Source organism: Tachyglossus aculeatus, chromosome 1 (genome assembly GCF_015852505.1).
Source record: "Tachyglossus aculeatus isolate mTacAcu1 chromosome 1, mTacAcu1.pri, whole genome shotgun sequence".
In the NCBI taxonomy this organism is placed as follows: domain Eukaryota; kingdom Metazoa; phylum Chordata; class Mammalia; order Monotremata; family Tachyglossidae; genus Tachyglossus; species Tachyglossus aculeatus.
In genome coordinates, this window is record NC_052066.1 from 147,672,026 (window position 1) to 147,743,539 (window position 71,514).

The 71,514-nt window shown below is 47.7% G+C and overlaps 2 protein-coding genes and 1 long non-coding RNA gene across 3 annotated transcripts; all 3 read right to left on the minus strand.

Annotated features, from left to right (window-relative positions):
• Nucleotides 1-945: 945 nt before the first annotated feature.
• On the minus strand, nucleotides 946-1,578 carry LOC119941100. Its single transcript, XR_005455206.1, has 2 exons — nucleotides 1,431-1,578; nucleotides 946-1,059 (listed from the first exon to the last, which is right to left on the minus strand). It is a non-coding gene; the product is annotated as an uncharacterized LOC119941100 (long non-coding RNA).
• A 42,166-nt stretch (nucleotides 1,579-43,744) lies between these two features.
• On the minus strand, nucleotides 43,745-44,766 carry DIO3 (iodothyronine deiodinase 3). The gene has a single exon (XM_038746887.1). It carries the CDS (start codon nucleotides 44,702-44,704, stop codon nucleotides 43,826-43,828), a length of 879 nt encoding a protein of 292 aa, XP_038602815.1. The 5' UTR covers nucleotides 44,705-44,766; the 3' UTR covers nucleotides 43,745-43,825.
• Nucleotides 44,767-46,227: 1,461 nt separating this feature from the next.
• Nucleotides 46,228-52,922, minus strand: LOC119927381 (proline-rich protein HaeIII subfamily 1-like). The gene is made up of 5 exons (XM_038746018.1): nucleotides 52,821-52,922; nucleotides 52,214-52,275; nucleotides 49,564-49,684; nucleotides 48,183-48,674; nucleotides 46,228-46,263 (listed from the first exon to the last, which is right to left on the minus strand). The coding sequence occupies exons 1-5, from the start codon at nucleotides 52,920-52,922 to the stop codon at nucleotides 46,228-46,230; spliced, it is 813 nt and encodes a 270-aa protein (XP_038601946.1).
• Nucleotides 52,923-71,514: the final 18,592 nt, after the last annotated feature.

Sequence of the window (71,514 nt, forward strand, 5' to 3'; positions counted from 1 at the left end):
GACTTTGTTCATGGGTCCATTAATGGAGCTTTGCAAAGAAGAAATATTAATAAATTGTGGGTTTTCTGGCCAATGAATGAATTTTGCTAATGAAAGAGATTTGGGTAATTTTCAGACACTCAATGAAAGTAAATGGTAGAGGGGGCGGTGGATGGGTGGGTAGTCTTCATTTCTGTGCTCCATAAATGGTATTTGTAAATGGATATTTTGGATTGGGCTACTTTGTGTCAGTTCTGAAAAGAAAAGAAAAAATACTGACCAAAAGTATGTAAAGTGCCCGATAATTTTAACCACAGAAATACACAGGGTCTGAAGTGATGCATGGGACTGAGACTGTTGGATTCTTTAAATTCCAAAAATTGGGTGGGTGATTATCTCATCACACTTTTCATAGATTGTGAAAAAGGAAAGTCTTTTCGTCTCCCACCCAAATCCTGACCAGATCTCACCAAGCAAAATGGAGATATCAGAATTCCTCCTTACCTCTTTTTCCAGTGACACCCTGGGCAAGGGGTGAATAATCAAGAAAACAGCCCAAAGGATGGCAACAGGGAAGATAAGATGGAGGGATATAGGGTACATTCTGCCTGCTGATAGAGGGGAGAAGGAGAGTGGGTAATGCAAAATGGCAGTTAATACAAATCAGGAAGAAACGGGCAGGGAGCACTTGTATGGGACAGCAGGGAAATGGGAATAATGGTGACCCTGAAGCAATGGAACTTGGAGAAAGCCACTGAGGTAGACTGAGGGTGTCAGCATTTGGGAAAAATTCAGAGGGAAGGCAACCAGCTGGTGAGGACTAGAATGCTGAAGAACAATCTTTCTGCTGGGGAGTGGATAGATAATCTATTTTGGGGTCTTTTGGGCTGAACCATAGATTTTAATTGTCCAGCTTTCCTTTTCTGTAGGGGTCTTCCTCTGGAAAAGGGCCAGGAAGGTAGCCAGTAACAATTAACATCCCAGTTTATTTGACATCAAACACAAAGCATGGATGACGTGGGTCTCTTGAATATAAATGTGGACCAAGAGTGTTGATTCTGAGCTGGGTCTCACCCAGACCTGTTGACACCCCAGGGAGAAAAAAGAAAGATAAACATTTTATTTTATACTATGCTTTTGGTTAGGGAGATACCTTATTTCTTCCCATCACCTCTTTGCTCCTTCCTCCTGATGGGGGCTTCCCCTGGAAAACTCAACATCTACCTCGAAAAGTTCTGCCAGTTCACCTAAGACCAGAGCCCAAGGGACTCTAACTTCCAGCCAGCCCTAGAGTCTTCCAGGATTCAGTATCTCCAGCTACAAAATCAGGATTCCTCCCTGCATTATTAACACACAATTTTCTGTTGCTTTGAAAATCATAAAACTAATCTGGATTCAGTCTAGCTTCTTCCCACTTAGGAGAAGGAAGTGCTTCAGAAAATGTCTCTTACTTATTTGCTCATCTGAGGTCATAATTCTTGGAAACCCCACAGTTGATACTTGGAGAATATGATGACATAGGTAGAATGTCCTGATTTCTGGAAGGGATGAAGCGAAGAACAGCCAACTTTGGAATGATCAAGGCATCCTCATGATTCTGTCACCATGGTTTAAGGTTCTGTGAAAGACAATTTGTTATTTAAAATTCTAGAACTAAAAAGACCATGGAATTTTCTTCTCTGGAGCTGATCAGAATATCCCAAAAGGAGTTGTCCTCTCTGGTGATTTTTAAGGGGAAAGGATGACAGCTATTGATCAGTTATGGTTTGAGGGAGGTTCTGGTCTGAGGATAGCAGTTAATATCATCAATAACTATATTGGCTGAGCACATTTTTATGGTATTGTTAAGCACTTAGGCACAAATTAATTAGGTCAGACACAGTCCCTGCCCACATGGGGCTCACAACCTAAGTAGGCGGGAGAACAGGTATTTAATCCTCATTTCACAGTTGAGGAAACTGAGGCACAGAGAGGTGAAGTAACTTGCCCAAGGTCAGACAGCAGGCAATTGGCGGAGCTGGGATTAGAACCCAGGTCCTCTGACTCGCAGCCTGTGCCCTTTCCACTAGGTCACTGCTACTTCTCCATACTTATTGTATGCAGAACTCTGTATTCGTGTGTGCAGAATGCTGTACCAAGAGCCTATCACGTGCAGAGCAATGTATTGCCCACCAACTGTGTACAGGATTCTGTGCTGGAGCCTTTAGTATGATTGGGCACCTGCTGTTTACAGAGCACTGTTGGTGTGCTGGACCCTTTAGTATGATTGGGCACCTGCTGTTTACAGAGCACTGTTGGATACCAACTGTGTTCAGATCACAATAATGGGAGTCTTCAGTGCATCAAGCATTCACTGTAATGGACAACAATTATGGACAGAACACTGTACTGGGCACAGGCACTTATTGTGTTCAGAGAACTGAACTGGGTTCCCACTGTGTGCTGATCACTGCCTTGTCTTGTTGTCTCCGACCCATAGCGACACATCTCTCCTGGAACGCCCCACCTCCATCTGCCATCGTTCTGGTAGTGGATCCATAGAGTTTACTTGGTAAAAATACAGAAGTGGTTTACCAAAGCCTCCTTCCACAAAGTCAGCTTGAATCTCTGCCCTCAACTCTCTCCCATGCCGCTGCTGCTCAGCACAGGGGAGTTTTGACTTGTAGCAGATTGCCTGCCACTCGCTAGCCACTGCCCAAGCTAGAAATGGAATGAGTATGCCTCTGCTTGACTGTCTCTCCCATAGTTGAGATTGGTAGAGTACTGGAAACCCTCCAGGTGTGACCCTGAGAGGGGTGCTGATCACTGTACTGGACATTTATTGTGTACAGAGCACTACACTGGGGGCCTCTTGTAGGCAGGGCACAGTACAAGCTGACTACTGTGTGCAAAGTCACTATGCTGGGCAACTACAGGGGTGGAAGGAGGGAGAAGAGGGGTGGAGAGGCCATTCAGCAAATACGCTGCTGAGCAGTTGCCAGGAAACTTGGCTCTGTCTCAAGCTTCTCCTCTCCATTCCTGGGATCTTGCCGAAATCAATTTGATTTAAATTTTTTTCTGTCAATTAATCACTGATTGCTTACCGAGTGTACAGCACTGTACTAAGCGCTTGGGAAAGTACAGTACAATTGAGTTGGCATGATCCCTGTTTATAGTTTGCAAACAACTGAGCTCTTCTGAGTGGAATACTAGCCCTTGCGGCAAACTGAATCAAAGTGTTAGCTGGCAGGGAAGCAGGAAAAAGGGAAATTCTGGAAAGGTTGAGCAGGGAGAGGGAGGCAGGGGACCCTGGTCACTGGAATATTTAGGAGTCGCTGCCACAATTACTGGGAGAGCCCAGTTTCGTGGGGATGCTTCAGGAGCCGTGAGTGAGGCGGGCCGGACATCTCCGCCCTCAGCACCCGGGGCCAGGGCTGCCCGCTCCACTAAATCATTCACTCAATTGTATCTATCCCAAGCGCTTCATACAGTGCTCTGCACACAGTAAGCGCTCCATGGTTCAGTGGAAAGAGCCCGGGCTTTGGAGTCAGAGGTCATGGGTTCAAATTCCGGCTCTGCCACTTGTCAGCTGTGGGACTTTGGGCAAGTCACTTCACTTCTTTGTACATATTTATTGTTTGTACATATTTATTACTCTATTTATTTATTTATTTTACCTGTACCTACCCTATTTATTTTATTTTGTTAGTATGTTTGGTTTTGTTCTCTGTCTCCCCCTTCTAGACTGTGAGCCCACTGTTGGGTAGGGACTGTCTTTATATGTTGCCAGCTTGTACTTCCCAAGTGCTTAGTACAGTGCTCTGCACACAGTAAGCGCTCAATAAATACGATTGATTGATTGATTGATTGAGTTCAATCTGTCCCAAAGAATGAGACTGAATCCTGAGTGCCAGAGGAGATCTCTGCAGAGGGGCCAACCATTCAGGAGCCACTGAGGGCAAGGCATTATCACCCTCTCCACTGGTTCCCAGCAGTTGGGAGAAAAGCCTTTCTCACCCCTACAACTGTCTGGGCCAGACCCCTAGTCTTGCTTACCCTTGTGGTCTAGTGGATAGAGCGTGGATCTGGACGTGGTCTCTAAACCCGGCTCTGCCACTTGTCTGGGTTGGGCAAGTCACTTCACTTCTCTGGGCCTCAGTTACCTCTTCTGCAAAGTGGGGATTAAGATTGTGAGCCTCATGTGGGACAGGGACTGTGTCCAACTCAATTTGCTTATGTACACCCCAGTGCTTAGTACTGTGCTCAGCACATAGTAAGCACTTAACAAATACCACAGTTATTATTATCCTGGGTCTCTGACAAGAACGAGAACTGGGAAGTCCCCAGATCAGATCTTTCTGGCTGTCAGTTCATAGTGGCCTGTCTGCCTCCCTGAAAACCCTGGCCCCCAGCTTTGCATTTACAGGAAAGACACTTGTTTCCATCCTCAAAGTCGCCCCTTAATAATTTATCAATCATTCAGTGGTATTTATTGAACACTTACTATATGCAAGCACTGTACTAAGTGCTTGGAAGAGTACACTACAACAGAATCAGCAGATGTGTTCCCTACCTATTCTCATTCAATCGTGTTTATTGAGCACTTACTGTGTGCAGAGCTCTGGCTTACAGTCTAAAGCGGGAGACATTGCTCATCCTCTAGACTGACAGATCATTATGGGCAGGGAATATGTTAATTGTTATACTATACTCTCCCAAGTATTTAGTACAGTGCTCTGCACACAGTAAGTGCTCAATAAATATGACTGAATGAATAAATTACTTCTTTATTCATATTAATGTTTGTCTTCCCCTCTAGACTGTAAGCTCGTTATGGGCAGGGAACGTATCTGCTAATTCTGTTGTACTTTCCCAAGTGCTTAGTACAGTTCCCTGCACATAGAAAGTGCTGAATAAATATAAGTTAAATATGGTTAATTGAATTACTTGCTAAGTACTTACTTAGTGCTAAGCACTGAATTAAGTGCCGAGGATAGATATATGATAATCAGGTTGGACACAGTCCCTATTCCACATGAAGCTCATAGAATAGGAGAGAAAGAGAACAGGCATTTAATCTCCATTTTACAGTTGAGGAAACTGAGGCACAGGCAAGTTAAGTGACTATCCCAAGGTCCCAGAGCAGGCAAGTTGGGAAACAGGGATTAGAGGCCCAGGTCCTCTGACTCCCAGGTTTGAACTTTTTCTGCTAGGCAAGTTTGCTTCTCTGCTTCCTTTTGCCACCCACCTGTGCCCAGTAGACTCTTGGGAAGCATTGCCTGGAGCTGAGCTAGTGTATCACCATGTCACTGTCGTCCATATCATGATGCATGTTGGGCTGGGCCTTGAGCCAAGTCAGCTTTACCAGCCCTCCACTCTTTGGGAATCAGAAATCTCAAAATCTCCCAGAGAAGGTCTTTCAGAGCCCTGTGTGGGCCGATAGGGCACCGCAGGTTCGGTGCCTGAGGGTTCAGGATGAGCCGGCCTCAGACTGAATCCAGATTGGGCTCACCCCATTTCTCCATCGCCACCCCTCACCTCCTTCCCCATGGTGTGGTTGTCCATGGCTACTGACTGGGACTACAAGTTCCAGTAGTCTCTGAGCTAAGTACACAAACAAAGCATAATCCTCTCCATTCCCCTGGAGGTGGAGGTGAATGTACTTCCAATGGGTACTGGGCTGGGCTGGGCACAAGCTGAAATTGGGGCAGGGCAGTGGATAACCTGGGCCTTAGATATCTATCCACATCTGGCTTAAATATGGGGCTCCCTGTGCCAGCTCTAACTGACTTAGCTCCCGAAACTGGGCGCTGCCCAGAAATTCCCTGTTCTCTGGCCTCACTGGTGACCAGAAGGAAGAGAGTGAGAATCTGGCAGACCTTCATCCCACTGGAGAAAGGCCTGGTGCTCCCTTTGTCCCCATCCTAGACTGGAAACAGCCTTCCTGGAGTAGACAGGAGCCATTTATCCAAACCACTCAGGAACCGGGACAATTTGGATAAGTGGAAATTTGGATAACTGAACATACTCAGACCTTATCTCAGGCCAGCACAGCACCTGGTTTTAATCTCTTTACTTCCTTTCTCCCCTTAACTATTGGATAGTAATCCATTTGTCCATAAGTTCTCTGAAGGCAGGGATGGGGCTGTTTATGCCTTCTGGCTTTCACCAAAACACCTCATTCAGTGTTTTTCACCCAGTAAGTACTCAGCCAATCTTGTTGGATTCTAATTCAGAGAGCCATGGTTCAAGTAATAATAATAATAATAATAATAATAATAATAATAACGATAATATTATTATTTCTTAAGTGCTTACTATGGGCCAAGCACTGTACTAAGTGCTGGGGTAGATATAATCTAATCAGATCCTACATGGGGCTCACAGTCTAAGTAGGAGGGAGAGCAGGTATTGAATCCCCATTTTGCAGATGAGGGAACTGAGGAACAGAGAAGTTCATTAATTAATTCAATTGTATTTATTGAGTACTTACTGTGTGCAGAGCACTGTACTATGTGCTTGGAAAGTATAATTTGGCAACAAATAGAGACAATCTGTACCCAACAACAGGCTCACAGTCTAGAAGTGGGGAGACAGACAACAAAACAAAACAAGTAGACAGGCATCAATAATATCAAGTCAAATGACTTGCCCAAGTAGCACACAGGTAAGTGGAGAGCCAGAATTAGAACCGGTCCTCTGACTCCAAGGCCCCTGGTGTTTTCACTAGGCCACATTGCTTCTCAATTGATCTTTTAGTGTTTATCCATCTTAACGTCTTGGTAAATGGAGAGGGGAAGTGGATTTTTTTGAGGTGGGTAGGAAGGGATAGGGCAGACTGAGACCAGTGGAGAAGAGCTCCTGATGGGGCTGTCCCTGGGAGACTTGTGCCAATGTCAGTGGACCAGCCAGCTGCCCACCCTGCCTTCTGGTTTGCAGGGCCCCTGCAGCCTTGCCCTGTTGGGTAGATGGTTATGCCCACTTGCCCCCACACCAACACCCGTAGCTCTGAAGGTAGCGAGTGAAGAGATCCTTTGCCCAATCAGAACCAAAATGGAAATTAAAGCAAAAAAAAACTCCGCCCAAAATCCCATAATAATAACAACAAGAAACATAGCCAGCATCATGCAGCAGTAATAAAAATATTAATGCAAACCATATGCAAACAAACAAACAAATAAAAGAGAAATCCCTGTGGCCCCATTACACCACTGAGGGGGAAGGGAACACATGGGAAGAGTTTGCCCATACAGCAGGGCTTGGGCCACTGGTCTAATTATAGCTGCTGGTGGGAGGAGGTCGGGGCTGGCACAATGGGCTGGAAGCACTGTGGGAGAAATGTTGTCAGTGGTTGTGCATGGGCCCAGGGATCAGCAGGGAATGGAAAGCCCAGGGGGTTCTGGGACCCAAACCTGAGGCGTGCTGTGTGGCCGTCAGCATCGCCTGTCCCGCTGTCGACCCCTGGCCCATGGCCTTCCCCTGGCCTGGAATGCCCTCCCTCCACACATCCGCCAAGCTGGCTCTCTTCCTCCCTTCAAAGCCCTATTGAGAGCTCACCTTCTCCAGGAGGCCTTCCCAGACTGGGCCCCCTCTTTCCTCTCCTTCTCCCCATCCACCCCCCAGCTCTATCTCCTTCCCTTCCCCACAGCACTTGTATATCAATCAATCGTATTTACTGAGCGCTTACTGTGTGCAGAGCACTGTACTGAGTGCTTGTATATATTTGTAAAGATTTATTACTCTATTTTACTTGTACATATTTACCATTCTATTTATTTTGTTAATGAGGTGCTTATAGCTATAATTCTATTTGTTCTGACGATTTTGACACCTGTCTACATGTTTTGTTTCGTTGTCCGTCTCCCCCTTCTAGACCGTGAGCCCGTTGTTGGGTAGGGACCGTCTCTATATGTTGCCGACTTGTACTTCCCAAGCGCTTAGTACAGGGATCTGCACACAGTAAGTGCTCAATACATACAAATGAATGAATGAATGAATGAATGAATCTGTGTGCTGTGGCCCCGGGAACAAGGAGAATGACTTCTGGTGGCATAGAGATGGGAGGGAGAATCACATCCTTTGAATCTCCCTGGGTCTTCGAATGTGGGTTCATCCAAATGTGGGTCTCCAAAATGGCCAGGAATAGATTACAGACATTGCTACCTGCCCAAACATGGGAGTCTGGCGGTGAGGCAGGGGGGCTCCCCAAAGACTTTGAGCTAACCCTCTAAAAACCCCCTCGTGCTGCCGACACCTTTAATTGACATCTTCCATAGTTGAGACTGTGGGGGCAACGGGAGCCAATCGCCCCCATGGGCTCACCACTTCGGGGGTGACACCATCAATCAACGAATGGATGGTATTTCGGAGTGCTTCCTTTGTGCAGAGCACTGTACTAAGTGGTCAGTCGAGTACCATACAGTTGGTAGAGACGATCCCTGCTTTCGGTAAGCTTATAGCCTGAAGGATAACACCTGTAGGTTCATGCCCACAGCTTTTTGGGCAGGGTGGTTAGCTTGCTGCAGCTAAGGATCAGAAGAGGAGCTATCGTGGTAACGCCACCTTTCGCCCCCTGCTGGTAAGAGGGGGAAAATGACGGGAATGTCTCAACCTCGTTCCTGGTCCTACACCGACTGGGTGTCGCTGGACGAGTAGGGAATGGGCCCGGGTCCATTCGGGTTGGGAGAAGGGTGGGAACTCCAGAACCTCGTTCCTGGTCCTACACCGACTGGGTGTCGCTGGACGAGTAGGGAATGGGCCCGGGGCCATTCGGGTTGGGAGAAGGTTGGGAACTCCAGAGCCACAGAGGCAGTGTGGGGGCCGGGAGATCACACTAAAACTGGCTAGTTTCTAGCGCTTAATACACTGCCTGGCACACAGTAAATTTTTAACAAATACCATTATTATTATTATTATTATTATTATTATTATTATTATTATTATTATTATTATTACAGAGGATGCTCGTGTGGTCTCAGAGGTGTACACTGCTGCAGTGGGTCAGACACACAGGTGAATGGCTCTCGGATCGGGGCGAAGGGAGCCATTGGCCCCAGCCCTATTACCTTGGGAGGACCAGAAGGGTGGCCTTAGAATAGCACCTTTGTACCTTTGTACCTTTTGCTTCTTATTCCTTTCCCACTTTCCCTCTCCTTCCCTTCCACATCCCTCTGCTGCTAGCAGATCCACTTCCCTTTATACCTTTTGCTTCTTACTCCTTTCTCACTTTCCCTCTCCTTCCCTTCCTCCTTCATCTGCCACTTCCTCCTTCCCCTCTCTATTCCTTCTCTTCTCCCTCACTTATTCCCTCAAAACCCCACTCCTTCAAAATTCTCTCTCTTCCCTCCTCATTGACGTGCAGCTCTGGCCCTGTAAACCAACTGTGAATTTTCAATCTACTAATGGTATTTATTGAGCACTTTCTCTGTGTACAGCACTTTACTCAGTGCTTGGAAGCCTACAACAGAGTTTGTAGATGCGTACAGTTTTGTGAGGGAGATAGTAAAAGAAATTACGGTAGGGGAAGCAATCAAGTTAAAAATATGAATAAAAATCCATGGGAGGGAGTAGGAAGAGGGTAGGATGAGTACCTAGGTGCTTAAGGGATGAGGACTTGAGTGATTAGGTGATGCAGTAGTAGAGGAAATTGGGCAGGGAGAGGAGAGATTTATCGTGGAAAGCCTCCCGAGGAGATGTGATTTCAGAAGGGATTTGAAGATGGGGAGAGCACTGGTCTGCCAGAAGTAGAGGATCAGAGGTGGAGTTCCAGGTTGAAAGGAGGACATGAACAAGAGTTCAGTGATGAGTAGATCAGAATGAGACACAGTGTTGCCTTGGGAGGAGTGAAAAGTGGAAGCTGGGTTGTAATGGGAGAAAAGAGTCATTAGGTAGGAGGGGAAGAACTGACTCATTTTCTTTAAGCCAGTGGTCAAGAGTTTCTGCTTTGATGCAGAGAGGAAGGGACAACTTTAGGAGGATTTTTGAGGAGGGGGGAGATCTGTGCAAAATGATTTCTGTAAAAATGATCCAGGCAGCAGAGTGAAATATGGATTGGAGGAGGAAAGACTGGAATCAGGGAGTACTGCAAGGAGGCTGATGCAGTAATTGAGATGGTATATGACAAGTGCTTGGAACAGGGTCTTGGAGTTTGGATGGAGGGGAAGTGGCAGATTCTGGAAATGCTGTGAAGAAGGAACCAATAGAATTTTGTGACTGATTGAATAAAGTTGAAAGAGAGAGACGAATCAAGGATAACCTATGTCCTCTGCCCCCACCAACTACTTCAGATCTTTAACTACCTGTTAAAATGCCCAACACTTCTTCCTACCCCCTCTTTAGACCCAGATGATTATGTCATCGACTTCATTGATGAAAAGAAAACCATAATCTCCCTCTCATCCCCTCATCCACTCTCATATTTCTCAGATATCTCTCAAAAGTAGATCAGCTACCTGCTTTCAAAATCTACTCTCTCTGACTGCGCCTCCAACCCCATCCTATAGAGAGAAGCAGCGTGACTCAGGGGAAAGAGCACGGGCTTGGGAGTCAGAGGTTGTGGGTTCTAATTCCGGCTCCCCCACATGTCTGCTGTGTGACCTTGGGCAAGTCACTTAACTTCTCTGAGCCTCAGTTACCTCATCTGTAAAATGGGGATTAAGACTGTGAGCCCCACGTGGGACAATATGACCACCTCGTACCCTCCCCAGCACTTAGAACAGTGCTTCACACATAGTAAGCGCTTAACAAATGCCATTATTATTATTATTATTATCCCTTCTCACTTTTTAAAGACACTAGCATCCATTCTTTTTCCCTCCATGACCTTCACCTTGCCTCCATCATCCAGCTATTGCCCCATCTCCCTCTTATTCCTGTCCAACCTCCTCAAATGGGTTGTTTATATCCACTGCTTGCCCCCATTTCCTCTGTTCCAACCCAGCTCTCTCCCACTTCACTCTACTAACACTGTGCTCTCCAAAGTCACCAATGACACTCTTCTCACCAAATTTAATGAACACTACTCTATCTACACCTTCTTTGACACTGTGGACCATTCCCTTAGCCATTCCCTTACAATAATAATAATAATAACTGTAGTATTTGTTAAGCCCTTACTATATGCCAAGTACTATGCTAAGTTCTGGGGTGGATAAAAGAGATTCAGGTAGGTCACGGTCCCTGTCCCACATGGTGTTCACAGTCTCAGTAGGAGGGAGAACAGGCAATAAACCCCCATTTTACAGATGAGGAAACTGAGGCAAAGAGACTTGCTCAAGATCACACAGCAGGCAAGTGTGAGATGCTGGATTAGAACCCAGGTCCTGTAACTCCCAGGCTTGTGTTTTTTCCACTAGAAAGCACTACCCTTAAAGCACTACCCTCTCTGACCGATCCTTCTCAGTCTCTTTCTCCAATTCCATATCTCCCACCCAATAACTTCACGTGTCTCTTGAAGCTCTACTCTACTCTGGGTCCTCTTATCTTTTCAATTTACTCTCACTACCTTGGGGAGCTCATCCGGTTCCACAACTTCAGCTATCACTTCTTTGCGGATGATTCCTTGTTAGCCCTGACTTTTGTCCTTCTCTGCTCACTTGCATTTCCTCCTGCTTCCAGGACATCTCTACATAGATATTTCACTAACCTCCCAAACTCAATATGAACTTCTCATCTTCCCTATGAATCCTCTGCTCCATATAATTTTGCCACTGACAACACCACCACCCTCCCTATGTCTCAAGCCTGTAAGCTTAGCATCTTCGACTCCTCCGTCACTTTGATTCTTCATATTTTTAATGGTATTTGCTAAGCACTAACACTGTTCTAAGCTCAGGGGTAGATATGAGTTAATCAGGTCAGACACAGACCTGGTCCCATGGGGCTCATTGTCTTTAGTAAGATGGAGAAAAGGTCTTGAATCCCCATTTTGCTGTAGAGGAAAATGAGTCACAGAGAAGTTAACTGACTTGCCCAAGGTCACCAAGCAGGCTAGTCATAGACACGGGGTTAGAACTCAGGTCCTCTGGCTCCCATGTCCATGCTTTATCCACTAAGCTACACTGCTTCCATATTCAGTCAGTCTCTAAATTCTGATGGTATATCATCCACTACATATTTCAGAATCCATCCTTTTCTCCTCTCCCAATGGCCACCATGCTGTCCAAACGTTTGTTATACCCAATTGGACAACTGCATCAGCCTTGTTGCTGATCTCCCTCCCGTCTCTTCCTTCTTTGGGCAGTACTGAGAAGCAGCCTGGCTCATTGGAAAGAGCCCGGGCTTGGGAGTCAGAGGTCATGGGTTCTAATTCCGGCTCCACCACTTGTCAGCTGTGTGACTTTGGGCAAGTCACTTAACTTCTCTGTGCTTCAGTTACCTCATCTGTAAAATGGGGATTAAGACTGTGAGCCCCATGTGGGACAACCTAATTACCTTGTATCCCCCTCAGCGCTTAGAACAGTGCTTGGCACATATTAAGCACTTAACAAATGCCATTATTGTTATTATTATTATAATTACTGCACTCTGTTGCCCAGGTCACCTCTTCAAAAGGTGCACATATCTCCCCATTCCTCAAAAAACTTCAACGGTTGCCCATTCCTCTCCACATTAAGCAGAAACTATTGACCATTCCACTAGAATGTAAGATCCTTGTGGGCTGGGATCATAACCACTAACTCTAATTTTAATTAATTTAGGGTTAAATTAAATAAAATTTTAATTAAATTAAGTTTTATTTAATCCACTAATTTTATTCTTCCATGTGCTTAGTATAGTACTCTGCTCAGAGTACGCACCAAATAAATACTTTTTATGGATGGATTGGTTTTACTGAATGGGTTATCTCCCTTCTATATATCCACTCTTTTATTCCACTACACCCAAGCTCGCACTCTGTGGCATCCTGAAGGAGGTTGCCATCTTGTTCCCAGAGCTTTCTGCTGGGAGTTAAATAATGATCATCATGATGATGGTATTTGCTAAGCACTTACTATGTGCCAAGCACTGATCTAAGCGCTGGGGTAGATACAAGGCAATCAGGTTGGACACAGTCCCTGTCCCACATGGGGCTCACAGTCTTAATCCCCATTTTACAGATGAAGGAACTGAGGTACAGAGAAGTTAAATGACTTGCCCAAGGTCACACAGCAGACAAGTGGCAGAGCCAAGATTAGAACGCATTTCCTCTAACTCCCAAGCCCATGTTCTTGCCACTTGGCCAAAAAGGATTCAGTAATGGTTCCATGTTATTTCCCACTACGATGCCAGACACTTTACGAGGAAGAGCTGGCAAACTAAAGCAGCTGAGCTGGAAAAAAATTGTGTGTGTGTGTGCGTGCGTGCGTGTGTGTGTGTGTGTGTGTGTGTGTGTGTGTGTGTGTTTGCCTTTATTGCCCTTGGTTCATTTTATTTAATCCTGTCTTCCTGGTGCACCTTTCTTCCCACCAGAGTAGTCCTAGCTGGGTGGCCCAAGGACTTTGAGCTTTTCCTTTATTTGTTAAGTGAGGCTCCTGTTTGCCTTCCTGATCTCCTTAGGTAAAGTCTGCAGATAAATCCATTTTGTCTGGCAGCAGTGCTGCTAAATCCTTAGAGGGTTGTCTAAGTTATACAGGGGGTCTGGGAAAGAGCTGGAATTTGCGAGCAACTTTTGTAGCCCCTTTCTGAAACCCACAGCTCAGTGTAGCTGTTGATTCAGATGTATGTGAAACACATATGCATTGTGTATCCCTCGCCTGGAATGCCCTCCCTCCACACATCCACCAAGCTAGCTCTCTTCCTCCCTTCAAAGCCCTACTGAGAGCTCACCTCCCCCAGGAGGCCTTCCCAGACTAAGCCCCCTCCTTCCTCTCCCCCTCCTCCCCCTCCCCATCTCCCCCGCTCCACCTCCTTCCCCTCCCCACAGCACCTGTATATGTGTTTATACATAATTATTACTCTATTTATTTTACTTGTACATATTTACTATTCTATTGATTTTATTTTGTTAATATGTTTTGTTTTTTTGTCTGTCTCCCCCTTCTAGACTGTGAGCCCGCTGTCGGGTAGGGACCGTCTCTATATGTTGCCAACTTGTACTTCCCAAGTGCTCTGCACACAGTAAGCACTCAGTAAATACGATTGATTGAATGAATGAATGAAAGTGTATCTCCCTTCCCGCCACAAGCCAGAGGAAACCCTCAGGGTTCCTCACTGAATAAACACCTTGTGCCTGTGATCTAGCCACTTCCAACTGGAACTGCCTGGAGAGAACCAAGATGCAGGAATCCACATGTATCTTCTGATGTGGCCCTCAGGAGCCAGCTGAGGGATAAAGGATTAGCACCCTTGACATTAGAGTGGGGCTATGTTGTGAAGCACTAGGTGATGTTGAGCGGAGAGAGAGGTTGGGATGAGGGGTTGACTACCTAAATGTGGCTCCTCATGGGCTCAGGGACTCTCCCTGATAGTGGATGTTCTGGGCCCTGGCTTATTCCTCTCACCCCACTGTCAGACTTGGCTGGTCGGTAGCCCTTGTAAGACCGCTCAAGGCCACGGCAGAGTGAAGGGCAAGGCTGGGACGGCAAGGGTGAAGATTATCAGTCAGGAGGATAGGAGGACCACGAAGTGGGACAAATGATCGTGTGGATCCACAAAGGTCCTTCTTGTCTTTCAGAGTGGTATGCACAATTTTTTTTCATGGCATTTAGCCCACTGTTGGGTAGGGACTGTCTCTATATGTTGCCAATTTGTACTTCCCAAGCGCTTAGTACAGTGCTCTGCACAAAGTAAGCGCTCAATAAATACGATTGATGATGATGATGATGTGCCAGGCACTGAACTAGGAAGACAGCGTTAAACATACGATGTACAGATTCAGACAAAGACGTGGATTTATCTGGGAAATAATGTGGCCTAGTAGAAAGTGTCTGGAGCAGGAGACTTGCCTGCAATGAGGCCTTGGGCAAGTCACTTAACTTCTCTGTGCCTCAGTCTATTCATCTATAAAATGGGGATAAAATACCAGTTTTTCCTCCCTCTTATACTGTGAACCACAATAAGGCCCAAGTCTGTTCAATCTGATTATCTTGTATCCACTCCAGCGCTTAGCCCAGAGCTTGGAACATAGTAAGTACTTAGTAAACACCATCACCAGCTATTTTTTATTATTCTGATGATGATGTTGATAATGATTATTTCACTTGGCTCTTGCAAAAGCTGAGTACACCTACACACATACCCACACACACGCACCAATGTGGGCATAATGGCATTATCGTATTTGAAATCTAACCTATAATTTTTCATGATGTTGTCTTCCATTTACAAAAATTAACTCCTGAGCATATGCAAACAAACAATTGAAAGTTCTGGCATTGATTAAATCTAACCAGGGTAAAGAGTTGGAGAAACCACATTTTTTAACGACTAATGAACGTTGTCTTATTAGTCAGCTAGTTTTGGTGAGAGTATTTTTTGCTGCAATTCAGCAAAAAAAGTCAGAGATGTACTAGACTGAGACCTGGTCAAAATTTATCTTATGACATTAGACATCCTCCATTGTATCTCCTATTTCATGGTCCTATATAATTGAAAACTGCTGCCTGAGGTTCTGGACCAGCCAATCAATAGTATTTATTGAGTGCTTATTCTGTGCAGAGTACTAAGGGCTTGGGATGTTACGACAGACTTAGTAGACACTATTGTGGCCCTCAAAGAATTTAGGAGAGACCTGCACTAAAATAAAGTACTGGTAGGGGTAGTCATCAACAGAGTTTAGAAATATGTAAGTAAGTGCTATGGAGGGGAGAGGAGATGAGTATCCAGTAATAATAATAATGATAATAATAATTATTATAATTATGGTATTTGTTATGTGTTTACTATGTGTCAAGCACTGCTCTAAGCACTGGGATAGTTACAAGGTAATCAAGTTGGACACAGTCCCTGTCCCACATGGGGGCTCACTGTCTCGATCCCCCTTTTACAGATGAGGAAACTGAGGCACAGAGCAGTTATGTAACTTGCCCAAGGTCACACAGTAGACAAGTGGCTGAGCCGGGTTTAGAACTCAAAACCTCTGACTCCAAAGCCCATGCTAAATGCTTAGGTGATGTGGAAGTGCTGAAGAACAGCATGGCCTCTGAGAAGCAGTGGCCTAGGGGGAAAGAGTGTGGGTTTGGGAGTCAGAAGATCTGAGTTCTAATCCTGTGGGTTTGGGAGTCAGAGGGTCTGGACTCAAATCCTGTGGGCTTGAGAGTCAGAGGATCTGGGTTCTAATCCTAGCCCTATAAGTGTCTGCTGTGTGACCTTGGACAAGTCATTTATCTTCTCTCTATCACAGTTACCTCATTTGTAAAATGGAGATTAAGACCGTGAGTCTTATGTGGGACTGTGTCCAACCTGATTAGCTTGGATCTACCCCAGTGCTTAGTACCATGGCAGGCCCATAGTAAACTCTTAACGAATGCCGTAAAAGGAAAAAAAAAAGAGTCAGTAGAGGAGGAAATAGGGTAAGGAATGAGGACGGTCTCCTGGAGGAGATGTGGTTTCAGAAGGGCTTTGAAACTGGGGAGAGCTGTCATAGAAGGCACCTCACCATCTCTGTGCTCCAACATCAACCCCACCCCAGACTCTAGGAAATATCCTGTCTGTTAGTCAGGAGGATAGGCTCTCAAACTCCTAAGAAGACAGCATAACCTGGTAGAAAGGACATGGCATAGGAAGTCATGAGACCCTAGTTCTAGGCTGAGCTCTGCTATTGGCTTGCTTGTGGGACCTTGGACAGGCTACCTAATGTCCCCAGGCTTGAATTTCTTCCTCTTTAAAATAGGGATGTGATACCTGCTCTACCTATTTCTTAAAGATGAGCCCCATTTAGGGCAGGAACTGTGTCTGATCTTAATATCTTGTATCTATCCCAGTGCTTAAAAAGTGCTTAACACATAGTAAGCCGAGCCATTATTACAAACCATAACTAATGTCACAGTTCTGAGATGGGCTCTGAGTGAGCAACCTGGATTCCATAAACTTTTCCCTGCCTGTGCAGGGCAACCCCTGGATACTTGATGCTGAAGGTCACACGTGCCCTCTACGGATCAGATTAGGTCACAAAAAGAGTTTGCAAAAAATGTCGTTCTGCGCTGAGTGTAAAGCACTCCCTGGCGTGCCCTGGCCATGTGTAAAGCAAAGCTTCCCTGATCAAAGGATTAGGGCAACATTCACAATTCCAGAATAGGAGCTGAACACTGGGATGAGTAAATCCATGTACTTTGCACAGTGCTTGGAACATAGTAAAAGCTTAAATACCACAATCATTATTTTCTTACGATGCTTGGGGGAGTTAAAGGACTGAAATCCCAAATAGCTTTTTTTGAAAGGGTGTTTTTGGAAGTTACCTTTGAACTCAAAAACTCCCAAGAGAAAATTCCAATAAGAGTATTTTCCAGAATCCCAGGAAATTGATTTTTGGGCAGTTAGTGAACTCATGATCCTTTCCCTCCTGCTGGTCCATGATCACCGCACCCTATTGGGATTTTCTTTCCTGGTTGTGCAGCCTCAACCACACAGTTCAGTCCCTCACTAGTTAGTTGGTAGTGTAGTCCAATCCAGATCCCGAGAGGTGGACCAGCTCCAACGGGAAGTGAGCAGGGCTCCATTTCAGCTGTCCTTTTGTTTGTACCCCATCCAATTTCTATCTTCCTTTCTCCTCTTCTAAAGGGGCTTTTTTTACTTCAGGGAAGTAATGAAAATTTAGTGTTTAATTGGTGAAGGGAGAAGCCTCATAACTAATCTCCTGTCCTAGGGGGAAATAAACCTTGAGACCACAGGTTGAGCACACGAGATGTGAGGGTTGGGTTTTACTGGAATTTGGCACCTGTTTCTGAGGAAACCAAGTTTGTGTGACCAATGAAGCCCCTCATAGCACGGTTTTGGTGTGTGTGTGTTTATTTATGGTATTTGTTATGCACTTACTATGTGCCAAGCACTGTTGTTAGCACTGAAGTAAATACAAGCTAATCAGGTTGGACACGGTCCATGTTGCACTGAGTTCATCATCTTAGTCCCCATTTTAAAGATGAGGTAACTGAGGCACAGAGAAGTGAAGTTACTTACCCAAGGTCACACATAGCAGACAAGTGGTGGAGCTGGGATAAGAACCCAGGTCTTTCTGACTACCAGGCTTGTGCTCTATCCACTAGGCCACACTGCTTCGCACTGTTCTGGATGCCTCAAAATTTCCCCAGAAGAATGTAACCCTTGACAAACCAGGGTGCTCCACCCGCATAAGGGTGCTTTTTAGTTTCTCAGTAGGCAGTCACAATCAAAATCACCTCACTGTCTGGATGTCCCAAGTTCCTCTAACCACACTAAGTCCCCTTCTAGCCTAAAGATGATTTACTGTGGTCTAGCCACATTGCCTCAGTTTATACTCTGCAGTCACACTGGAGTATGCCAGAAAGGACCCAGACTCCAATGTTAGAATTCAACTCTCTCCACCTTCAAAGTCTTATTGAAGGCACATCTCCTCCAAGAGGCCTTCCCTGACACTTTCCTCTTCTCCCACTTCTTTCTGCATTGCCCTGACTTGCTCCATTTATTCATCCCTCGTCCCAGCCCTATAGCACTAATGTACATATCTGTAATGTATTTATTTATATTAATGTCCGTCTCCCCCTCTAGACTGAAAGCTCGTTGTGGGCAGGGAATGTGTCTGTTTGTTGTTATATTGTACTCTCCCAAGCACTTAGTACAGTGCTCTGCCCACAGTAAGTGCTCAGTAAATACAACTGAATGAATGAACTTCCATTCTCCAGTGGTAGCTGTAGTAGCAAGAGTGGTGGAAGCAACAATGGTATTTACTGAGCATCCAGTAAGGGTGGTACACTGCAGTTGGTGCTTAGTAGATACAACAGAAGCATAAGATTCATTCATTCATTCATTCAATTGTATTTATTGAGTGCTTACTATGTGCAGAGCACTGTACTAAGCACTTGGGAAATACAAATTGGCAAGATCCATTCCCTGCCCTCAAGGAGCTTACACTCTAACTTGGGAGACAGATACAGAGACCCCAAATATGAAGATGAATATGAATATATGCACAAGTGCTGAGGATGGACATAAATACATGAATAATGCCTAACTGCAAGAAGCATCTGAAGTTTTGATAAGAGCCAAGGTACCGATAATTAATTAATAATAATAATAATAATAGTAATGATATTTGTTAAGCACTTACTATGTGCCGGGCACTGTACTAAGAGCTTGGGTGGATACAAGCAAATAGAGTTGGACACAGTCCCTGTCCCATGCAGGGTTCACATTCTCAACCCCCATTTTACAGATGAGATAACTGAGGCACAGAGAAATGAAATGATTTGCCCAAGGTCTCACAGCAGGCAAGTGGCGGAGTCGGGATTAGAACCGTGACTTTCCCATGCTCCCATGCTCTATCCCCTACACCATGCTGCTTCTCTGCCATGCTCTGCACACAGTAAAAGGATGAAGGAGAGAAGATAAACTCTTTCATCTCAACAGGCTATAAGCTTGGTCAAAAATCTTAGAAACTGTCATTCTGGACTTGCTCTATGTGGCTGACTCCTCCCTAGAGACGCACCTCACAAGAGACTAGCCCGGCACTACAGACTGATGGGGAGTCTGATGAAAACTGAGCTGAAGCTGGGGGAAGACTTTGAGGAGAGAGGTAAATCAATCAATCAATCAATCAATCGTATTTATTGAGTGCTTACTGTGAGCAGAGCACTGTACTAAGCGCTTGGGAAGTACAAGTTGGCAACATATAGAGACAGTCCCTACCCAACAGTGGGCTCACAGTCTAAAAGGGGGAGAATGCGAGAACAGGGCCCAGCACTGTAAGCTCATCGTGGGCAGGGATTGTCACCGTTTATTGTTGCACTGTACTTTCCCAAGCGCTTAGTATAGTGCTCTGCACACAGTAAGCACTCAATAAATATGATGGAATGAATCAATGAACACAGCTGCACAGTGGGAGAGAGTCAGTGTTGGGGCAGGGTGGATCAGCTCTGTGGGTCATGTTTAGCCGCACGCGTATCCATAGAGGACCTCCCCATCAGGACGCCATCTCTGCTAATGGAAGATGCTCTATGTAACACTGAAATATGTTCAGAGCTACCATATACCCAGATGGAAGTGTTTACCATGGGCTGGGCACTGAACTGAGCGCTGGGGTAGATATAAGGTTGGACACAGTCACAGTCTTAATCCCCATTTTCAGATGAGGTCACTGTGGCATAGAGAAGTTAAGTGACTTCCCCAGGGTCACATAGCAGACAAGTAGTGGTCCCAGGATCAGAACCCAGGTCCCTTGACTCCCAGGCCTGTGCTCTATCCACTAGGCCATGCCACTTCTTGTGTCCAAAACCCCAGACTGGGCTTGTAAGACAGAGAAGGGCAGATCTTACCATTTCCATTTTGTAGCTGAGGAAACTGAGGTCCAGAGAGGTTATGTATCTTGCTCACCAGATCGGGGATTGTGCCATGACTAAATCCAGATCTGCCCTACCCACTCATTTTCCTCGAGGAAGTAAGCTCAAGTGGAAGACAATGGAGAGAAAAGGATGAAGCTTCCCCCTCGTGTATGATTAAATCCCAAATTCAGGCCTCTGGCCAAGAGCGTGAAGTTAAGGGGTAGGACTGCAAGGGGTTTGGGGGCGGATTTCCTCCAGGGACAGTGGGGAGGGAGGCCGTTTGAAGGAAAGATGATGTGGGAGTGAAGTTGGTTATTTAGGTTAATTTCATACATTGACCCTGCTGACATCCCTGCGGATGTTGACATGTTATCTGATAGTCTGGAGTTCCCAGTGGTTTCCTTTGTAAAGCCCTTAAAGAGAACATGCTGTTGGTTTGAATTCCTTTTGTTTTGTCATCTCTCTTGCCATCTTGGTGTAAGAAATAATTAGTGATAATTCTGCCAAGGGCGCCAGTTTTCAATTTGGGCCACGGGGCCAAGAGGCCACACTTACATGGGGATGGGAAGGATCTGGAGTGTGGGTGAAGGTCACTGTTCATTCATTCATCCATCCATCCATCCATTCTTTTATTTATTATTATTATTATTATTATTAATTATTCTTTCATTCATTCATTCATTTATTGAAGGCTTACCGTGTGCAGAACACTGTACTAAATGCTTGGGAGAAGACAATATAACAATAAATGGAAACATTCCCTGCCCACAGTGAGCTTACCGTCTAGAAGGGGAGACAGACATTAATATAAATAAATGTGTGTGTGTTGACAAAGTATTTTCTGTTAATAATAATAATTACAATAGTGGTCTTTGTTAAGCACTTACTATATGTCAAACACTTCTAGTAATGGTGTTTGCACCTACTATATGAGAAGCAGTGTTGCCTAGTGGATAGGGCAAGGGGCTGGGAGTCAGAAAATCATGGATTCTAATCCTGGCTCCACCACTTGTCTGTTGTGTGGCCTTGAGCAAGTCACTTTACTTCACTTTTCTGGGCCTCAGTTCTCTCATCTGTAAAATGAGGATTGAGACTATGAGCCCCACACGGGACAGGGACTGTGTCCAACCCAATTTGCTTGTATCCATCCCAGAGCTTAGTATAGTGCCTGGCACATAGTAAGTGCTTAACAAATACCATAATTATTATTATTATTTTGTGCCAAGCACTGTTCTGAGCACCAGGGCAGATACAAGAAGATCAGATCAGACACAATCCTTGTTCCCCACATCGCTGCCCAGCTTTTGGGGGAGGCAGCCCCTGACAAGCCTGGGGAAGGGAGATGCTGTTTTACAGCTCTCTCCATCCCATCGGTCAGACACCAGGTCTCCAGATGTGCCCTCTCTTGCCCAGCCTTACAATGAGTATTCTCTCCCTCTAGACTGTAGGCTCATTGTGGGCGCGGAACGTGTCTGTTTATTGTTATATTATACTCTTCCAAGCATTTAGTACACAATAAGTGCTCAGTAAATATGACTGACTGAATGAATAAATGAATAGTGCCATTCCAGTAGCAGCCCTGGGCTGTTGGGTGGGGGATATCAGTGCCTAGTCCTCGGGGGAACTGGGTCCCTAGATTGTACATGCTCCTAAATTGTGCTGCCTATCATATTGTACTTGCTCAAGGACTTAGTACAGTGCTCTGCACACAGTAAATATTCAATAAATACCATTGGTTGATTAAATTGGGAGTGTTGGGGGTGAAGGCTCCCACAGCTCTAAGACCAGGGTTCCCATGTTTGCCCAGCCCAGATCTCTGTCAAGACCCCAGAGTTTCCAATCATGGTTAAAAAGACCCAGAATGGTAGCTTTCTGGTCTGTTAACTCTCTGAAGCCCAGCCCCTCGCACTCCTCATCCCCTTGTAAAATCTCTGCCAATTTTTCACCTCCTATGATCAAAATGAAAAGTTGGTGGGTCTGGGTTGGACGGGCAAGTTGTGTGGGACTGGAATGGGTGGGGTTGCACGAAGGAGGAGGGGACATCTTTGACCCCAGAGAACAGCTCTGATCATGCCCCTCTCCCCAAGTTGGGCAGAGCTGGCTGGGACCAGACCAAGAGATAACAAAGGGGTAGTGGTGTTCAGGGCCCCTCATGCCATGTAAACCCATTTCTCAGCATGTATGGATGCTCAATTATTTGTTCTGATATTTCCTCCTGGCATGTTCACTCTATCACCTAGCTGGTCCTTGTCCCTCCTACTGCCCCACCTATTTTGCAAGTCTGTCTCCCCCATTAGATTGCAAGCTCTCTTAAGGCAGGAAATTTATCTTTTGCTTCTCTTACACGTTCCCACATGCTTAATATAAGGTGCTGCACTCAATAAGAATCCAATAAAAGCCATTCCTCTTTTTCCTCTTCCTCCTTCTCCTCCTCTTCTACCTCCTAGAAATGGTACTGTCCTTGCTTTAACTGCTGCTTAGATTGGGCAGTACTCTTGGGGCAATGTTGCTATGGGTGTGTGTGTGTGTGTGTGTGTGTGTGTGTGTGTGTGTGTGTGTGTGTGTGTGTGTGTGTGTGTGTGTGTGGTTGGGGGTGGAGAAGACCTTACCCCATCATGGAGGCCATTACTTCCACAGAGTTAGCACTGGTGGATTTGCCTGTCTCACTGTTAAATCGGGTGGGGAGCTGTCAGCACTTCTTTTTCAACCTCAGTCTTGAGGGCTCCTTTATAAAAAAAAATCAGAAGGTATTTAGAGTCAGCAGTACTGATTTTTGCAGTCTCCCTATGCATTTTCATCATCATCATCATCATCACCATCATCATCATCGTCACATTCTATGTGCAGAATATTATGCTTAGTTCCCCTAGGAACGACCCACTGTGCCTAAAGCACTGAACAGAGTACATTTTATACTGACCACATAAAGGCTTCAGTGCTGTTCTGGCACCTATTGTGTTCAGAGCACTGTACTGAATGGCTTCCAGATGACAAACACTTTACCAAGCTTATACAGGATGCAGAATGTTGTACTGGACACCTGTTTTTAGTGAAGCACCGAACTCCTATTGTACATAGAGGATTGGCCAGGGCCTCTGTCTGGAAAGGGGAGAGAGAGAGAGAGAGAGAGAGAGAGAGAGAGAGACAGAGACAGAGACAGAGACAGAGACAGAGAGACAGAGACAGAGAGAGAGAGAGAGAGAGAGAGAGAGAGAGTGTGCGTGCTGTGAAAAGCACTCAGAAGGGACACAGCTTGGGACTTTTGTCCCTGGGTGTAAGAATATCCCTTGCCTCCTCTAGCCATGTCCACCACTGACTATGCTCCTGTTTAAAAAAAAAAAAAAATTTTGATTTCTCTCAGGGCAGCAGCAATTGAAATGTGCATTTCCTAACACTTCCAGGACCAGGGTGGGGATGTGAATGGGGGCTGCTCATGCATGGGAACCCCACCTTAGTAGAGTCCAGTTGGTCCTCCAGCATGTCCTCGACAGCTGGACCTTATTCTCCCAAGTGCTAAATTAAGTGCTCTGCACACCATAAGAGTTCAATAAGTACCATTGGTTGATTGATCCAGTTCTCTGCTCAAGAAGTGACTCCTCCCATCCTTCCCAGATCACATTCGCGCTCTCCTTGAACTTTTCTCTTCTACCACTTGGGTAGCATTCCCTATCAATGGTCCTCCAACAGTAAGTCAATCATTCATTTGTATTTACTGAGCATTTACTATGTGCAGAGCAATGTATTAATCAATCTGTCGCTCAATCAATGGTATTTATTGAAAGCTTACTGTGCACACAGCACTGTACTATGCACTTGGGAAAGTACAATAGAACAGAGTTGGTAGGTGAGATCTCTGCCCACATTGAGCTTACAGTCTACCAGGAAAGAAAGACTTTAAAGTAGATTAGGGACAGGGGAAATAGGAGAGTGTAGGCATATTTACATAAGTATTATGGACTGTGTGAGTATCAAAGAGCTTAAGTGGTACACAGCCTAATTCGTAGTTGACACAGACAGAAAGGCAGATAGGGGAAATAAAGGGTTTAATCTGGGAAGACCTCTTGGAGGAGAGGTAATTTTAAGAAGGTTTTGAAGGAGGGGAGAGTGATGAACAGTCAGATGTGACATAGGAAGAAGTTCCAGGCTAAAGGGGGGTTGGTGGCAAAATTGTTGAGATGGAGGGACTGACAGTGAATAGATTGATGTTAGAAGAGCAGAATGTGTGGGTTGGGTGGTAGTAGGAGATCAGCAAGATTGGGTAGAAGGGGAGAGCTGATTGTGTGCCTTAAAATCAATGGTAAGGGTTTTACCATTTACCTTTGATGCAGAGGTGGATGGGTGACCATTGGAGATTTTTGATTGATTGATTCATTCATTCAATCGTATTTATTGAGTGCTTACTGTGTGCAGAGCACTGTACTAAGCTCTTGGGAGGTACAAGTTGGCAACATATAGAGACGGTCTCTACCCAACAATGGGCTCACAGTCTAGAATTGGGAGGCAGACAACAAAACAAAACATATTAACAAAATAAAATAAATAGAATAGCAAATATGTACAGGTAAAATAAATGGAGTAATAAATCTGCACAAACATATACACAGGTGCTGTGGGGAGGGGAAGGAGGTAGGGCGGGGGGATGGGGAGGGGGAGAGGAAGGAGGGGACTCAGTCTGGGAAGACCTCCTGGAGGAGGTGAGCTCTCAGTAGGGCTTTGAAGGGAGGAAGAGAGCTAGCTTGGTGGATGTGGGGACGGAGGGCATTCCAGGCCAGAGGGAGGATGTGGGCTGTGGGTCGATGGCAGGACAGGTGAGAACGAGGCACAGTGAGGAGATTAGCGGCAGAGGATTGGAGGGTGCAGGCTGGGCTGTAGAAGGAAAGAAGGGAGGTGAGGTAGGAGGGGGCAAGGTGATGGAGAGGGAGAGCCTTGAAGCTGAGAGTGAGGAGTTTTTGCCTGATGCGTAGGATGACTGGTAGCCACTGGAGATTTTTGAGGAGGGGAGTAACATGCCCAGAGTGTTTCTGCACAAAGATGATCCAGGCAGCAGTGTGAAGTATAGACTGAAGTGGGAAGAGACAGGAGGATGGGAGATAAGAGAGGAGGCTGATGCAGTGATCCAGTCAGGATAGGATGAGAGATTGAACCAGTAGGGTAGCGGTTTGAATGGAGAGGAAAGGGCAGATCTTGGCAATGTTGCGGAGGTGAGACCGGCAGGTTTTGGTGATGGATTGGATGTGAGGGGTGAATGAGAAAGCAGAGTCAAGGATGACACCGAGGTTGTGGGCTTGTGAGATGGGAAGGATGGTAGTGCTGTCTACAGTGATGGGAAAGTCAGGGAGAGGGCAGGGTTTGGGAGGGAAGATAAGGAGTTCAGTCTTGGACATATTGAGTTTTAGATGGTGGGCAGACATCCAGATGGAGATGTCTTGAAGGCAGGAGGAGACACGAGCCTGAAGGGAGGGAGAGAGAGCAGGGGTGGAGATGTAGATTTGGGTGTCATCAGAGTAGAGATGATAGTTGAAGCCATGGGAGCGAATGAGTTCGCCAAGGGAGTGAGTGTAGATAGAGAACAGAAGGGGACCAAGAACTGACCCTTGAGGAACCCCTACCGTAAGGGGATGGGAGGGGGAGGAGGAGCCCGCAAAGGAGACTGAGAATGAATGGCCAGAGAGATAAGAGGAGAACCAGGAGAGGACAGAGTCTGTGAAGCCAAGGTTGGATAGTGTGTTGAGGAGAAGGGGGTGGTCCACAGTGTCGAAGGCAGCTGAGAGGGCAAGGAGGATTAGGATATCAATCAATCAATCATATTTATTGAGCGCTTACTGTGTGCAGAGCACTGTACTAAGCACTTGGGAAGTACAAGTTGGCAACATATAGAGACAGTCCCTGCCCAACAGTGGGCTCACAGTCTAGAAGGGGGAGACAGAGAACAAAACCAAACAAATTAACAAAATAAATAGAATAGATATGTATAAGTAAAATAAACAAATAAATAAATAGAGAAATAAATATATACAAACGTATATACATATATACAGGTGCTGTGGGGAAGAGAAGGAGGTAAGATGGGGGTTGGAGAGGAGGAGTGAGGGGGAGAGGAAGGAGGGGGCTCAGTCTGGGAAGGCTAGAGTAGGATAGAATAGAAGCCGTTGGATTTGGCAAGCAGGAGGTCATTGATGACCTTTGAGAGGGCAGTTTGGTGGCATTAGAACTCAAGTGTCATGGCCCTCAGTGGCATGATCAATCCCCTCTAGACTGTAAGCTCCTTGTGGGCAGGAAACATGCCTACCAAATCTTTTCTTTATCTTCCCCTCCAAACCCTGTCCTCCCCTTGATTTTCCCATCACCATAGATGACCCATCAGCCTTCCTGTCTCACAAGCCCATAACATTTTCTTCGACTCCTCTCTCTCATTCAACCCACAAATTCAATCCATCACTAAATCCTGTCAGTTTCACCTTCACAACATCGCTAAAATCTGCCCTTTCCTCTCCATCTGAACTGCTACCATGTTAATCCAATCCCTTATTCTATTCCACCTTGATTACCTTATCAGACTCTTTGCCGGCCTCCCATGCCTCCTGTCTCTCCCCACTCCAGCCCATACTTCACTCTGCGGCCCGGATCATTTTTCTATAAAAAATTTCAGTCCATGTTTCCCCACTACTTGAGAACCTCCAGCAGTTACCCATGCGCCTCCACATCAGATGAAAACTCCTCACCACTGGCTTTAAAGCACTCAATAACTTGACTCCTCTTACCTCACCTCACTACTCTCCTACTACAACACAGACAGCATGCTTCGATCCTGTAGTAAATATGATTAATTGACTGATGGATTGAATATCAGCACAAGAAAATGGACATTTTGACCTATAGAGGAGTCTGGGGGAATCTCCTTTTTAAGACTGTCCACAGAGCAGCTTTCAAGTCTCAGTTCCTCAGGCTGTAGATGAGGGGGTTCAGGGCTGGGGGCATGACAGCGTAGAACACGGATATCAGCAGGTCGAACACCGAGGAAGAGTATGAGGGCAGCTTGAGCCCTCTGTTGGGTAGGGACCGTCTCTATATGTTGCCAACTTGTACTTCCCAAGCGCTTAGTACAGTGCTCTGCACACAGTAAGCGCTCAATAAATATGATTGATTGATTGAAATAGCCATACACACCTGTGGAGAGGAACACGATGACGACGACAAGATGGGGCAGGCAGGTGGAGAAGGTTTTGTCCCGGCCCTCGGCCGCCGGCATCATCAGAGTGGCCCAGAAGATGTGGATGTATGAGGCGATGATGGAAATGGAGCCTATGACACCTATGGTTAGCTCAAAGGTCATGCTCATGTCGATGGCGGATGGTCTTCAGAGCAGGTGATCTTCAGCAGGGAGGGGACGTCACAGAAGAACTGCTGGACAACGTTGGACCCACAGAAGGACAAGGAGAAGATCGAAGCCAAAAGCAAGATCCCGAACAGCCTTCCACTGAGCCAGGAGGCAGCCGTACCTTCTCACTGGCCCCTGGTTTCATGATGACCTCCTAGAACAGGGGCAGGTAGATGGTGGCGTAACAGTCATATGACATCACCAGGAGGATGAAAAACTCCGAGGCAGCAAACAGGACCACAAGCAAGAGCTGAGTGGCACAGCTCAAGAAAGAGATGGATCGGCAGTTAGGGAGATGGTGATGGATTTGGGGATGGTGACGAAGATGTAGCAGAGGTCGAGGATGGACAGATTCCTGAGATAGAAGTACGTGGGGGTGTGGAGGTGCCTGTCGAGGATGGTGATGGCAACAATGAGGAGATTCCCCATCGGGGTCGCCAGGTAGACCAGAAGGAACAGTGTGGCATGGACCAGCTGCAGCTCCCAGACCTCCGAGAATCCCAGCAGGAGGTATTCCTTCACCATGGAGATGTTGGCCATTTATGGGGTATGATGTCAACTCCCTGTTCCCCGAGTGTGATAGAATGAAATGTTTTTCAGAAAAATGATCTGGGAAGTAGAATGGAGAATGGACTGGAAAGGGAAGAGACAGGACGCAGGGAGTTTGGTGAGGAGACTGATGCAGTAGTCAAGGTGGCAAATGATGAGTGCTTACAAAATATTAAGCACTTGGAAGAGTACAATAGAGTGGCCTGCCTTGCACTGGGCATTCTGAATCCCTTTCGTGTCCCAGTTTTAAAAAACATAGCTTAAAAGGATGTGCAGAGACTGTGACAAAGATTGATGTGAGCAGGGCTGGGGTTGGAAGAAAGATGAGGAAGAGGAGGTTTGGCTGGGGGATGGCGGAGGGGGAAGAAGCCCAGTGGCCTTTGAGGTTCTCTGATAATGGCACCTCATGTGTGCTGCAGGATAGGATTCACTCTTTGTTTATTTTCTTTCAACAAGATTCTGGAGAGTTCTAATTGTACCTTGTGTGATTGCGGAAGGCTGTTTCGAAAAGCCAGACTGCTCTACGATCCCACAGCTCACAGGCATAAAAGGTTAGGTTTGCTAGCTGGGAGGGCTCTAAGGGTCTGCCTCTGGTCCTTTTCCACGAAGAGCAGATGAACAGTTATCGAAAAGAAAGGCCCAGGTTGATTCAGCCATGAAGAAGACCCGATCCAAATTTCCAGTCCCCATTTCCTAGAGAAATTAAGGGAAGCCCCTAGGAACAGCCCACATTACCATAAGCCAAAGATCACAGAGCAGCATGGACTAGCAAAGAACAGTGCTTTGCACATAGTAAGCGCTTAATAAATGCTATTATTATTATTATTATTATTAGTGGAAAAAACATAGGCCTGGGAGTCAGGGGACCTGGGTTCTTATCCTGGCTCTGTCACTTGCCTACTGTGTGACCTTTGGCAAGTCACGTCTCTGTGCCTTGGTTATTGCACCTGTTCTCCTCATGTGGGACCTGGTTATCTTACACCTACCCCAGTGCTTAGTACAGAACTTGACAAATAGTAAGGCCTTAAAGAGGAACAGCATGGCCTAGTGGATAGAGCACAGGCCTGGGAGTCAGAAGGATCTGGGTTCTAATCCTCCCTCCGTCACTTGTCTTCCGTGTGACCTTAGACAAATCACTTCACTTCTCCATGCCTCAGTTGACTCATCCGTAAAGTGGGGATTAAAATTGTGAAGTCCATGTGGGACAAAGACTAGGTCCAATCTGATTATCTTGTATCTACCCCAGCATTTAGAACAGTGCCTGGCACATGGTAAGAATTTAACAAATATCCTAAAAAACCCAAACAAATACCACAATCATCATCGAGCAGGAGAGTCCTTCTGGGGCCTGCCACTAGGGGTCCGTTATGTTTTCAAAGATTTCAAGGATGGCAGAGATTTAAGTGACAAATACTACTCATCCCAAAGTCACCATCTGTGCGTCTGGAGCCACCATGCGCTTCCTCTTCCATCCAGCCCCGTCCCTTATCCAAACTCTCCTCTTCCAAGAAGGCTTCCTAAACCAAGGGCCTCGCCAACTAAGGGTGTCTTCCCAGAGGGTTCCCAGGAGGGGAAAGTCAAGGTGAGATGGAGAGAAACCTGAATAATAATACTAATTGTGGTATTTGTTAAGCGCTTACTATGAGCCAAACACTGTACTAAGCCCTGGGATGGATACAAGCAAATCGGGGTGGACACAGTCCCTGCCCCACGTGGGGCTCACGGTTTCCATCCCCATTTTACAGATTAGTTAACTGAGGCCTAGAGAAGTGAAATGACTTGCCCAAGGTCACACAGCAGATATGTGGCAGGGCTGGTATTAGAGCCCATGTCCTTCAGATGCCCAGGCCCGTGCTCCATCCACTACAACATGCTGCTTCCTCAAAGAGAGAACAGTGCCAACTCCATGATGGTGCTGCCAGAGCCGGTACTGGTTCCAGTTTTTCAGCCACATGGACGTGGGGGAAGCTCCACCGCAGTCCCCACATCCCATTGCATATGACATCACGGAGGATTCCATTCAAGCCCCCAAACTCGGCAATCTCCTCACTCAACTTTCATTTAATTGTATTTATTGAGTGCTTAGTGTGTGCAGAGCACTGTAGTAAGCGCTTGGGAGAGTACAATATAAGTACAATATAATATAATACAATAAGCTGATCAGGTCAGACATGATCCCTGTCCCACATGGGGCTCACAGTCTAGCTAGGAGAGAGAACAGGCATTGAATCCCCATTTTACAGAAAAAAAAACTAAAGCACAGAGAAGTTAAGTGACTTTCCCAAAGTCACACCGCAGGCAACTGGTAGAGTCAGGATTAGAACCCAGGTCCTCTGACTCCCAGAACTATATTCTTTCCGCGAGGCCACACAGTTTCTCTTGCCTGAGGCTTTGTTTTACGACATTCTTAAAACTATCCATTTGTTAGGTGTTTATGTATCCTGCCGTTGCTCCTTCTCCTCCTTTGTCCCAGCCTTCCTAGCTGGGTTAAAATGAGCATAGCTCCAATGCTCGGAAACTGACTGATGTGATAGGTCTAGAGCTAAAGAATGGATCGCATTAGATGTTCTGAAATTTCAGATGTGCATCTGGCTGTTCCTGCTTTAATGTCAGTTTCTTTTTTATTGGGCAGCAGTGGCACAGGAGAGAGTTGAGGGTGGAGATTCGAGTTTACTGCGCAGAAGGAGGCCATGGTAAACCACTCCCGGATTTTTACCAAGAGAACTCTATGGATACACTACCAGAGCGATTGCAGTTGGAGGTAGGATGTTCTGGGAGAGATGTGTCCATGGTGTTGCTATGGGTTGGAGACGACTCGATGGCATAATATAACTGGAATAATACAATATTACCTCACTTCATCTTAACCTCTGTGGGCCTCAGTTCCCTCCACCGCTGACGTGCCTGGAATTCTGAAAGAACAGGAACTGCATAAAGAGTATTGGGAAAGCGGCAGCCTAGCCCAACTCAATCAGACATCCTTCTGGCCTTACTGTGACAATCCCAGGAAATGTGTCTACCAACTGTTATACCGTTATATTGCACTCTCCCAATTGCTTAGTATAGTGCTCTGCCTACAGTAAGTGCTCAATAAATACTACTGATTGATTGATCCTTCGACCACCCTGATAGCTTTACCTTGATCTTTAGAATAAGTAGCCAGCGATATTTGGACATCAAATATCTTCATCCACAGATTTGGAAAGTTTTCTGAAAGCTTTTGGGAAAACATGGCAAGTAGAAATCTGTCCCAGGTGTAATCACTGGTGGATCATTTGAGGTCTTCTAGCCCAACTCAGTGTTTGCATTTGGTGAGGTACAAGCTTCACATGCTCAATAAATGCTGGCTGATGATTTCCTAGGTTCCAATCCCTTTTGCTCATTCATGACAATGCTCTGGTCCTGAATCTCTGCAGCCACTCTTTTAGTGTTGCTACTAAGGGGGTCAAAGCAGCAGGGCTTAGTGGGAAGAGCACAGGCTTGGGAGTCAGAAGGACTGGATTCTAATTCCATCTCTACCACTTGTCTGCTGTGTGACCTTGGGCAAGTCACTTAACTTCTATGTGTCTCAGTTGCCTCATCTGTCAAAATGGGATTAAAGCCCTCTCTCTCTGACTTAAACTGTGAGCTCCATGTGGGATAGGGAGTGTGTCCAACCTAATTACCTTGTAGCTAACCTAGTGCTTACAGAAGTGTTTGACATATAGTAAGAGCTTTACCAATTATGGCACGCCCCACCTCCATCTGCAATTGTTCTGGTAGTGTATACATAGAGTTCTCTTGGTAAAAATCTGGGAGTGGTTTACCATTGCTCCTTCCGTGCAGTAATTATGGCATTATTAATTACTATTGAACCCCTTTTCAGAGAGATGGATAGCTATATCTCATAAAGGGGTTTGTGTGCGTATGTGCTTGTGTGCGTGTGTGTGTATGTTTTGTTTCCTTTGTATTTGAAGAAAGCACGACTAATGGTGAGGTACTTTTATGAGTACATTATGTGGCTAAAAATGCCAATATAGGATTACAGTCCTAGCTACATGAGCATACATTGTGCACATAAAAATCTGTCTTTTTGTGTAACTGTGTTTAATGTTTGCAGTTTCTGGAGCTGTTTTCTTTTTTGCCTTATTATCTCTCATTCTTTATGAAGCTTTTGCTCAAAAAGAGCCACTCCTTTCTCGATAGGAGTATACCATGTTGGCCCATTTTCAGTTACTGACTCCTAGTTTTCAGTTAACAATAATAATGATTGTGGTATTTGTTAAGCACTTACTGTGTGTCAAGCACTGTTCTAAGCACTGGGATATATACAAGCTGATCAGGTCAGACATGATCCCTGTCCCACATGGGGCTCACAGTCTAGCTAGGAGAGAGAACAAACAGGCATTGAATCCCCATTTTACAGAGAAGGAAACTAAAGCACAGAGAAGTTAAGTGACTTTCCCAAAGTCACACAGCAGGCAACTGGTAGAGTCAGGATTAGAACCCAGGTCCTCTGACTCCCAGGACTATATTCTTTCCGCTAGGCCACACTGTTTCTCTTGCCTGAGGCTTTGTTTTACAGCATCCTTAAAACTGTCCATTTGTTAGGTGTTTAGGTATCCTACTGTTGCTCCTTCGCCTCCTATGTCCCAACCTACATAGCTGGGTTAAAATGAGCATAGCTCCAGTGCTAGGAAACTGATTGATGTGATAGGTCTAGAGCTAAAGAATGGATCGTGTCAGGTGTTCTGAAATTTCAGATGTGCATCTGGCTGTTCCTGCTTTAATATTGGTTTCTTTTTTATTGAATTCCTTATTTCTTCATGTTGTCTCACCTCATCAATATCTGGTGACCCGGGGAGAAAAACGTTGATCTTTCTAGATGTCATGAAACAGGAGCGAGGGATGTTGGTGCTTCCCCAATGTTCTCTGTCCCAAGCAAAGGTCAGTTTTACAAAAGAGTATTCCAGGCTGGCTTAAGGGAGGGCAGACCAAGCTAGTTGACTCCTCAGTTTTCCTCTCAGAATAACAGAAATGGGATTTTTTTTTGAAATGGGCCGAAGGCCCCAAATGGCACTTGCATGTGACTCCCTGCCCAGACCACCAAAAGATCACCCCTTGTGTCCCATCAGTCTGGGGGCTTGAGAGGAGGCTTTTTATTTCAGGGTGTCTGGATTGGCAGCAGGTCCAAAGTTCCACGTCTGCAGATTCTCCCCACTGCCTGTGGCAAGTGTTCTCTGGGACGGCTCTTCACTTCAAGGGTAGTCTGATCCTCAATGTAAATTTCCTCGTCTTTAATGTCAGGCCTTGTTTTGTATACTTCCTGGCATCCCACTGAGAAATGTATTATTTTTCTCTCCTTGGGGTTTATTCCTTTGAAACCCTATAGCAGGAGGTCTCACTCACGTTACCCTCCTTGGTAACCACGGCCAAGTTGTGCAAGTTGTGGCCAACTCTTGCTTAGTTAAGGGGCCAGTTAACCAGTCTGGCAGCCATCCAGCCCCCTTTCCTCTCCTCCTGCCTGGGGTTCACTACGCCCTGGGCATTTTAGAGCACACTAATGGACAGTCACCTCCAGTGGGCAAGAAGGGACTAGGAGGGGAAGGGGAAACCCGGATCAGGACATTCAAAGATTTCTGAACCAAGTGGGGAAAATGTTTGGAGTGGTGGGAGTTTGGGGCTGCAGACCGTTTATTCATTCATTCATTCATTCAATTAATCATATTACTGAGCAATTACTGTGTGGAGAACACCGTACTAAACACTTGAGAGAGTACAATGCAACAATGAACAGACACATTCACATTCTCTGTCCACCATGGGGTTACATACCAAGGCTGGAAGAAAACTGGAACTGGCCAGAACTAGGCTCTGGTTTAAGAAAAAGTCTCAGAACAGCTGTTCTGGGGCAGGAGGTAGCTGGGGAAGCTCACCACTTCCACCCCAAAAACCCTCCCCATCATAGCTATCACCATCGCTGCCATCCTCCACCCACAGAACTGTCAGAGTTCCAGTTAGGTTTGTTTTGAACTTTCAACATTGCTGTAGAAACATCAAAAATGAGTGCCAGCTCCCGTGTTGCTTATTAGCATAGGCCATTGGCCAGAATTTATTTCTTCAGCCCATTCCCATAAAACAGATTTTGCCCCCTTCTCCCCAACTCCCTTCTCAAGTTCACTCCCCATTTCCTCCAGGTTATGGTATTTATTAACCACTTACTTTGAAACAAGCACTGAACTAAGAGGTAGAGAAGATACCAGATAATCAGATCATATATAGTCTCTATTCCCCAGAGGGCCCGCAGTCTAAGAGGTAGGAGAGCAGATAGCCCATCCCCATTTTATAGAGGTGGATACTGAGACCCAGAGAAGTTAAGTGACTTTCCTAAGGTCACCTAGCCAGCCAGTGACAGGGTTGGGTCTAGAACCCAGGTCTCCTGACTCCCAGTCCCATGCAGATGCATGGTTGTCAACTGGTGGATGGGTTTACAGTGGTCCAAGTTGAGTCCCTCTCTTGGCTTTTGTTCTTAGAGTCATTTTGGGGGAGAAGCCCAGAGGGAAGTCTTAGCCCAGAATGAAACCCAAAGACTTCCTGGGAGCCGGGGAGTTGGTTTCAAGGCTCGAGAGACATGAGCATGACTAGAGGCTAAACGTGGCTGATCCGTGTGCACTCTGGGCTGCGTTTTGGGGCAAACACTCATCTGCCTCTACGTTTCTGCCACGACTTCTTTCTGAAGTTTCCGCAGAGAAAAATTCAGGAGGCTTTGGCTGAAGGGGACGGGGCAGAAAAAAACCAGCAGCCATCATTCTGAGTTGGAAGATTTGGACTCAAGGGGTATAAAATGAGGAAAAGTCACTGGTAGGAGCCTCAGCCTACCCTAGTCTTTCTGATGCTGCTCGTGGGAAAGAAAAGATAAATGGACACAGGAAGCCCCCACCCTGAGCTGAAGAAATGGGGACACCTGAACAAATAGAGGGGTTCGTGCTTCTAAACCATTTGGGAGGCATCTTTGTGGCTCTTTAAGGATATGCATTCCATACATTCTGAGTTCATTTGCACTTAAATAATCAAGATCAAGTGGCGAACTCTGATGTCAAGGAAACGTTGTTTTTCCCCCTAGCCAACAGAAAGCCACACTTGGAGCTGAGTCAATGAACTTCAGAAGTTGAGTGTTAGGCTTTGGGGTTGAGAAGAGACCCCTAGTCAATAAGGTAGCGGCAGGGGCAGGGAAACTCAACCCTGGTTTTCTTCTGCCTTCAGCCAGAGGATCAAATTATGGCTCTAATGTGAAATCACCCATTGAGGAGGATCTCGATGAATGACAAATTGTCTCCTCTCTCAGCCTCCTTGATGATAAACCCTTGCCAAATTAATGAACGCGGGAAAAAAAAAACAGTAAAATATGCCCGCTTCCTCAATTTTCCTGTAAAATGCCTTGTGGACCTCGAGAAAACAGTGCCTAATAAAATAATACCGGCCACAGAGATATTCTTCTGTGCCCGAAACTGCAATACACTGCAGTTCAGCCTTATTAGCTCTCTGAGCGCAGAAAGCCCTCCGGGTGAACCATACCCTGGCATTCCCCCCCCTCCCCCCCTCCCCCCCAACACCCTCCTCATCTGTAATTATCTTAACAAGATAACCCCATGATTGAATTCTTTGCCTGAGCTTGGGGTATGAATCTGTAATTATCATAAATCTTCTATTTGACATCTGTTGGCTGTCTTTTGACTTCTGTATGGCATGTACTGTACTTGGGAAAAAAGAGAAAAGGCAGTGAAAAGATTATTTTTTTTTAAACTGGTTTGTTTTCAATATAGTGTGTCCATTGGAAACACTTCTGACACATCTGAGTGTTTCAGAACTGGGCCATATTGTTCTAATTTGATCTAAACAAGCCACGGCGAGAAAGCTCAGTGGGATGTTTGTCTCTGATTCGTTTTGAGTGGAGGATGCAATGGGACCGGATCACTTTGATTTGATCGTGGCGGGGTAGAGAGGCCCGGGGTTGGGGGTGGGGGGAAGGAGGGCATGAGCCACAGGAACTGCCCGAGGTAGGGGGATGGCGGGGCCGGGGGTTGGGGGAGGTGTTTGGATTAAGTTACTCCGTGGCTGCTGGGCCAAGCGTGCTTCAGGCGGGTGCCTGGAGCGAACTGACAGGTTTTGAAACAGAGGCACCAGCCGAACCTAAGATCATGCCAAAGGCCTCTCCCGGGTCAGACTGAGGCTCCATCCAGGTTCTGTCTCTGACAGATGATCAGCCTGTTGGTTAGCACTCAAGCCCCTTCAGCTTCTCCTGAAGTGGCTTCTTTGCTGGAGAGCTTTGAGCCACGTAGCCACCTTCAGATGCTGTCCCGGGGGTCTCAGCCAGTCCCCGGTGCCATGGCTGCCTCATCGCTAGAACCTGCCATGGGGAGGGCCAATAATGCTCCAGTGCCAGTGTAGTCCCCCGGACTCTCTGGTTTAGTAGGTCGGTCAATCATATTTATTGAGGGCTTAATGTGAGCAGAACATTGTACTAAGCACTTGGGAGAATACAATATAACAGACACACTCCCTACCCTCAACGAGCTTACTACGGTCTACAGGGGGAGAAATATATTAATATAAATAAATAAATTACAGCTATGCACATAAGTGTTGTGGGTCTGGGAGTGGGGTATGAATAAAGGGAGCTAGTCAGGTCATTGAAGAAGGGAGCCAGAGAAGAGGAAAGGAGGGCTTAGTCAGGGAAAGCCTCTTGGAGGAGATGTGCCTTCAATAAGGCTTCGAAGGCGGGGAGAGTTATTTTCTGTTGCATATGAGGTGGGAGGACGTTCCAGGCCAGAGATAGGACGTGAGTGAAAGGTTGTCAGTAAGATAGAGAAGGTTTAGACAAGGATGATGGTTTGAGGAAAAGGCAGGAAAATGGGGAACAATTCCCACCAGCGTATTCTTTTCCCAGTGGTTAGTTCAGTGCTCTGCACACAGTAAGTACTTAAATACTATTATTACTACAACCGGAATTACGTCAGGTCAAGCAGCCAAGGAAAGGATGACCGCAGAGAGAGCCGGGCTGTGGGGAAGCAGTCTGCAGAGTTAACTAAGTCACAGCAAGATCCTCTTGCTGTTTATGGGAGCCCAAAAAGCTGAGCATTGAACAGCAAGGGAAACCATCCGGTATTAGCTAGGTTGATTACTAGAAGGGCATGCGTACCACATAACCAGTGCAGGAATGTGGTAGGAACACCTTATGGATAATGCTGTCCTCAGCCTCATAGCACTTTTAACCCAGCTCTCTGTCTCCAACAGGGGCACCGGGATGTTTGAAGGACCCTTGAACTACAACAAAACATAAGCAAGGCCCCCTGGGCCAGCCCCATGCTCTGTCCAGCCCAGGACTCATTATAGGGCAGGGAACATGTCTTCCAACTCTGTTATATTCCATTTTATATAACTACTCTCCCAAATACTTAGTAGAGTGCTCTGCGCACAGTAAGCGCTCAATAAATATGATTGATTGACTGAGTGACTCTGACCAACGGGGACACCAGGAAGCTAGGAGAAACCGTGTGCTGTTTGTGCTACTGGACATCCGTACTCGTCATTAGGGGTGGACCATCCAACACCCCTAACTCTGCCCTCTTCATCCCTAACTCTCCTCCAGTGACCTCGCATGAAGCCTTCTACCATGGAGCTATTAAACCCCGCTCTGGAGCCTATTGGTGTTTGTGTCTGCTCAGCTTCTTTTAGGAATGAATTCCATGTGAGCACTCCCACCTCCCCCAAGTGGAGAAATGTTTTCTTTTGTTTGCTTTGAACCCACCATCCTCAATCGTGGTCCTAGCAGTGCTGTTTTGTAACTGGAGGACTTTACCCATCCCCCTTAAGCCATAGTTGAGCCTATCCTGGTGCTGTGGGATTTAGAGAAGCGTTCATTCATTCAATCGCATTTATTTAGTGCTCACTTTGTGTACAGCGCTGTACTAAGCGCTTGGAAAGTACAATTCAGGAACATAGAGAGACAATCCCTGCCCACAACGGGCTTACAGTCTAGTGGTTGGCCTAGTGGATAGACCATGGGCCCGGGAGTCAGAAGGACCTGAGAAACAGTGTGGCTGAATGGAAAGAACCTGGGCTTGGGAGTCAGAGGTCATGGGTTCAAATCCCGGCTCTGCCAATTCTCTGCTGTGTGTCTTTGGGCAAGTCACTTAACTTCTCTGGGCCTCAGTTACCTCATCTGTAAAATGGGGATTCAGACTGTAAGCCCCATGTGAGACAACCTGATCACCTTGTATCCTCCCCAGCACTTAGAACAGTGCTTTGCACTTGGTAAGCACTTAACAAATGTCATTATTATTATTATTATTATTATTATTATTATTATTATTCTGCATGGATTCTAATTCCTGTCCAGCCACTTTTCAGCTGTGTGACCTTGGGCAAGTCACTTAACTTTTCTATGCCTCAGTGACCTCATCTTTCCAATGGGGATTAAACTGTGAGCCCAACGTTGAACAGGGACTGTGTCCAACCTGAGAGCCTTGACTTCACCCCAGTGTTTAGTACAATAACTGGCACATAGTAAGTGCTTAACAAATGCCAACCCCGTCACCGCCCCCAGCCCCGAGCAAAAAAAAAACCCCAAAACAATTCCGAGTTCACCCTTCTCATACTCTTCAAGCGTTTGTAGACTCCAACCCAGTTTCTGCTTGATCTGTGACTGTTTAGACTGGAACCCGGGTCCTTTTATCCTTTTTCCAGATGTTCACCACCTCAGCCCCTTGGTCCTTCTTTTATCAATTAATTTAGTCACTTAGATCTATCAAGAGAAGAGAACAGCAAGTGTCAGTGCGTGACTGCTTCATGGCCATTCAGGTTGTTACAAGCATGAACTGCTCCTTTCACCATTTACTCTTCAATATTTATCGAAGTGCTTACTGTGATCCAAGAGAGTGAGGATCCTGATAATAATAATAATAACGGCATTTGTTAAGCATTTGTTACTATGTGCCAGGCACCGTACTAAGCTCTGGGGTCGATACAAGGAAATCGGGTTGGACATAGTTCCCGTCTTGCACAGGGCTCACAGTCTTCATCCCCATTTTACAGATGAGATAACTGAGGCCCAGAGAAGTGAAGTGGTTGGCCTAAGGCCACACAGCAGATGAGTAGCAGAACCAGGATTAGAACCTATGACCTGCACACTCCCAGTCCCGTGCTCTGTGCACTACACCATGGCAGCCAGGAGAGGAAAGCACATGGCCTAGTGGATAGTGCCCTGGCCTGGGAATCAGAAGGACCTGGGTTCTAATCCTGGCTGTGCCACGTGCCTGCTGTGTGACCTTGGGCAGGTCGCTTCACTTCTCTGTGCCCCAGTTACCTCATCTGCAAAATGGAGATAAATACTGTGAGCCTCATGGGGGACAGGGACTGTGTCCAACTCGATTTGCTTGTATCACCACAGCTCTTAGTACAGTGTCTGGAACATAACAAGTGCTTAGCAAATACCTCGATTATTATTAATTATTAGGAAACTCAGCTGGAAGTGACCCACAGTATCCCAGGAAAAATCGTGAGTGACCTGAGTTAAGGTCAAGGGGGAATGGCAGGGTGCATCCTTACAGCTCTAGATCGGTGCATCGATGGATCTCGGCAAGCCCACTGTGTTCTCAAATCCTGCCTCAGCTTGGGCAGTGGTACGTCATGGCATGGCAGGGAGAAGGCAGACAGACAAACGGACTCTGTATAGGAAGCATCCTCACTTCCTGGAGAGGGTAAAGCACAGGGTTCTAGGCCTGGTTGGGTAGAAGGGGAAATCAAGTTCTAATAATAATAATAATGATGATGGCATTTGTTAAGTGCTTACTATGTGCCAAGCACTGTTCTAAGTGGTGAGGCGGGGGGATATAAGGTAATCAGGTTATCCCACGTGGGGCTCACAGTCCAAATCCCCATTTTACAGATGAGGTAACTGAGGCACAGAGAAATAAAGCGACTTGCCCAAAGTCACACAGCTGACAAGGGGTGGAGCCGGAATTAGAACCCATGACCTCTGATTCCCAAGCCCGTGCTCTTTCCACAGAGCCACATTGCTTCTCTAGCCACGGTGCTTCTCTTCTAGAGAGTGATGTGGGACAATGACCCTTCACAGTGCACTCTTGGGTGACATGTCCGCATTCAATCAATCAATCATATTTGTTGAGCACTTACTGTGTGCAAAGCACTGTACTAAGCACTTGAGAAAATACAATTTAATGGAGTTGGTAGGCACGTTCCCTGTCCAAAAACAACTGTCTGTCTCTCCCTTTCTGTCACCTGATGCAAGGCGGCAGAGGCAGTGACCAGCCCTCCTCCTGCTCCTCCTCCTCTTCCTCCTCTTTTTCTTCCTCCTCTCCCTCCTCCTCTCCTTCTTTCCCTCCCTTTTTCTCCTCTACAGCCCCCGTAACCAGCTGCACGTCCACCTCCAGTTCTAGCCAGGGTCCAGGGCTACCCCTTTCCATCTCACCCATCGTTTCCCATGTTCATTAAGCCCCACCCACTATTTGGCTTGCAATTTTGGAAACATTTTGCCATTCACGTTCATCTCTGTCAGTGGCTGGAGAAAAATTGCCCCCCGACAGCCTGGGCACCAGGAAGTTTCGAGCCGGCCGGCCGGCCCTGCCCTGGGAAGAAGTCTCCCCTGTAATCAGGACTGCACCTGGCTGGGAATGGCTCTGGACTTTGATTTGCTTTTTTCCACCCGTGATAAATGGCCAGTATTGACTTGCCAGCAGGCTGAATATTTACAGACCGGAGGGTTTATTTTTGAGGCAGTATCTCTGCCTTTATAGATTTATGAAGCGAATTGCGAAAACAGATCCTTGTAACCCTCCTTCCCCTTTTCCAAGTAAAGGGGATAAGTAAAGCAGGTCAAAACTGTCCAAAGGCTCAGCTGGAACCCTGGACTGCTGTCTTTCAACCCCCCCGCCCCACTTCCCCCAACACACTCCGCCCTGCCAGCCCCCCAGTGGCTCAGTTCCAGGATGGGGGGTGCTGGTAAGGCCCTCTGATGCCTTTTTAAAACATAAACTGCAGGGATGCATGTCACAGTGCCTGGGCTTGCTTAAAGAGTGAATTGAATACCAGGGAGAAGGATCCCGGGCATTTATGCCATGGAGAGGGTCTCCCGCCTCCCCCCGCAGTAACTCAGGGACCACAGTACCTCAGGACTTGATTTGTGCTAGGGTTCAGTTCTGCCCTCTCTGGGCTGGGCAGTTCATAAGTGCTCCCATTACCCATCTAGCCAACCAGTTAATCCACTGACGGTATTTATTGTGTGCTTACTGTCTGCACCGTAAGCACTTGGGAGATTGCCATGTCAATGAGCTGGTAGGCATGGATCCCTGCTTTAACTCTTGGCACCGGCCTGAGCCCTACCGCCTCTTCCTCCGTAGCTCAGTGTCACGGGTCGAGGGTCTCCCCTGACAAGGCCCAGATGGAGGAGTCCACCAGGAGACTGATAACCTCTGCCCCAGTCCCCCTGGACAGTTGTTTATCCTCATTTGTGGCCTCCACGTCAGAGGGCTCCCCGCCCTCACAGCCCACAGGGACCCCAGCGGTCCATCGGTGTGAACGGCAGTTGGTGGGGACGGGACCGGGAGGAAGGGAGGTGGGTTTTTCGGTCCGGGGACCACAGGGCTCCCCTGCCCATTGAGGTTGGGCTAGGACTGGCCAAGGGTGAGGCCAGCATGAGACTAGCCTCTTGCAGCCCTTCTGACCAGAGCTGGGTGGGGGCTAGCAGGCATTCTGAGATGTAGTCAGGCATGTGTGGAGGGAGAAGGTCCCTAGGCTGCCCACCCGCCCCAGTCCTAGGTTTCCAACAACCTCTGGGAAGGGAGAAGAGGGGAAGGAGTTTAAGGGAGGCTCCGTTGTCCCCGGGGGCACGGAGCAAGTGTCTTTAGCCTAGGGAGGAGATGGAAGAGCATGGAGAAGAAGAAGGAGGAGAAGGGGGGGGAGCCTGAGAAGGGGAGGATGTAGAGGAGAGAAGGAGAGAGAAGGAGAGAGGAGAGAAGGAGGAAAGAAGGAGGAGGAGGTGGAAGGAGAAGGAGGAGGAGGAGGAGGGGGAGGCAGAAGGATGAGGAGGAGGAAGAGATGGAGGAGAAGGAGGAGAAGACAGGTTTGGAGATGGAGCTGGGCCCTCTCTGTCCCGGGATCGCCGCCCCCCCCCCCCCCACCTTTTTCCCTCTCCTGTCCTCGGGAGTCCCCCCCCCTCCTCCATGCCCAAGTCTCTATGGGGACCGAGAACAAAGAGGCGTGGGTGGGTGCGAGTGTGTAGCGTGTGTGCGAGTGTGATTCTTTTTCGACATCACTCGGGCGTTTCTCAGCACAGGGAGTCGGAAGGAAGTCGTTCACTCCATTTCTTTATTATAAAAAAGTTCATAGAAAAATTAGTGAACATCTTACAAAAACCAACAAAAAACGAAAACAGTCCGAACCGTCCCCACCCCTCCCGCCCCCCACCCCATAAATAGGACGCTTGGTTCCTGGCCCCGGGAGCGGCCTCGGACTCCGTCTCCGAGAACATCGGACGCGGTCTCCTGGTTGCGGGACCATTTCGAGACCGGTCGTCACGGGCGAAGAGGGAGGCTTCTGGCCGATTCCCCTGGGCGAGCGACGGACGCAGCAACGACTTCTGTCCGGGACTTTCTTGGCCCCGACACACACTCACACACCCACACCTGTGTACCCACAACACCTGTCCCGACACACACACACACACACCTGTGAACCCACATCTCCCGACACACACACACTCCCCCACACCTGTGCACCCACAACGCCTTCTCCCGACCCCCACACCCAGACACGCTCGCACACACACCCGTGTAGCCGCAGCGCCTTCTCTCGAAATACACACATACACGTGCACACGCGTACAAGCACCCTGGAGATGGGGGGGTCTCCGGGAGGGGCAGGAGACCCTAGATTCTCCATCAAAACCGACAAACGACCAAGCCAACAACCGCTTCGACTACCCCGGCCCCCACCCCACTCCCAGAAGAGAAACCACCGCCCCCCACCACGATGCTTCTCAACTTTTTAACAGAAGAGAGACCTTGGAAATGCAGTTCCGAACCGAGCTCGTTTGGCGGACCGGCGTGGACTGGAGGACACGGAGGGGGGAAGGGGAGGGGTGATGGCACTCCTCACCGGGGGGAAGGTACACGCACGGACACCAAACCCTCCCCCGCAAGAAAAAGTCACACCGCAGCCGCCTGCTCTGAGCAGAGTCCAGGATGGGGGTGGGGGCACGGGGCGGGAAGGATGGAGGGAGAAAGAGGCCCGGCCGTCCACTAAATGATAGTCAGCAGGATGATCTTTTTTTTTTTTTGTTTGGTTGGTCGGTTGGTTGTTTTTTTTTTTTTTTAAACAGGACCTCCTCCGTGTATGCTTTTTTTTCCCCCCCCCTCCCCTATCCCCGCTTTTATTGTCCCTCTGTCTCATGATCAGGCTTATGATGTTTTATTAGGCTGCCGGACTGATCTGTCGGGGGGTGGGTGGGGGGGGTTTACACGTCGAGGACGGGCCCGGGCCCCCCGAGGCGGAGCCGGTACTGCTCGAGCCAGAGGCGCAGGTCGGCGATCCTGTAGCCCTCGGGCCCGCGCCCTCCCTGATAGACGACCCGGGCGTCCTGGACGATGTAGAGGCGCTCGAAGTAGGCGCCGTAGGCGGCGCTGGCGGCGTTGTCCATGGTGTCGACGGCCAGCGGGCAGCCGGGCGCCCCCTGCTGCATGAGGCGCGCGGCGCGCAGCCGGTCGCCCAGGCAGCGGTGCTTGGGGATGTCGTAGGGGGCGTCCGAGCTGACCCAGCCGTCGGAGGGGTGCGCCTCCTCGATGTACACCAGCAGGCAGTCGGCCACGTCGACGAAGCGGGCGGCCAGCCGCTGGAAGGAGCGCAGCCGGACCATGAAGGGCGGTCAGGTGCAGCTGCCGAAGTTGAGCACCAGCGGCCGGGCCCCGCGGGCGAAGTCGAGGAGGCGGCGCCGCGTGGGCCCGTCCGGCGCCACCACCACGGGGTTGGGGGCCGGGGCCCCGACGCGCGCCGACTTGAAGTGGTCCAGCTTCTGCCCGTGCCACACGGCCTTCAGCGACTCCAGGGTGCACAGCCGGTTGGAGTCCGACACCCGCACCGGGGGGTCGTCGGGGGGCGGCTCCGACGGCGCGGACGGCTCCGGGCCCTGCCGCTCCCCCGCCTCCCCGGGACCGGGACCGGGCCCCGGCCCCGGCCCCGGCCCCGGCCCCGGCCCGTGCAGGACTTTCTTCCGGATGCACAGGAAATCCAGGAGCCAGAGCATCAGCGCCGTCAGCAGGAACCGGGGGAACAGGAGCAGGCAGGCGGCCGCCTGGGACAGGAGCGCCGACGTGTGCAGGCGGAGCGACTGGAGCATGGTGTCGGGGGCGGGGGGCGCGGCGGTGGCGGCCACCCGGCGGCTCCCCGTGTCCGCCGGCCCGCCGGCTCAGCTGCGAGCCCGCGTCTCCCTAAGCCCATTTTATAGCCGGGGATTTAAATGAAAGGGTGACTCCACCTCCAGCCAGAACCCGCCCCCCTGGAACTTGAGCCCGGGGATTACCTACCCCTCCGAGCCAGCCACCTAAAAATACATCGGGCGGCGGCGGCGGCGGCGGCGGCGGCGGCCGGAGCCCCCGGGGAGGGGCGGGGGGCCGGAGGGGGAGGGACCCCGCTCCGGGGCTCACGGACCCGGACGGGACCTCTCCTGCAGCTCCTGCAGCTCCTGCATCCCCTCCTCCTCCTCCTCCTCCTCCTGCTGCTGCTGCTGCTGCTGCTGCTGCTGTACTTCCCAAGCGCTTACTACAGTGGTCTGCACACAGTAAGCGCCCAAGAAATGCGACTGAATGAGTGAATGCTGCTGCATCTCCCGCAGACCCCCCCCCCCCCGGCTGCTGCTGCTGCTGTACTTCCCAAGCGCTTAGTACAGTGTTCTGCACACAGTAAGCGCTCAATAAGTACGATTGAATGAGTGAATGCTGCTGCATCTCCCGCAGACCCCCCTGCTGCACTTCCCAAGCGCTTACTACAATGGTCTGCACACAGTAAGCGCCCAATAAATACGATTGAATGAGTGAATACTGCTGCATCTCCCGCAGACCCCCCTGCTGTTGCTGCTGTACTTCCCAAGCGCTAAGTACAGTGCTCTGCACACAGTAAGCGCCCAATAAATACGATTGAATGAGTGAATGCTGCTGCATGTCCCGCAGATCCTCCCTGCTGCTGCTGCTGCTGCTGCTGCATCTCCCGCAGACCCCCCTGCTGCTGCTGCTGCTGTACTTCCCAAGCGCTTAGTACAGTGGTCTGCACACAGTAAGCGCTCAATAAATACGACTGAATGAGTGAATGCTGCTGCATCTCCCGCAGACCCTCCCTCCCGCCCCTCATCAGCCTACCGCCACCGCCCCGGGCCCGGGTCGTCTCCCTGGAGAAGCAGCCTGCCCTGGTCGATAGAGCCCGGGCCTGGGAGCCAGGAGGTCATGGGTTCTAATCCCGGCCCCGCCACTTGTCCGCTGTGGGACCTTGGACAAGTCACTTCATTCCTCTGGGCCTCAGTTCCCTCCTCTGTAAAATGGGGATGGAGACTGGGAGCCTCATGGGGGACAGGGACTGTGTCCAACCCCATGTGCTTGTATCCACCCCAGCGCCTGGCACATAGTAAGCGCAGAACAAATATCATCATTTCAAGCGCTTGGTACAGTGTTCAGCACACAGCAAACTCTCCATAAATGAATGAATGAATGGAGAGGGGCAGGGGGAGAGGGACCGGTCGAGGATGAGGGAGCGTGGGAGACTCCCACCCCACTGGCTCCCGGGGGCTAGTCCAGCCCCTTTTCCCTTCCTAGCCCCTCCCCAGGGTCTGCCCCGCCGGGGGGCTAACTTGGAGATGATGGAGGGGAGAGATCAAACTTTCTCCCGGTCCCGTCCCGAAGGCGCTGGCTGGGGAACCGGGGAGTCCCCGGGCACGGAAAGGGTCCCTCTCTGAGTCTCAAAACTCACCCTCCCGCCGTCCCCCCAACTCGCCCATCACCCTGTCCCCCCACCCCCCAGGACCCCATCTCCCGCGCATCTCCGAAAACTCTGGTGCAGCTCCCACTCACAATAATAATAATAATGACATTTGATAAGTGCTTACTATGTGCAAAGCACTGTTCTAAGCATTGAACGCAGCGTGGCTCAGTGGAAAGAGCACGGGCTTTGGAGTGAGAGGTCATCGGTTCAAATCCCGGCTCCGCCAAGTGTCAGCTGTGTGACTTTGGGCAAGATCTCACAGCGGGTAAGTGGCAGACCTGGGATTAGAACTCAGGTGTGACTTTGGACAAGTCACCTCGCTTCTCTGCGCCTCGGTTACCTCATCTGTAAAATGAGGATTAAGACTGTGAGCCCCCCGTGGGACATCCTCATCACCTTGTAAACTCCCCAATGCTTAGAACAGTGCTTTGCAGATAGTAAGCGCTTAATAAATCCCATCATTATTATTATTCTCTGGGCCTCAGTTGTAAAATGGGGATGAAGACGGTGAGCCCCCCGTGGGACAACCTCATCACCTTGTAAACTTCCCAATGCTTAGAACAGTGGTTTGCAGATAGTAAGCACTTAATAAATCCCATCATTATTCTTCTCTCTGGGCCTCAGTTGTAAAATGGGGATGAAGACGGTGAGCCCCACGTGGGACAACCTTGATGACCTTGTATCCCCACCCCCACCCCCAGCGCTGTGAACAGTGCTTGGCATATAGTAAGCGCTTAACGAATGCTACCATTATTATTATTAAACTCTCCGGGCGGCCTGCCCGCCTGTGCCCTGCGGAGGCTCCGGCCGTCCGGCCCGGTCCGGCCCGGGGTGGACAAGGAGGGCGACGGTCAGAGGTGAGGTGTCACCCGGGAAGGAGCCCCCACCGAGGGGTCAGCAAATAATAATAATAATAAAGATTTTGTTTTGTTTTGTTCTCTGTCTCCCCCTTCTAGACTGTGAGCCCACTGTTGGGTAGGGACTGTCTGTATATGTTGCCAACTTGTACTTCCCAAGCGCTTAGTACAGTGCTCTGCACACAGTAAATGCTCAATAAATACGATTGATTGATTGATTGATTAATGATGGCATTTACTAAGCGCTTACTATGTGCACCCGGGAAGGAGCCCCCACCGAGGGGCCTGCAAAAATAATAACAATGATGACGTTTATTAAGCGCTTACCATGTGCAAAGCACTGTTCTAAGCACTGGGGAGGTTACAAGGTGATCAGGTTGTCCTACGAGGGGGCTCACAGTCTTCATCCCCATTTGACAGATGAGGGAACTGAGGCCCAGAGAAGTGAAGCGACTTGCCCAAAGTCACACAGCTCACATTTGGCAGAGTCGGGATTTGAACCCGCGACCTCTGACTTTGAAGCCCGGGCTCTTTTAATAATAATAATAATGACGGCATTTGTTTAGCGCTTACTATGTGCAAAGCACTGTTCTAAGCGCTGGGGGGATACAAGGTGATCAGGTTTGTCTCACGTGGGGCTCACAGTCTTAATCCCCATTTGACAGATGAGGGAACTGGGGCTCAGAGAAGTTAAAGTGACTTGCCCAAGGTCACACAGCTGACATGTGGCGGAGCCGCGATTTGAACCCGCGACCTCTGACTCCAAAGCCCGGGCTTTTAGACCGTGAGCCCACTGTTGGGTAGGGACCGTCTCTAGACGTTGCCAGCTTGTACTTCCCAAGCGCTTAGCCCAGTGCTCTGCACACAGTAAGCGCTCAATAAGTACGATTGATTGATTGATTGATTGATTTTCCACCGAGCCACGCTGCTTCTCACGCTGCAAAGGAGGGGAGGGGCGGGCGGGGGACACAGGGCAGGGCGGTGAGCCGCTGTCCTAAGGCCGGGCTGGGGGGCTGGGGGGCTGGGGGATCCCGCGGGCCCCGACGGGGCGGACCGGACGGGGCGGGGCGGGGGCGGGGGCAGGGGAGGGGCGAGGAGGGGAAGGCCCGGGTCCCCCGCCAGGGGCCGCTGTTGCCCGAACTCCGGAGCCTCGGAGCCCCGCAGCCCCGGAACCCGCAGCCCGGAGCCCGGAGCCCGCTGCCCTCCTCCGGTGCCCTCCCTCCGATGCCCTCCCTCCGATGCCGTGCGAAGCGCTGCGCTCCTAGGACTCCGCCCGCGCCCGCCGCCGCCGCAGCCCGCGGACACGGACCCGCGAGCGTCCTGCCGGCCCGGGACAGGGGGCGGACGGCGGGAGCTGGGGTCCCCTCTGCCGGACCGGGGCGGGGGGAGCTGGGGTTCCCTCTGCCGGCCAGGGGCAGGGGGCAGGGGGCCCTTCTGCTGGGTTGGGGCCCAGGGGAGGGGGCGGGGGTCCCTTCTGTCCTCCTGGGGTTGGGGGATAGGGCGGGGGTTCCCTCTGCCGGCCTGGGGCTGGGGGGAGGGGGCGGGGGTCCCCTCTGCCGGCCTGGGGCTGGGGGGAGGGGGCAGGGGGTCTCCTTTGCTAGCCTGGGGCAGGGGTCCCCTCTGCCGGTCTGGGGCGGGGGGGGAGGGGGCTGGTGGGAGGGGGCATGGGTCCCCTCTGCCGGTCTGGGGGGGAGGGGGCAGGGGTCCCCTCTGCCGGCCTGGTTGGAGGGGAGGGGGCAGAGGGAGGGGGCAGGGGTCCCCTCTGCCGTCCTGGGGACGGAGGGAGGGGGCAGGGGGTCTCCTTTGCTAGCCTGGGGCAGGGGGAGGGGGCAGGGGTCCCCTCTGCCGGTCTGGGGCAGGGGGTAGGGGTCCCCTCTGCCGGTCTGGGGCAGGGGGTAGGGGTCCCCTCTGCCGGTCTGGGGCGGGGAGGAGGGGGCAGGGGTCCCCTTTGGCGGTCTGGGGCGGGGGGGGAGGGGGCAGGGGGAGAGGGGGCAGGGGTCCCCTCTGGCGGTCTGGGGCGGGGGAGAGGGGGCAGGGGTCCCCTCTGCCGGCCTGGTTTGGGGGAGGGGGCAGGGGGTCTCCTTTGCTAGCCTGGGGCAGGGGGAGGGGGCAGGGGTCCCCTCTGCCGGGCTGGTGCGGGGAGGAGGGGCCAGGGGTCTCCTTTGCTAGTCTGGGGCGAGGGGGAGGGGGCAGGGGTCTCCTCTGCTGTCCTGGGGCGGAAGGGAGGGGGTAGGGGTCCCCTCTGCCGTCCTGGTGCTGGGGGGAGGGGGCAGGGGTCCTCCTGGCGGCCCCCGAGGTCTCCAGCCCGGTGCCCGGGGGAGGCCCGCACCCCCGGCTTCCCGCACGGCAACGGGACCCAACTTGGCCTCACTGCACTTTGCCACTCGGGAAAGCCGAAGCGTCCGGCGGGGGCGGGGAGGGGGGGAGGGGGCCCGGGGCGCTGGGCAGGGCCGTCCCGAGCCCCCTCTGAGGATCGCACCCAGCGCCGGCTCCTGAGGACGATGATATTTATTAAGCGCTTTCTACGCGCCGACCACTGGTGTGGATACAAGTGCCAAGCACTGTTCTAAGCCCTGGTGTAGATGCAAGGCGACGAGGTTGTCCCGCGTGGGTCTCCCAGACTTAATCCCCGTTTTCCAGATGAGCTAACTGAGGCCCAGAGAAGCGAAGTGACTCGCCCAAAGTCACCCAGCTGACAAATGGCGGAGCGGGATTAGAACCCACGACCTCAGGCTCCCAAAGCCCGGATCTTTCCACTAAAGCCACGCGGCACAGTGCCTAGCCCGTGGGAACCAAGAGGCGAGGGCAAACCGACTTGCCCTGGTCCCTCCCGCGTTAGGCAGGCTCCCCTAGCCCCCACCCTACTCCTCCGGGCATCCCCTAGACTGTGAGCCCACTGTTGGGTAGGGACTGTCTCTATATGTTGCCAACTTGTACTTCCCAAGCGCTTAGTACAGTGCTGTGCACACAGTAAACGCTCAATAAATACGATTGATTGATTGACTGATTGATCCCCTGCCCCTCACCCCCAACCCCCGACAAGCCCAGGACCGGCAGGGCAGGGCCTGCCGGAAACAGCTTCAAAGCTCTACTGAAAGCTCACCTCCTTCAGGAGGCCTTCCCAGACTGAGCCCACCCCCTTTCCTCTCCTGCTCCCTTCCCCATCGCCCCCACACAGCTCTGTCCTACCCTCTTCCCCTTCCCCACAGTACTTGTATATATTTGTACGTTTATTATTCCATTTATTTTACTTGTACATATTTATTACTCTATTTTATTAATGATGTGTATACAGCTATAATTCTATTTATTCGGATGGTAGTGACCCCTGTCTACCTTCATTCATTCATTCATTCAATCGTATTTCTTGAGCGCTTACTGTGTGCAGAGCACTGTACTAAGCGCTTGGGAAGTACAAGTTGGCAACATATAGAGACGGTCCCTACCCAACAGCGGGCCCACAGTCTAGAAGGGGGAGACCGACAACAAAACATATTAACAAAATAAAATAAATAGAGTAGTAAATATGTACAAGTAAAATAGAGTAATAAATCCACATGTTTTGTTGTCGGTCTCCCCCTTCTAGACTGTGAGCCCGTTGTTGGGTAGGGTACTTCCCAAGCGCTTAGTACTGTGACCTGCACACAGTAAGCGCTCAATAAATACGATTGATTGATTGATCGATTGACGGTCAGTCTCTATATGTGGCCGATTTGTACTTCCCAAGCGCTTAGTCCAGTGCTCTGCATACAGTAAACGCTCAATAAATACGATTGAATGAATGAATGAATGAATGAACTGGGCCCTCACCCCTGCCCCTCCAGCCCTATATAGATCACTGACCGTATAGAAACACAGTATAGTGGGTCACGCTGCCACGGCTGCCGAGCCGCCGGGACCCTGCCAGGACCGAGGGGAGGGAGGGAAAATCCCAGCTGTTTGGTTCTGGCCTGGGCTACTCCTCCCTGGGAGACCGGACAGAGCACGGGTGGGCCGAGTTGTCCTCACGCCCACAGCCTGGAAGAGACTTGGGGGCGGAGGGGCTGGAGGAAGCGAGGGGAGAGGGAGGCATAAACTCCAACACGGAGATTAAAACACTTTTCTACAGGTCTGAAGGTGTTAGGTGGGAATTGTAGTCCGTTCCTTCAAATGTAGTAAGATGGGATTTTAAGAACTGCAAATTCCATAACCCACCTTCCCCTGTTCTTGCCACCCAGCTCCTGGACAGTGAAGTTAAAGTAATATATAACTTTATATATGTAAACATATATAACTTTATATATATATATATATATACACCTGTAAATATGTTTGTACATATTTGTTACTCTATGTTACTTGTACATATCTATTCTATTTATTTTATTTTGTTAGTGTGTTTGGTTTTGTTCTCTGTCTCCCCCTTTTAGACTGTGAGCCCACTGTTGGGTAGGGACTGTCTCTATATGTTGCCAACTTGTACTTCCCAAGCGCTTAGTACAGTGCTCTGCACACAGTAGGCACTCAATAAATACGGTTGATGATGATGATGATGATGATGAAGTAATACTAATAATAACAATAATAATAATGTGTTCTTTGTTAAGCACTTGTGCGCTGAGCACTGATCTAGACACAAGGTGATAAAGTCGGACACAATCAGCTCCTGGACAGTGAAGTTAAAGTAATACTAATAATAACAATAATAATAATGTGTTCTTTGTTAAGCACTTTTGTGTGCTGAGCACTGATCTAGGCACAAGGTGATAAAGTCGGACACAATCCTTGTTCTAAGAAAAGGCATTCTTGCGCTCGGGAGAAGTGGAGAGGCACCTGTATTTCAGAAGTTCTCAATTTTCACCCCAAAGCGGTCTCTATTTTAATGCAGGGAAAACAAGCCCCAGTCCCTCCCACCTCCTCTTGTGTTTCTTCTTGGAAACTGAGGGACGCATCGGCAAGCGTGGAGTCGCGGTGGTGGTGGAGGTGTGGTGAGGCAACGCAGGCTAGTTTCTAGGGTTTTTCTTCCTACTTCCAAACCCTACCCGGGGATGCTGCTCCCGGGAGTTTCAGATTCTGCCAGCAAAGTGCCCTCAGGATCTGGGAGCTAGATAGAGAAGATTGGGGATTGGAGGGAGGCTGGAGGTGGTGTGTGTGTGTGTGTGTGTGTGTGTGTGTGTGCAGTTGTGTATTAGCAAAAAATGGAGACCCTCAGGTTTTTCATATTCTTTTCTTTCTCTTTTCTATATTTATTTTCTTATTTCTAGGCTCCTCTCCTAATCTCCCCTCCTCTTTTCTCTTCTTTTCAGATCCTCAGTGGGAAGGCTGAGGCCTTGGAGGTAGGGTGGTTTGATGAACAGAAGGTCCTGAGTGCTGAACGAGAGCTCCTCTTCTCCCTCCTACTCCAGAGCCACAGTGTAGCCATCGAACTGATGCTCCTTGTAAACTGCCTCTCTCTCTCTGGGGGCAGAGGACCATTTAAGCTGGAGAGAGGCTTAATTTATTCAGAGTTAAGGATTACTCAGCTGCTGATTATCTGGTTTGGGAGTTGTCCAGGACCTCTGGAGAAAGTTCAGGATGTTTTATAATTCATTCTGAACAATAAGGATGGGTGTCAGGAGGGCAGTCATCACAAGGTTGTCCAAGAATTACGGTGTCCCTGTTTAGACATAATTCTGGGTTGGATAGACCACAGATCTGATCTAGTAATGACACTGCTGATGGTGTTATGGTCTCAGCTTTCTTTGACCTCATGCCTGCAATTTTACTGCTTACTCACCTCCCCATCCCTATTTTACCGCTTATTCACTTCTCCAAGCACCATCTGAGGTCAGAGGAACGGGGTAGGTGACTCCCTGTGAGCGGCTCTGGAAAGAGGATAGGGAATTCAAGTAGTAGTAGAAGTAGTAATCATAGTAGGAGTAATTAGTAATGATAGCAGAAGTAGTAGTGGTGGTAGTTGTAGCAGAGCTGGTGGTGATAGTAGCAGTACCTGTTGTGGAAGTTGGTAATCTTCCAGTGAATATGGGTCACACATTCGGCCGATCACCTAGCTCCGTAATCAGAAGGGATATGCCATGGAAGTGATGCTTGTGAGAGAATGAAGGAGTAGGATAGAATGAATGAAAAGTGATAAAATACCAGACTCTTCACTCCACCGATCAGGAAGCTAGTATTAGGAGAACCCCACTTTTCCAGAAGCTACCTTTTCTAGTTCAGGCCTCATAAAAAGAAAAAATAGCTTACCTTGCATACTATTCATTCATTCATTCATTCATTCAATCATATTTATTGAGTGCTTACTATGTGCAGAGCACTGTACTAAGCGCTTGGGAAGTACAATACGATTGAATGAATGAATGAATATGTCGGCAACATATAGAGACGGTCCCTACCCAACAACGGGCTCACAGTCTAGAAGGGGGAGACAGACAACAAAACAAAACATGTAGACAGGTGTCAAAATCGTCAGAACAAAAAGAATTAAAGCTGTATGCACATCATTAACAAAATAAATAGAATAGTAAATATATACAAGACTGCCCACCCGTTATCTGAATCCAGCTTGTCCATTATTATCGAATGAGACTCTCACTATTGATGTAGTGAGGCAGCATGTTGTAGTGAATAGAGCACGGGCCTTGGCCTTCTGACTCTGACAAGTGGAGCCTCCACCACTTGTCTGCTGTGTGACCTTGGGCAAGTTACCTCACTTCTCTGTGCCTCAGTTACCTCATCTATAAAATGGGAATTGAGACTCTGAGCCTCACATGGGACAGGGATTGTTTCCAACACAATTTGCTTGCGTGTGCCTGGGACGTAGTAAGCACATAACAAATACCATAATTATTCATTATCATTATGTACAAAATATGGACAATTAAGAGTTCATTAATGGGAGTTCCCATTGTACAGTGAAAGGAAGGGAAAAATAACTAAATTGAAATATGTGGAGTTTTCACATCTCATTCTTCACCCTCTTTTTACTATGTTAGCCGCAAGGCCTGGAACAGTGCCTCCTGCTCCCCCAAGAGCCCTTGCCTTTCCTGGGCTAAGTGGATAGAAGACCGCAGAAGTTGAAGAAAAAACAAATCTAGTGAGAGGCAGTTTACTCAGCTCGCTGACCTTCTGCTACCTCATCTTAGGTCACTTGTGTCACTTTGGCTGGCCAGACGTGGAGTCGATTTCGTAGTCTAAAAGTTGTATAGCCTGGTGAAGGTGACTCCATTCCTCTGCCGCTAACCTCCTCACTGCATCTCGTTCTCGCCTGTCCCACCGTCGACCCCTGGCCCACGTCCTCCCCCTGGCCTGGAATGCCCTCCCTCCACAAGTCCGCCAAGCTAGCTCTCTTCCTCCCTTCAAAGCCCTACTGAGAGCTCACCTCCTCCAAGAGGCCTTCCCAGACTGAGCCTCTCTTTTTCCTCTCCTCCCCATCCCCCCACCCCACCTCCTTCCCCTCCTCACAGCACCTGTATATATGTTTGTACAGATTTATTACTCTATTTATTTTACTTGCACATATTTACTATTCTATTTATTTTGCCCGGATCATTTTTGTGCAGAAACGCTTGGGGCATGTTACTCCCCTCCTCAAAAATCTCCAGTGGCTGCCTGTCAACCTACGCATCAAGCAAAAACTCCTCTCTTTCGGCTTCAAGGCTCTCCATCACCTCGCCCCCCCCACCTCTCACCTCCCTGCTCTCCTTCTACAGCCCGGCCTGCACCCTCCACTCCTCTGCCGCTAGCCTCTTCACTGTACCTAGTTCTCCCCTGTCCTGCTGTCGACCCCCAGCCCACGTCCTCCCCCTGGCCTGGAATGCCCTCCCTCCACACACCCGCCAAACTAGCTCTCTTCCTCCCTTCAAAGCCTACTGAGAGCTCACCTCCTCCAGGAGGCCTTCCCAGACTGAGCCCCCCTTTTTCCTCTCCTCCCCACCCCCCCCCACTCCACCTCCTTCCCCTCCTCACAGCACCTGTGTATATGTTTGTACAGATTTATTACTCTATTTATTTTACTTGTACATATTTACTACTCTATTTATTTTGTTAATGATATGCATATAGCTATAATTCTATTTTATTCTGACGATTTTGACACCTGTCTACATGTTTTGTTTTGTTGTCTGACTCCCCCTTCTAAACTGTGAGCCCGTTGTTGGGTAGGGGCTGTCTCTATATGTTGCCGACTTGTACTTCCCAAACACTTAGTACAGTGCTCTGCACACAGAAAGCGCTCAATAAATATTATTGAATAAATGAATGAATGAATAACCTCGGGTAGTTGCTCATCCATCTCCACATCAAACAGAAACTCCTTACTATTAGTTTAAAGCACTCAATCACCTTGCCTCCTCCTACCTTACTCCCTGATTTTCTTCTATAACACAGCCCACGCACTTCACTTCTCTAATGCCAAACTACTCACTGTATCTTGATGCCAACCTCCCAAGTCTTGCCTCTGGCCTGGAACTCCCTTCCCCTTCCTATCAGATGGAAGATCACTCTTTCCACCTCCAAAGCCTTACTAAAATCACATCTGCTCTGAGAGGCCTTCCCTGACTAAGCCCTCGTTTCCTCTTCTTCCAGTCCCTTCTGCATCAACCTTGAACTTGGATTTGTACCTTTTATTCACCCTATCCTCACCCCCACAGCACTTATGTACACATCCTTAATTTATTTTTTATAGAAGCAGCGTGGCTCAGTGGAAAGAGCATGGCCTTTGGAGTCAGAGGTCATGGGTTTGAATCCCGGCTCCACCACAAGTCTGCTGTGTGACCTTGGGCAAGTTACTTAACTTCTCTGAGCCTCAGTTACCTCATCTGTAAAAATGGGGATTAAGACTGTGAGCCCCACGTGGGACAACTTGATCACATTGTATCCCCTCCAGCGCTTAGAACAGTGCTTTGCACATAGTAAGCGCTTAACAAATGGCATCATTATTATTATTATTATATTAATGTCTGTCTCCCCTTCTAGACTGTAAGCCCCTATTATATTGTACTCTCCTAAGCGCTTAGTTCAGTGCTCTGCACACAAGAAATGTTCAGTAAATATGAACGATTGACTGATTGATCGATTCAACCCACAAATTCAATCTATCATGAAATTTTGTCAGTTCTGGTTTCACAGTGTCTCTAGAATCAGCCCCTTCCTCTTCACCGTATTCAGGTTATTTAGTATGTGTGGAATTGTTGATGTAAAAACAGAACAGATGTGGCTTAGTGGACCTGCAGATGATAGGCAAAATTCAGTAAGCCTGAGTGTCTGGAGCATTTGGTAAGTTGGAACCAACCTGAACTCACCTTTAGGCTGCTGAGTTCTCCACCACCTGGTATCTCCCGAACAAAGAGATGTTTAACTTTGAATTCTTCTTGGGTGCAGTAGGACAAGGCCCCTTATTCCTCATTTTGAGTATGTATAAGTATATACATATACATATTGATAGTTAGTGCTTACTATGTGTGAAGCTCTGTACTAAGTGCTAGGAGAGGTGGCTCAGTGGAAAGAGCCCGGGCTTGGGAGTCAATGGCCATGGGTTCAAATCCCGGCTCCACCAATTGCCAGCTGTGTGACTTTGGGCAAGTCACTTAACTTCTCTGGGCCTCAGTTACCTCATCTGTAAAATGGGGATTAAGACTGTGAGCCCCCTGTGGGACAACCTGATCACCTTGTAGCCTCCCCAGCACTTAGAACAGTGTATTGCACATAGTAAGTGCTTAGCAAATGTCATTTTATTATTATTATTATTCATCTAAACTGCTACCACATTAATCCAAGCCCTTATCAAATCCCGCCTCAACTATTGCATCAGCCTCTTCGCTGACCTCCCTGTCTCCTGTCTCTTCCCTCTCCATCTGTCAGGAGCTGTCACTCAGTTGTCAGGATAATTTTTCTAAAAAAATGTTTAGTCTGTGTCTCCCTGCTCTTTAAAAACCTCCAGTGGTTGTCCAGCCACTTCCACATCAAACAGAAACGCCTTACCGTCAGCTTTAAAGCACTCAGTGACCTCTCTCCCTCCTACCTTACCTTGCGAAATCTACCACAACCTACCCTACACATTTTGCTCCTCTAACGCTGAACCCTAGTACATCTGTCTTGCCACTGACTTCTTTCCCATCCTCCCTCTGACTTTGAACTCCCGCTCCCTTCTGATCCTATAGATCACCAACTTTCTTATCTACATAGCCTTACTGAAACCATATCTCCTCCTAGAGTCCTTCCTTTACTAATCTGTCATTTCCACTATTCTCTCTCCCTTCTGTGCCATCCGTGCACTAGGATTTGTATTCTTTTAACCACTTGATAGTCACTCCACCTTCAGCAACAAATCTCTTATGCACACTTCAGTTATTCATATTAATGTCTGCCTCCCTCTCTAAAGACTGTAATGTGGGCAGGGAGCCAGTCTACCAACTCTGTTGTAGTGCACTCTCCCTAGTGTTTAGTATGCTGCTCCACACACGGTAAGCACTCAATAGATACCATTGATTGATTGACTGACTTCCATCTTGGGTGAGGGGCAATGACGTTCTGAACCTGGGAGTTGGAAAATGGGTCTTGCTTTGCAGAAACCTTGCTTCCTTGACCTGAGTAACTTCCTAATGATTGTGTAATACCGACCAGCTCAGGTGATCTGAGCTCTCCTGCCTCCTGTTTTAAATCCAGAGAAAGGCCATCTTTCTGAAGATGCGTAGGAAGCATGAGGCAGGAGTAGAGGGGATTTTGGATGAGGAGTTGGGAGGAGGTTACTGGGAAAAATCCAGAGTTTTTTTCTGAATGGAACTGTGAGCAAATATAATTTCCACTGCCTGGGACCAACGTGACTTTTTTTTATGCTATTTGTTAAACACCTATTATGTGCCAGGCACTGTACTAAGTACTGGAGTAGATACAAGATGACCAGGTTGGACACGGACCTTGTCTCACATAGGGCTCAGTCTTAAACTCCATTTTATAAATGAGGTAACTGAGGCACAGAAAACTTAAGTGACTTGCTCAAAGTTACACAACAGACAAGTAGCAGAGTTTGGATTAGAACCCAGGTCCTTCTAAACTCCCAGGCCCGTGCTCTATCCACTAGACAATGCTGCTTCACCTTTCCCTGCCATTCCCACTTGTGATGCTTCTTCATATTAAAATTGTCCCTACGCCACAGTTTTCCTCTCTGCAAGATGGGGTCACACTCCAATATTCTTTGCCTCTCTGAACTCAAGAGCTTCTCCTCTTTTGTAACTAGAGGTTACTAGTCTACTTCTGACCTTAAGGTTTATGAGTAATTCACTTTAACGAGATCCTTGTGCCTCAGTTTCCCCTCTCTGTAAATGGGGAAACCATTTCTCTCTGAACTTGAGAGCTTCTTCAGTTTTACTAGCCATTATAGTTTGCTCTCAACCTCAATGTTTACAAGTAATAATAGGGTTTATCCATAGCAATACAAGTTATTATTAAAAACTCTCCTGCTGGGCTTTGCAGCTGCTAGAACATATGATCCTTGATCTTGTGTTTTCCCCTCCTGAATTTTGTTCTCAGGTAGTCAAAAGATTTTCTTGGGAGTGAAAGCTACACTTTGCTCAAATCCACACCTCTTTGGGAGCATAATTGGGCTTGTGTAATGTGTGTTTACCTCTTTGTGTGTATATGTGTGCGTGCGTGTTTGTGTGTGTGTGTGAGAAAAAGACATTAACTTTATAATTTTAGATTCTATTTTCAATAGGAAATATCTAATGGAATCCACTATTTGTGCTCAATTAGTGAACACAAACACACAATTCAAGAAATGAAGATCTCATCCATTAGACTGTAAGCTCCTGTTTCTGTTGTACATTCCTAGAAACCTAGAATAAGGCTTTTTACACAGAAACTATTAAACTAGTTCTGTTGCTGCAATTGGATTTAGTACCTGCACAGTTTTACAACTACTTTTAAACCTTAATCCTTAATCCCATCCTAAAAAAACCCTCTCTTGACCCCACCTCACCTTCTAGTTATCGTCCCATATCCCTCCTACCATTCCTTTCCAAACTCCTTGAACGAGTTGTCTACACGCGCTGCCTAGAATTCCTCAACAACAACTCTCTCCTCGACCCCCTCCAGTCTGGCTTCCGTCCCCTTCATTCCACGGAAACTGCGCTCTCAAAGGTCACCAATGACCTCCTGCTTGCCAAATCCAATGGCTCATACTCTGTCCTAATCCTCCTCGACCTCTCAGCTGCCTTTGACACTGTGGACCACCCCCTTCTCCTCAACACGCTATCTGACCTTGGCTTCACAGACTCCGTCCTCTCCTGGTTCTCCTCTTATCTCTCCGGTCGTTCTTTCTCAGTCTCTTTTGCAGGCTCCTCCTCCCCCTCCCATCCTCTTACTGTGGGGGTTCCCCAAGGTTCAGTGCTTGGTCCCTTTCTGTTCTCAATCTACACTCACTCCCTTGGTGACCTCATTCGCTCCCACGGCTTCAACTATCATCTCTACGCTGATGACACCCAGATCTACATCTCTGCCCCTGCTCTCTCCCCCTCCCTCCAGGCTCGCATCTCCTCCTGCCTTCAGGACATCTCCATCTGGATGTCCGCCCGCCACCTAAAGCTCAACATGTCGAAGACTGAGCTCCTTGTCTTCCCTCCCAAACCTTGTCCTCTCCCTGACTTTCCCATCTCTGTTGACGGCACTACCAACCTTCCCGTCTCACAAGCCCGCAACCTTGGTGTCATCCTCGACTCCGCTCTCTCATTCACCCCTCACATCCAAGCCGTCACCAAAACCTGCCGGTCTCAGCTCTGCAACATTGCCAAGATCCGCCCTTTCCTCTCCATCCAAACTGCTACCCTGCTCATTCAAGCTCTCATCCTATCCCGTCTGGACTACTGCACCTGCCTTCTCTCTGATCTCCCATCCTCGTGTCTCTCTCCACTTCAATCCATACTTCATGCTGCTGCCCGGATTATCTTTGTCCAGAAACGCTCTGGGCTTATTACTCCCCTCCTCAAAAACCTCCAATGGCTACCGATCAATCTGCGCATCAGGCAGAAACTCCTCACCCTGGGCTTCAAGGCTCTCCATCACCTCGCCCCCTCCTACCTCACCTCCCTTCTCTCCTTCTACTGCCCAGCCCGCAACCTCCGCTCCTCCACCGCTAATCTCCTCACTGTACCTCGTTCTCGCCTGTCCCGCCGTCGACCCCCGGCCCACGTCATCCCCCGGGCCTGGAATGCCCTCCCTCTGCCCCTCCGCCAAGCTAGCTCTCTTCCTCCCTTCAAGGCCCTGCTGAGAGCTCACCTCCTCCAGGAGGCCTTCCCAGACTGAGCCCCTTCCTTCCTCTCCCCCTCGTCCCCCTCTCCATCCCCCCATCTTACCTCCTTCCCTTCCCCACAGCACCTGTATATATGTATATATGGTTGTACATATTTATTCCTCTATTTATTTATTTATTTATTTATTTATTTTACTTGTACATTTCTATCCTACTTATTTTATTTTGTTGGTATGTTTGGTTCTGTTCTCTGTCTCCCCCTTTTAGACTGTGAGCCCACTGTTGGGTAGGGACTGTCTCTATGTAATGCCAATTTGTACTTCCCAAGCGCTTAGTACAGTGCTCTGCACATAGTAAGCACTCAATAAATGCGATTGATTGATTGATTGATTGATTAATCCTCTGAGGATTTCCCAGCAGAAACACAGGGAGTAGTTCTATTCCCCACAAATGGCCCTGACCAGCCAACTGAGTGCAGTTTCACTATACGATGCTCTGCACACAGTAAGTGCTCAATAAATATCACTGATTGATTGATAAAAGGAGAATGGGATGTTGGAGGGGCCTGGGGTTACTCCTCAGATGGGTGGTGGGAAGTTTTGGTCATTGTCCTGGTTTATGGTTGCTCTTTGGGAGCTAGGCCTAAGGTTGAATTGAGACAATGAGATGATGGAGACCAGAGAGGAATAGGAGGGAAGGAAGCAGCAACATTCAAGAACCTGTCTCTCCAGTTAGTCAATTGATGGTGTTCACTCATGCTTACTCTGTGAAGAGCACTGTACTGAGCACTTGAGGGACTATTTTTTTTTATTTGTTAAGTGCTTACTATGTGCCAGGGCCAGTGCTGGGGTAAATACAAGTTAATCAAGTTGGACTTAGTCCATATCTCACTTGGGGTGCACAGTCTTAATCCCTGTTTTACAGATGAGGTAGTTGAGGCACAGATAAGTTAAGTGACTAGCCCAAGGTCACACAGCAGATGAGTGGCGGAGTGGGCATTAGAGCCCAGGTCCTTCTAACTCCCAGGCCTATGCCCTATCCACTAGACCACACTGCTTTTCAATGAAATATTACAATACAATATTTTTAATGGTATTTGCCAAGCACTTACTTTGTGTCAAGCAGCGTTCTAAGTGCTGGAATAGATACAAGTTAATCAGGTTGGGTGTAGTTCCTATCCCTCATGGGGCTCACAGTCAAAGTAATGGGGAGAATAATTTTATAGTTGAGAAAATTGTGGGACAGAGAAGTGAAGTCACTTGTCCAAGGTCACACAGCCGACAAGTGGCAGAGTGGGGATTAGAACTCATTCATTCATTTCATTCAATTATATTTATCCAGTGCTTACTCATCATCACCATCAATTGTATTTATTGAGCGCTTCCTGTGTGCAGAGCACTGTACTAAGCACTTGGGAAAGTAGTACAACAATAAAGAGTGACAATCCCTGCCCACAATGAGCTCACAGTCTAGAGTGGAGAAGACAGACATCAATACAAATGAAGAGATGTCAATACAAATATATACAAATAAATAAATACAAATATAATACTACTAAATAAATGCAAATAAATTCAGGTCCATCTGACTCCCAGGCCCGTGCTTTTTCCACTAGGCCCCACGATTTCCTCAAATAACTTTCAACAGAATCTACCATTGCTTGCCTGCAGAACGCTCAGGATTCAAGGATACAAGGCTCCAGTCAGGGGAGGCTCAGTTTTTGCAGATCCACTGTGTAAACGGTTCAACGGGTTGGAGAGTGAGAGTTGGCAATCTTGAAGATAGGGCTTGGGTTACTAGACTGAACAGAGCAGAAGAGTAGAACTGGCCCATTCCCATTGTCTCTTCAGAAATCATTTGTTCCTGGTCAGACATCAGGCCAAAAACAGATACTCTGTTCAAACTGAAGTCCAACTTGTCTGACTTGGCCCCTGAGATTGAAGCCCTGAGCCCCAGACGGGAAAGCCCCCCTCACAGGCCTGCTAACCTATTTAGATCTGTCAGCCACACCTCCATCCCATATCCGACCGGTCCAGAGGTGGGGGAAGCGACCGAGCGGGGAGTATACAATTTTGGATTTCAGAAGTCATCCCTTGCCTTTCCATTTCCCTGGCCTATCTCTGTGGTATCTTCCAGTGTCACCATCTTTCTTTTCACTCTGATTTCATGGGCCTTCTTTGAGCATAAATGCTTGTGCAGTTTTACAGGGCAAGTTTTTCTGGCACTTACACCAGGGTTCCCATTATTTTTAATAGCCATCAGTTGACATTGTGCAACATCTGAAATGTGTTCCTTTCAGAAATTTGGTGATTTATGCGTCTTCATTTCCAGGTTACTCCCTTGAAGGCACCCTCCTTTCAAGATCTCAGGATTTCTTTTCCCAAACACTGGCTATTTATTTTCACTCTTTCTGTGGCTAAGGTTTAGTAAAGTTTAAATTATGCTAATGGGTAGATAAACATAAAAACTGGAAGAAGTAAAAAGTCTCCTAAAATCTCCCAATTTCATATGACTAGATAGCTTTGTTTATCAATTAATAGAAAGAGTTATAGCTGGTTTCTGGACAAGTTTCATACAGTATGAAAACAGACTACATCAGCCAGATAGAAGTTGACAATCATGAACTCTTCAACTAAGGAATAGCATGTAATTCTTTACATGGTCCAAAATAGATGTGATTTGCCTATTTCAGAGTATAATACAGTATTTCTTTCTGAATCATCGCTGGCAGGCAGACCATTTGTTTGAACAAGTATGGAATGTTTATACGGAACATTTTAATTGACATGAAAACTGTAAACCCAATAGCTTCCCTGTTCTTGGACAGAGAAAAGGTCCTTGGCATGAGAGGGAGGTGAATTTGTTCTCTAGTTTTTCCTATTAGACTGGCAACTGTAAATAATTTAATGCTCAGATGAAATTACTCAGTATCGTATAGGAGCTCCAAATTTTCCCTGTTGGTGGTAGAGTTTGCTTTTGAGCATCACACATACAAAACTGACTTACAATGCAGGCACAGAAAGTTAACTGGCAGCCTGACTGGCTTGTCCTTGGACTCCTTTTGTCCTACTTTGGTGATTAAAGTGTTTTTGAAAACAGTGCATTTTATCACGGTTCTGACTGTTCCCTATTAAGGTAGCGCAAGATTTATCAAAACAGAAAGAGAAATTCAAGTTGGTCTAATAACTCATTTTTATTCAAGGAATCCCCAGATTCACGACCGACGTCGGTTTTTGTTCATTCTAGTTTGAGCTGAAGAATGGTTCTTTTCAGCTGTGAATTTTGAAAGTTACCATCGTCTCACTATTTTTCCTCTGAGAAGTGTACCTGGACCAGATGATGTTTTCCAACCTCTTCCCTGACAGCTACCGCATCGAAAAGGAAAGTCTGGTAAGGTGGAAGAGGAGAGAAAGACATTCATGAGGGTTTTCTGATTCAGTGTTCGAGCAGGACCCCACATGAAGGAGCTATTCTGGATTCTTGGGTAATATCTCAGCCGACCTTCCTCTAAGGGCAGCTGGGGACATCAAAATGCAGTCAGCTGATTGAATAGAGAAGGAGTCTAATCTTTTTATTAGAATTCGAATTCCAAAAGCTTTCAGGGAGAGATTTTTCTTTTGGAAGCATGACAGGGGGATTGAATCAATCAGGAACTGGACTCGGAGTCTGAAGCATCACATACTAACTTCAGAAGTACAACCCGAACTCTCAGAACTGCTTCTTTCAGATTGCTTCCAATAGATCTGTCAACCTCAGTTTCCTCATCGGTGAAATGGACATAATTCATCACCATCATCATCACCAGCATTTACTGAGTTCCTACTGAGTACAAAGCATTCTTCAAGGTGTTTGGAAAAATAGAAATAGAAGACACAGTCCCTGTCCTGGAGGAGCTAATTACCTCATGGGAGAGATATAATGTATATGCACAATGGACAAAAAGAGTAAAGCATAGATACAACTGATAAAAACAAAAGAAAATTGCCAAAGTGAATAAGTGGAACAAAAAAACAGGTACTAAACGTCAATCAGTCTATCAATCAATCAATACTATTGGGTGCTCACTGTGTGCAGAGCACTGTACTAAGTGCTTGGGAGAGTAGAAGAAGAAGAAAATGGAATTTGTTATGTGCTTACTACGTGGCAGTCACTGTACTAAGTGCTGGTACCAATACATGCCACACATGGGGCTCACAGTCTTAATCCCCATTTTACAGATGAGGTAACCGAGGCACATAGAGGTGAAGTGACTTGCTCAAGATCAAACAGCAGACAAGTGGCAGAGTCGAGATTAGAACACAGGTCCTTCTGACTCCCAGGCCCGTGCTCTATTTGTGCCGAGCCCCTTCAGAGTACATTGCAATAGTGTGGGTAGACAAGTTTCCTGCCCACAGTGAGTTTATGCATGAGTGCTAAGAGTGACTAGTGGAGTGACATGACAAAGGAGATGGGGATTAGTTGGGGAAGCTCCTCCTCTAGATTGTAAATTCTTTTTTCTTTTTCTTACGGTACTTGTTAAGCACTTCTAATCAGGTTGGACACAGTCCTTGTCACACATGGGGCTCACAGTCTTAATCCCCATTTTACAGACGAGGTAACTGAAACACAGAAAAGTAAAGTGACTTGCCCAAGGTCACACAACAGAAAAGTGGTAGAGCCAGGATTAGAACCCAGGTCCTTCTGACTCACAGGTCTGTGCTCTAACCAATGAATAACTTTGCTTCTCCTCGAGGGCAGAGATCCTGCTTATCAACTCTATTTGTATTGCACTCTCCCAAGTACTTAGTACAATACTTTGCACAAAAGTTTACCGTGTGCAGAGTACTGTACTAAAGTACTTGGGAGAGTGTGAGACAGTAGAGTTGGTAGGCACACTCTCTGCCCTCAAGGAGAAGCAAAGTAGCCTGATGCTTCTAAAAATGGCCAATCAAAAAATACCCTTGGTTGTTTGATTGATTGGAGAAGGTGACTTTTCAGGAAGGCTTTGAAAATGGGAAGGAATGTAGTTTGGTGGATTTGAAGCAGAAGGGAGTTCTGTGCAGGGGGAAGAGCATGAATAATGGATTGAAGGTGAAAGAGTTGAAGACAAGGAACAGGTATGAAGTTAGTTTGGGAGAAGGTTAAGCGTGCAAGCTGGGCTGAAGCAGTGGAAGAAAGCAGAAAAGAAGAAAATCACCCCTGGAAAACTTTGAAACTAATAGTTAAAGGTTTGTTTGATGTGGAGAGAAATGGGAAGCCACTGGAGATTTTCCTAGATGACGTTTTAGGAAGACGATCTGGGCAGTATGTAGGATAGACTACTTCATTTCTCCCACCCTGAGAGGGCGAGAGGATTAATGAGGTGTTTGGGAATGGATTGAAATTCCTTGAAAGGAAAGGTCTACGTATGTACAAAATTGTTATTGCTAGTTGTTAGAGTGAATTCACAGTCCATTTAAGTGAATTCACTTTGCTCAGGTTACATATTTGCAGCCAAGCTTTCTGTGATGTAACTTTCTAGTGCCTTATGATGGCAGCTACAAACAGGGACTTTGAATAATAAAGAAACAGAAAGGCATGAAAATACTATGAAGTTTGGATACGCTGGAGCTGTCTTTTGAAGTAGTTGCCCAATGCAAGCAAATCACATTTTTTAATAAGTACTGAGAGAACACATTTGAGAATTATGGTTTATTTTGAAAAATGGACATTTTATTCCTAATCTAATTTTAATTGGTGTTATGCTTCAGTTGAGCCAAAAATGAATGGAAAAACAAAAAAATGTTAAAATAAAAACAACAACAAAGATGTCACTTAATCAGTGTAAGAAGGTCATTCAGGCGAAACCTAGCCCAAGCTCCAAACACAAGTGCAGCCCAGCTTCACCCTGACACTCCCTATAGGTTCTGAATCTGCATTAACTCTTACCCACTTCGCTAGAAGCGGTGACCTGGGGAAACTGGTCTTGACCCTCTCTGACATGGGTTGCAGATGGAGGCAGCTGTCCCTTTTCAGCAGCATGGTAAGGGAGAGCAGCTGGCCCAGGCTGATTTTAATTAAAGACTTTGGTGGCAAATACAGGTCTCTGCTTGGCCTGAGAAAGAAAGTGTTTTTCATGACATGAATCAGCCAGGAATCCACCCCGATCAAGATCAAACAGCAGACAAGTGGCAGAGTCGAGATTAGAACACAGGTTCTAATGTTTTCCCGATCCTTCTTTTGGGCTGAATTCTCTAGACTTCCTTGTAACTGGTTAAAAATCAACAGTGCCGGGGAAGCAGTGTTTAAGAGAGCTTGTAATCTTCTGTTGTGAGTGCAATCAACTGCTTATCCCAGTGGCCACTTCTGAGAGTAGTTAGGTTGGGGTAGGGGTGTGGTGCCCATTTTGCACCTGTGTGGTTTCTTGGTCCTGGTGTTTATTTCTGTGGAATGAGACCAGACCACCTTTTGAAAAGCTGACCTCCCAAATATCTTCGGGGTCCTAAATTAATTAAGGGCACACAAAGTAAAATCAGGCTTTGTGAATTGGGGACTTTTCTATTATTGTGATTAAGTGTTTCAGCATGCTGTAATTATACAATCTCCAAGTATAATATGGAAAATCCATTGTAACTGGTTTTCATGTGCAGGGTGATAATGTGGGCCTTGACACCCACAGGGCAGGGCTGAACCATAGGATGAGAAAGGAGAGGGGTGGGAGGGGGAGGTTGAAGGGGGCTAGGTTGTTGCCTTCTTCTTTACCATTTCTCCTCCTTCCATGGGGTACCATTCTGTTTCCTCTGCCCAGAATGAGGACCCTTTGGATGGGGATGCAATAGGGCCAGACAAGACTGGCTGTTGGGTGGCTGACGAGATGGGGGAGGGGAGAAGAAGACAGGAAGAGGGAACTGCCAGGACTGGGAGACAGAGGGCTCTGGCAGGGAAATATCAATGGGCTACCCTTAGACTTGGTGGCCTGTGTTTCTTGCCACAGGGCTTGGGAGGGAGAAATAATATGATGGAGAAGTCAGTGGTTTGCTCTGTTCATCAAGGAGATGGGAAGTTGGGAAAAGCAAATGTGAAGTGTTGAACTAGGCACTAGATTTTGTCTTGATTTGTGGTTATCTAATTTTTTTTTCTAATTATGCATGTTAAATTTTTTTTTAAAGATGCTGCGTTCTTTGTGGAGGGGAGTATGTTACTTGTTTTCCTGAGAGGTGGAGAAACTATTCCTGAGGACTTTTGGGCTTTAAAGCACTCGGTCAGCTTGCCCCCTCCTACTGTACCTTCCTGATTTCTTACTACAACCCAGCTTGCCCACTTTGCTCCTGTATTGCCAACCTACTCACTCTACCTCAATCTCATCTGTCTCACCACTGACCCCTCACCCGTGTCCTGCTTCTTGCCTGGAACACCCTTCCTCTTCGTATCCAACAAACGATCACTCTCCCCACCTTCAAAGTCTATTAAAACCAGTTCTCCAAGAGGTCTTCCCCTACTGGGCTCTCATTTCTTCTTCTCCCACTCCCTTCTGCATTGCCCTTGCACATGGATTTTCACCCTCTGTTCACCACCCAACTCATTCCCACAACACTTATGTACACATCTGTAATTATTTATTTTTATTAATGCCTGTCTCCTCTGTAAGCTTGTTGTGGGCAGGGATTGTGTCTACCAACTCAGTTATATTATGCTCTCCCCAAGATCTTAGTACAGTGCCCTGCAAAAAGTGCTTAATAAATGTGATTGACTGCTGAGTGATCTGTGGGAAATGCTGCATGCTTTGTACTGTTCTGGTAGGGGGTATGTGTGAAAGGGTAGGTTAGGGAGCAGTGGTGTTTCTAACCCCCTAGCTACACCTTATAGGGGTGTCACACCTTTAGAAGCTCCTGCCAGTGACCTGGAGTACTGGGAATTTCTTCCACCTGTCACCTGGAAGTAGTCTGACCCTGTCAGGAGGTATCAGTTGTGAATAAGGTTAGATTGGCTTTCAGTGTTAAAGTCATTCTTCACGGAGAAACAGTGTGTCCTAGTGGTTAGAACCTGAGGTCAGAAGGACCTGGGTTCTCAGTCCGGCTCCACCACTTGTCTGTTGTGTGATGTTGGGCAAGTCACGTCACTTCTCTGTGCCTCAGTTACCTCATCTATAAAATGGAGATTTAAGACTGTGAGCTCCATGTGGTACAGTGACTGTGTCCAACCTGATTAGCTTGTATCTACCCGGTACATAGTTCAGTGCCTGGCACATACTACATGCTTCGAGGAAGCAGCATGGCATAATAGATAGATAGATCGCAGGCCTGGGAGTCAGAGGTCATGGATTCTAATCTCAGCTCTGCCACTTGTCTGCTGAGTGACCCTGGGCAAGTCACTTCACTTCTCTGTGCCTCAATTACCTCATCTGTAAAATGGAGGTTGTGACTGTGAGCCCCACATGGGACAGAGACTGTATCCAACTCGATTTGCTAGTATCCAACCCAGCACCTAGTACTGTGCCTGGCACATAGTAAGCACTTAACAAATACCATCATCATCATCAACAAATACCTTAAAAAAATGAGACTTCCAGGAGTAGATGAAGGCCACTATTACTTTGAATGTCTGTTCATTTATTAATCTAATCCCTTTTTGCGTATATGTTACTATTCCTGTAGCCAGTTTGTGTGTGCAATGTGTTGCAATTTTGTATCCATAATAATAATTATGGTATCTGTTAAGCACTTATGTGCCAAGCATTGTTCTAAGCTCTGGGGTTGATACAAGGTGATCAGGTTGTCCCACATGGGGCTCTCCGTCTTAATCCCCATTTTACAGATGAGGCACAGAGAAGTTAAGTGACTTGCCCAAGGTCACATAGCAGACAGGTGGCAGAGTCATGATTAGAACCCATGACCTCCTACTCCCAAGCCCGTGCCCTTGCCACTAGGCCATGCTTCACCCTTATTTGTTTGTAATCTCCTTAAGGGCAGGGACTGTAACTTTTAGTTCTAGGCCATGCTTCACCCTTATTTGTTTGTAATTTCCTTAAGGGCAGGGACTGTAACTCTTCGTTCTATGTTATGTTTTCAAGCACTCAGTAAAGAACTCTGCATCCAGGAGTGGCTCAGTCAATTCAGGGTGATCAGAGGTGAAACATATTGCTGCTGATCAGAGTCATGATGAGAATGTTGTGGTTGTATGGGTTTCCAGGTGCCCTGACTACAAACAGGCGAGGCCGCCAGGGCAAGTCCGGGTTAGCAAATTCTCTAAATAATTTAGTAGTAGTAGTAGCAGCAGCAGCATTTTTTGAGCTTCCGTTTGGTGCAGTGTACTGTACTAGGTGCTTAGGAAATACAGAATAATGAAGTGACACGTTTCCTGCCTACAAGGCACTGACACTCTAACAGGGGAGGCAAACAAGGGAAGCAGCATGGTCTAGTGGATAGAGCATGGGCCCAGGAATCAGAAGGACCTAGGTTCTAATCCCGGCTCTGCCACTTGTCTGCTGTGTGACCTTGGACAAGTCACTTAACTTCTCTGGGCCTCAGTTACCTCATCTGTAAAATGGGGAATAAGACTGTGATCCCCATGTGGGACAGGAACTGTGTCCAACCTGTTAAGCTTGCATCTACCCCAGCGCTTAGTACAGTGCCTGGCACATAGTAAGCACTTAACAGATACCATAAAAAAACAAAAACAAAACCATGCCTATGAGTCTGAATGGGTAGCACAGCTAGAAGAGTTTTTTTGTCTTGAATGAATGATCTGGTGAATGGTCCCAGTGATATGTTTCACCCTGCAGATTTAAACTCAGTATCACATGGCCTGGGATAGCCAAGACATCGGAAAATCCCTGGAGCATGAACACCCTGCCTTGTGTAAGCACAGCCAGTTTGGAGTGACTGTTAGGACCAACAGTCCTTGGGGTTCCAGCTGTGCTCCATGTCTACCTCCCTGACCTCCAAGGCTGGCTTAAATGCCGGATCATTGCTCTACAAAAACATTAGATCCATATTTTCCCACTCCTCAAGAACTTCCAGTGGTTGCCCATCCAACTAGGCATCAAACAGAAACTCCTTACCGTTCTCTTTAAAGCACTCAATCACCTTGCCCCCTCTACCTCACCTCACTACTCTCCTACTACAACCCAGCCCACTCACTTCGCTCCTCTAATCCTAACCTTCTTACTGTGCCCTCATCTCGTCTCTCTTGCTGCCAGCCTCTTGCCCTCGTCTTGCCTCTGGCTTGGAATGCCTTCCCTCTTCATATCCACAGACCATTACTCTCCCCACCTTCAAATTCTTATTGAAGGCACATCTCCTGCAAGAAGCCTTTCCTGACTAAAGCCCTCATTTCCTTTTCTTCCACTCCTTTCTGTGTCACCCTGATTTGCCCCCCAACCCCCTGGTCTCAGCCCCAAAGCACTTTTGTAAATATCTGTAATTTATTTATATTATCTGTTTCCCCCTCTAGACAGTAAGCTCACTATGGGCAGGGAATGTGTCTACCAACTCTGCTTTGTTGTTATATTGCACTCTCCCAAGTGCTTAGTATAGTGCTCTGCACACAGTAAACACTCACCAAATATTGATTGACTCAAGAAGCCGCACTTGAAATTTCTGCACTTGGACAATTCTGTGGTGGGAGTGAGGCATCAAAAGTCCCAGAAACACACTTCAAATTTCATCTGGAGGGATCCATGAAGTAGGGGATGGGAGGGAGTGGGTATAGCTTGATGGTGGCAGCATAGCAGCACTGTGACTTCAGTGTATCCATACCAATTTTGCTTTCTCATCAATTGTCACAGGACAGTAGGAACAGTAATGAGATTTAAAAAAAAGATCCCTGTATGGGAATTCCTCAAGCAATCCCGACTGGCAGTATTAGTTGTAATGGTATTTATTGAGCACCCTATGGGAGAAATGTACTATATTAAGTGCTTGAAAGTATAACAGAGGCCCAAAATACAATCCTTGCCCTTAATGAGTTTATATGCTCATGGAGAAAGTCACAATTCCTCCATGAGGTATATCCTGATTAAGTCCTCTTCCCCCTACTCTCTCTCCCTTCTACATCATCTATGCAATTGGATCTGTACCCTTTGGACATTTGGTATTCATCCCTCCTTCAGCCTCTTAGCACTTATATGTACAGAGCCACAGT

Bases quoted from the DNA above. Each gene is read 5' to 3' on its own strand.
- LOC119927381 (XM_038746018.1), bottom strand. From the start codon at position 52,922: ATGAGGTCAAAGAAAGCTGAGACCATAACACCATCAGCAGTGTCATTA. The intron at 49,685-52,213 runs GTAGGGTTTGGA...CATCGTCCTCAG, and splicing joins CCCGGGAGCAGCATCCCCGG to GAGCCGGCGCTGGGTGCGAT. The intron at 48,675-49,563 runs GTGAGGCCAAGT...CCCCAACCCCAG, and splicing joins TTCCCGAGTGGCAAAGTGCA to GAGGACAGAAGGGACCCCCG.